Source organism: Megalops cyprinoides, chromosome 6, assembly GCF_013368585.1.
Source record: "Megalops cyprinoides isolate fMegCyp1 chromosome 6, fMegCyp1.pri, whole genome shotgun sequence".
Lineage (NCBI taxonomy): Eukaryota > Metazoa > Chordata > Actinopteri > Elopiformes > Megalopidae > Megalops > Megalops cyprinoides.
In genome coordinates, this window is record NC_050588.1 from 32,344,073 (window position 1) to 32,415,469 (window position 71,397).

Below are 71,397 nucleotides of genomic sequence, written 5' to 3' on the forward strand. Positions count from 1 at the left end.
ACTCAGACTAATAACTTGGAAAATCTGTAAGTAAATGTCTGTAGCTGAAAATTCAATCATTTGTGCAGCCTTTCTGATACTGATATGTCTTTCTGTCACAACTGCCACCAAGCTTGACAAAACAGTCTCAGATTCAGATCCTGTTAATGCACATTTTATGTTGCTGTGAAGCCACTGGATCCACACAACTTCTTATGAACAGTTAAGGGTGGTCATAGTCTATTATAATACATTGCATTGCCAAGTAGGTATAAAGGTTTATCTCATTCTCTTTGGGTGTGAATAAACCCAGAGGAAAAAACAACAGGAATATGGAGTTTGAAATGGCAAACATATTTCGTGGTTTATGTTCACATTTTCAAACAAGAGAACAAATAACATAATGAAGTATGTTAGTAGTGTAGTGCTGTGCAAAGTAGTGTAGTGCAGTGCCACTTCCATAGACAACAAAATTATGCTACATATGTCCAGGACAAATTTGTCCATCTCCTTCTTATTGTTGTATTGCAAAAATCAGTCATTTTGGTGCATACTTTAACTGTTCATTGGATGCTGAGATTTTATGCTGTGTATCCATGAAGAAATACACTACCACTTTAATCGCAGGAAATTGGATCTTAAAGGCTACTTAATGGATCTTACCACAATTATTTGTTATTGGTTGCTGCACTCCCTCTGTCTAGTGATAATATTAGCATTTAGGCAGTGGTGAAGATCTCTGTGTGTACTCTATGGTCCCACAGCAGTTATACTGTGTGATCATTAGTGAGATTTGCTATGTTTTTGATCACATTTCAAGATTATTATGTGGTAAAGAGCTGCCTTCCTCTCTTGTAAGGACTGCTGACGCAGTCGTCCCCCCCCCCCCCCCCCCCCCCCCCATTGTATTTTTATGTTTTGGATCTTGCTCTTGTCTTGTGATTCTGTACCCTTGCTGGATCTTCTGTTTCTGTGTGTAAGATCGCCTCCCTGTTTTTGACGACGAGATTGGACGTTCCCAACTAAAGCCTGTTTGTTCTCCAAGATGCCTGTCTCTCCTTGCACTTGAGTCCCTCCTTAGCCATTGTAACTCTCCATCCCAGAAGATATGGAAATCTGTTTTTAATTTAACTGTTGATAGCAAACCACAGTTGCAAAGTTGAATGTCCTTCCTACGTCCTTCCTCCATATTACCCAGAACTTCAGAACTTAACTCGAAATTCATTTTTAAAACATTTCTAAAGTTTGTCTTTGTAGGGTATCTCATGATAACTCATCACTATGTAATAAATGTAACCCAATACTTGGGACTTATCCCCAAATGTTTTTGGTTTAGCTCAAGAATTGAACCCTATTGGCAGTCAATCCATGCAGCAGTAAATGTGAAATTCAGAAAATCCTTTACTGTATCTTTTGGGGGGCTGATCTGAATATAAATGGGAATTCAGATGAGGGGAGACTTACTTGAGAATACTTTACTTCTTAAGCAAAGAATCTTATTTTAATTTTGTCAAATTCAAATGATGTTCCCTCTATGAAACTATGAATCTCTCAAGTAATGGCATTATGACCCCAGGGGAAACTTACAAATGATTTACAAGGCCAGTCTGAAATACACTTTTAGAGGTTTAGTCACCTTTCTTGTCATTTGTGGACAACAATTTAATGGAGGAAGTAACAAGATGACAAAGCCAGTATGACATTCATCTCTGATATATATTATGAGGAAAAGGTAGGATAAGCTCCCTACTACATTTTTGGTGCAGTGAACCATTTTTCTTATGTGATCATGTGGTCTCCATACATGTGTCCATAACTGTGAAGATAACACTGTCTTCACAGTAGGTCATTGTAAAGTTACACATTATTACATACTATATATCACTGTATGCTATACTTTTCAAGAACTGTATTAAGTGTACTGGTCTTTAAGCATGTACTGAAATAACATATACTAATGTTATATTGTAATATCATAGAAAGGTCTCCATATACATTCACAACATACAATTTCTCCACAACCAGGTTTTTTTCTTTCCATCTTTCTTCCTTTTAAAATTATTGTTGTAATGTCGTATTATGTATGATAATTCATATAATCTGCCAACTCTGAGACTATGACAGTAGGTGGCTAACCTATGTACATTGATTTTCATGATGTGGTATGAATGTTTTTGACTGTGCACTATACCCTTGTAAATATATAAGCTATAAACAAAATACAGTAAACAAAAAAAGTCCTGCATACTCCTACATACTGTTGGTACAGACATCTAGATAACATTAACCTTTGAGAGTGAATCCACTCATTACACAAAACTGAATATACCAAGCAGTAGACTGAGTAATTTGATTAAAATGTGTTTATATCACAAAAGGTCACAGATATGAAAGATACCTAGTAATTCAAAATTATTATTGCAGATAATGTGAATTCATGAAGCATTACAAAACTTTGTGGTCCCAGATAGATCTGTTATTTATCCTATTCATGTACAGGTTTAAACAACAGAATTTGGTAGGGTATAGGTAAATTCGTATTATATACGTATTTAAAAAATCCTTTTAACAGCCATCCCATTGTGCACAGTGCAGACACAAACATTCCATTAACCTGTAATAAAGTGCCACAAACTATTCAGATGCTGTGGGCTACCTTTTGACAAGACACACAAATATGATTTTCTGTTAATACTTTTTCCATATAGTTTGCTGTCCAGTTAGGATATACAATAGTAAAGCCATCAAGGATGGTTATACTAAGAATTCTTCCCGATGACCTAGGTTGAATTTACGGTTATTTAGATTAGTAACTAGCTGGATACACGTTAGACTCGCTTACCAGCTAGGTGTCAGGTTTGCATCGTTCAGTCGGCCTACTGGACACGTCTGATGACAAACATCTGCGGGCATGCACCGACCGCTCGAAGAAACGCAAGGAGCATTGCTTGCAACCAATCTGAAACCTTTTAATGGGAAATAGCCCACTACGTGCTGTACATGTCCCTACCCTGCGGTTCAATACCATCCTCCAAGCAATAGATGGCAGTGTGAGAAAGTGGCGAGATTAATGTTAGAAACTCTGAAAAACAGATTCCTTTCAAATTTTATTTAAAAATACTTAGTATGCCGTCTAGGCTTAATTTCGAATCGTTCAAGTTGTGTCAAAACTAAAATAAATTTGAGGTTGTGTAAGCAGATTGTATAACCTCTCGTTGACGGGGGGGGCTACCTGGCAAAGGAAGCCCACACTCTGTGTCAAGATGGCGGCGCTACGAGTAGTGGTTTTGACCGGTAGCGGGAGAACTCTCCTGAATGCACCGAAATCCGTCCATACCTCCCGGGTAAGATCACGTATCCCCCCTGATGGATTTGTTTTAAATGTGTATAGATGTTGGTTGGCGTAGTTTAATAAAACAAATGAGTATATGGTGCATTTTCACAGTCGCAAGGCAAGGTCATTCGAGGATCCCCCTCATTCTACTGACCTTAGCTGTTAGCTATCTTGGTGGGTAGCAGTGTGGTATTCACATTTTTTAAATTTAGTTGAAAAGTAAGGTATTCTTTGCTGTCTGTCAGTCTAAAAAGCTAAGTCAAGAAATGTGTGGAAGTAGTGGTGTGTCTCACATGCCCCTCCTGATCTCGAAGTAGAAGGAACTCATCAAAGTGGCTAATCTTTGGTTTAGCTAATGTTAGCTAGATCAATAATCGGTAATCGGGCTATCTGAATAATGACATTACTGCGATTTCCTTCGGAACTTGCATGACACCTCCAGTTGCGTGGTGAAGGTGAGAAAGGGTAGGACCAGGAAGATGACTAGATAACAGCTAGTTGATGGTGATGTTGTATGGTTAGATAGCTGCAGTGTGTTCGCCCTGACTGAAGAGGTTGGAAGTGTGACTTAGATAGTTAACAATCCGATAATTAGCTGACGTTACACCGAGCTGGGTTACCTAGTACATACAGTACATACTAGAAACAATAGTGGCTACTGTGTTCGTTACTTGCTTCAGGTGTAGCTAATGCTCTGTTTTGTATACTTGCTAGTTAGTCTGTCTGAATAAGTTTGTCTGCTACTATCAATGGACATGCGGACAGTTGCAATTGTTGAGTTGATTGACGCCTTCAGTGTTATTCCAACATTAAATAATGATAATGAAGATTCGAATGATAATGATCTGGGCTGCTGTGGGGTGGGGGGGGGGGGGTGTTATAATATGGGGAGCATATCTGAAGTGTTGGTATACCTCTGTCAGCTGACTTCACCGTCAGTTGCAGTTGTGTAAGGAGGCAGACATGAGTGAAAGGACAGTTTCATAAGGTCTGCTCATTTTCATTACTGCCACTAATCAGATGTAGCATTTGAAGGGGAGATCAAAATTCAGCTACATTATCAAGCCAGCGCTAAACCTTGCTAGGACCGTTTTTGTAACCTTTTGAGGGCTGTCTTGGCATCGGTAACTGTTTTAAAGTAATATTATTTGGCATGCTGAATTGACAAAATGTTTTCAGGAAAATATACATTACATTCATGACATTATTGGCATTTAGCAGATGCTCTTATCTGGGGTGACTTACATAGGTTAATTTTTTTTTTTTTTAACATGTTCTCAATTCATATAGTTGGATGCTTACTGAGGCAAATCTGGGTTAAGTACCTTGCCCAAGGGTACAACAACAGTGCCCCAGTGGGCAATTTCCCCCTCAACCTTTTGATTACGAGTCCTGTTCCTCACCACTATGCCAAATATCATGTATTGTTATTATTTTGTTAATTTCAGCACTGTATCAGCATTTGACACTTGCTTGGCTCAATTATGTCTCCTTTCTAACCGTCCTCCAACTCCAACAGGCCAACATGTCGTTCTCCAGCCTGTCCCGGGGGAAGAAGGTGGCCCTGTCGACGCTGGGAGTGCTGACAGCCGGAGGCGCAGGGCTGGCCCTGGTGCTGCAGCAGTCAGTGAAGGCGTCTGACCTGGAGCTGCACCCTCCTTCCTATCCATGGAGCCATAACGGCATGCTGTCAGCCCTCGACCATGCCAGGTACCCACGGCTGAATCACACTCGTCACAATGATATGCGTTATCTCCCATTACAGTGTCTGTAGCGAACTGGTTTAGCCAGTTGTAGTGTGTGTTTTTTAACTCTTACCGTGACTGAAGAGCAGTTTTTTTTTTTTTTTTGCAATATGTAGCTACTAATGTGTATGATCATATTTTTTGGCAGCGTGCCAGCTAAAATTTAACAGTTTGTTTTCTGAACCATTTATTATAAAGGCAAAATGATGAAATGATTGTCAGTTCCAAAAATTTTTTGAATGATTTTGTCTGTTTTTTTTTCCCCCTTGCAGCATTCGCCGTGGATATCAGGTGTATAAGCAGGTCTGTTCTGCCTGCCACAGTATGGAGTACTTGGCCTTCCGTAACCTGGTTGGAGTCTCGCATACAGAAGCTGAGGTCAAAGTGCTGGCTGAAGAGGTAAGGGTGTGACTTTTGTGTTGTGTCAAACTTTATTGCAACAGTTTGGGGAACACCTGAGAATACCTAAGAAATTCCTGTGTATTCTGTGTTGATATGTTTAACTATATAGTTATGGTGCAGCAGAAGGGCCAACTTTTATTTATTTATTTTATTTGTACCACCTAATTAAAAAATAAGCAACATTCAAAATATGATGTGACATTTAGACAGTCTGAAAAAGACATGCAGAGTAAGTCCTAGTCCCAGTATCAGTACATGTTTGTCATATAAACATTTATTGACTGCTTATATTGCTTATGCTACATCACATATTTTAGTCAGTACCTGGGGTCATCTTTTAAAAATAAAAGTTTGCCTGCAACAGGTTGTTAGCTGCAGTTTTTGCTTAATGGGTCAGGCTACAAAGCTAAAACACACAAGAAGTTGCAGTTGCACTGACGGGAAACAGTTGTGGGTGATGGTCGACTTGCTGACGAGGAGACCAGTAATAGAACATTGCTGTACCTTTTTAAAAGCAGTCATCTTTGCCAGTTGGTATGGAAGGGCTGTCATGTTTATATTGATTGTAAACTACAGTACCCAACATCAGCTCATCAGCTATTACTTATTTCTATGTGTCAAGAGATTCTTGTCCAGAAATTCAGTAAAAAACAGCATTTTCAAAAACACTGTCATGCTGAGAAAATGAGTTGAGCCTCAAGCAGATATCCATTTAAATTCAATTGGAGCTTCATATAATTAAAATATTTATTTTTGCTGAAGAGACACCCTTAAATAGAGCTCTATACATCTGGATATTTACTTAAGCAATTCAAGTAAGAACCTTCACCAACGGTACAACAGCAGTGTCCCTCCTTTGGAATAATACAGTACAGTAACTGCGTCTTCATTCATTGTCCTGTTGCAGCTGCTTGCAGCTGCCAAGCTTGATACTGTGATCACTAACACAAGGTTGAGGCTTGCTTCGAAGTCTGTGCAATCGCTGTGCTTTTCTCCTTTCAGATTGAGGTTGTGGATGGCCCAGATGAGACTGGGGAGATGTTCACCCGCCCAGGAAAGCTCTCCGATTACTTCCCCAAGCCATACCCCAACCCTGAGGCTGCCCGTGCAGCCAACAACGGAGCTCTGCCCCCTGACCTTAGCTACATTGTCAATGCTAGGTATTGCATTACATTACATTATTGGATTTTAGCAGCTTTTATCAAGAGGGACTTACATAGGTTACAGTTATACATGTTATCCATTCATACAGCTGGATGTTTACCGAGGCAATTATAGATTAAGTATCTTGCTCAAGGGTACAGCAGCAGTGTCCCAGTCGCGAATCAAACCAGCAACCTTTTGGTTACGAGTCCTGCTCCTTACTACTATTCTGCCACCCATATTGCATATGCCAGATTTGTTTTCAAGATTTTTTTTTGGTAATTCACTACAGACAATTAAACTTCTAACTGATATTCCCCTTCTTATCCTTGCTTTTCGGTACTTGTTTATTTACAGGGAATGCAATGGGCCAGATCAGTCTGCAGTTTTATAGTTTTGTTTTATGTGTTGTGTCTTACGTCTGTCACTGTTGTGTCCCCAACAGGCACGGAGGAGAGGATTATGTGTTCTCCTTGCTGACAGGCTACTGCGATCCCCCTGCGGGAGTTTCTGTTAGGGAGGGGCTGTATTACAACCCTTACTTCCCTGGCCAGGCTATTGGCATGGCTCCCCCTATTTACAATGAGGTCCTCGAGTATGAAGATGGTGAGTGGATCTGATCAGATTTTTGAGCAAGCATTTGGAATTGAAGGAGTATGTGTGTTAATGTTGCTGCAATGGTTACCCATACAACCGTCATTAATTAAATACTGAAAATATTCATCAAATACTGTATATTGGCATATTGCCTAATTATGTCACACACTGAGATATATTTCCCAGGAATGATTATAAATGTAAAGATTTTATTTTCTCATGAAAAGAAGGTGTATCATGCATTGCACCATTTAAGCTCATTCATGACTGTCATTACAGAAATTTTTTTACCCTTGATAAGATTGGCTTGCTTGTCCCTAATCCTGATGCCAACAATTTAGTGTAACATTTTGATTATGGCCCATGATCAAGTGGTCATAAAATAACTATACAAAATTGCCTGATTTAGAAAAGGCTGTTGTTTGTGAATAAACAAACACACAGCAATATTGATACCATCAGCATGGAAGAAGCATATGCAAACTAATTCTGCTTTTTTATAGCCTATATTGGGTTAGCAGGAGACTGTTAATACCTGGATTGTTAGCTACTCATGAGCCATGGTCATCCATTTTTGTTATGATAGATTAAAGCTTTCTTACTAGCCACCTAGTATTAGTTTTGAATCCAGACAATGGAAAAACTTTTCTTGTCTGCACATTAGTAAATCGGTCTTTTCTGCAGCATACTGAAATGCAAATGCTAAAATGGCTCACTTTACTGTAGCTGCTACAGTGAGGTACTCTAAATAATTTCTTGAGATTTGGTTTTCAAAATGTAAAGGGTAGCTTTGATATTTGTGTGTACTTTTAAAAAGGTCGACAAGACAGTCTTCTTGATGGTCATAATCTTTAAATGCCTGTGAATTTGCATACCAGTAGTCTGCTTTTTATTAGATTCCGGTTTATTGTGGTCCCAAGTTACGACATTTGGGAAAAAAACGGCACCGTTGTTTTATGACACAAAATACAGGTTTATGGCAACATCTTTTTATAGAGCTCTGAACAAAGTTATAGTCAATCGGGTTATCCTGAGCTTATTCTCAAGCATGTCGTATTCTGTTTTTAAAGTTGTTTATTATGACCACGAAGTGGAGACGAAGAACATTTGTTTTGTCCTTTCCTTTATGACTGCTCACTGTCTAATTTAACACCTTTGCAAACACCATTATTTGTGTCTTGCTGTTCTCAGTGTTGTTCCTGAACCGTCATGCAGTCCCTGTTACAATACTGAATGTCTATGCTGTGCTTTATATGAACACACATACATAACACCTACACATGTGCATAAGTTGTATACTGTAAATGCATATATGTAAGCTCACTTACATAAGGGATAATAAGATATACTTCCAGTTTACAAGAGAGCAGACCTAAGAAATTTTTCTTTTTAATAAGTAGTTGATTACCTGTTTTTGTGTTCTATTTCAAGTATCTGAATACTAAAATTACTCATTGCCAGTCCTTAGTGTCATTGGATCTTGGCTCAGAAAGGTGATTGGCTAAGACTGAGCCATAATGTAGACCAAACTGAAATGAGACGATGCTTTATAGTGTGAGAAATAAGTATCCTGTGTTACATATCTGTTTGCAGGAAACAGTAAGGGAATGGTGTGCTATTTAACCTCTCATTGAAATCTTCCATATAGTTTTCTGTGTGGTCTCGGTAGATTAGTGGCTAATGGTGTTGGATCTGTGTCCTGCCACCCCACACAGGCACCCCAGCCACCATGAGTCAGGTTGCGAAGGACGTCTGCACATTCTTGCGGTGGGCAGCTGAGCCTGAACATGACCAGCGCAAACGCATGGGGCTGAAGGTAAGCAGACCTCACTTTGTCCCTCAGGATCCTGCTTATGTCACACAAGATGGGCTTAGAAGCTGCTCAAAATGTTTGTTTCACAGAGTTATTTTATATATATTTTATATGATTTTCCGTTCATTTTGCAAACCGAACACTGTAATGCACATTTGAGGTTTTAGTTCACTGTTAAGCCATAATGGGAACAACAGCAACCATAATCTGCTTTCAACCGGTTTCTCTTCTTTTCAGCTGCTTATGGGGTCTGCAATCCTGGTGCCACTAGTTTACTACATGAAGAGGCACAGATGGTCTGTTCTGAAGAGCAGGAAGATCGCCTATAGACCACCCAAATAAAGCAACTGGTCTAGGCTTTCAACGCTGCTGTTTGGATTTGTGATTTTTTTTGTCTTTGTGAAATGCCCATGCATCAAGTTATGGTTGCCAGAATCGGTAATTGATGGTTGTCTTTTCAAATTACATTCTGCTGTGCCGGTGGTAAAGAGCATATTTGGCAACCTCGTACATGTTTTACTGTAAAGGAAGTAAATTATCAAAGACAAACATTACAAGAATGTTAATAGGTGGTCTCAGCAATTTTGAGTGAAATTGTCACTGCAATCATTTTGAGCTCATCAACTCTGTCCTTTAATAACTTCAGTACACATGGCTGTGTAAATATTTAATATACAGTGGAATACCTAATAAAGACATTTAAAACAAATGGTTTTGACATTATCTCTGATTTTCATTCAAAGGTAAGCCAAGCAGTGGTCTAAACGTGTAAGTACAGTACATATCAAGTTGCATTTCTTTTTAAATGATGTATTTGTTACTTTTCAGTGGCAGTGAATTTGCAAATGTCTAATGTGCAGACATCCGCAGTTGCACAGTGCTAGAGTCCTTATCTCCACTGCGCTAAGTGCTGTGCTGATGTGTAAATTACTAATTTGTCTACTGATCTATCAGCAGATCAGTGTTTACTATCTAGCCAGTTAAGACATATTATTCTACTGAACATACATTCTGTACACACATACTGGACCATACAGTCTATTTCGAAGGTCAGGGTAATCACAGTTGCTTTTTTCACAAGTTGGAATTGAAAAGTGGAAAACGCGAATGGCGTTGGTGGTAAATGACACTGTATGATTAATTTAAATAGTATGTTGGTGGCTGTTGTCTGACAAATACCAGTAGTCTTACAATTGTCAGTCATATACAGTGAAAAAAATTAGGGGGTGTAGGAATTACTTGTCTAATTTACAGTGAATCAAGTACAGCTTCAGTTGACAACAAATCAGAAGTATTCAGGTTTCAACCTTTGAGTCATACATTGAAAACAATGCCAAGACAGGAGTGAGGTATTTTTACACATATTTATGACATTGTTCTCTTAAAATGTTATAGAACATCACGGCTCAATCATGTTTTATAATTTCTTTGTATTAAAATTTCTAAATGTTATGTCAAGATGGATGCTGACCATTGTTTGCAACCCACATAACAATTGGCTGAATGTAGGTTGCTGTAGCTTGTAGTCAATTTAGGTGCGCCAATATATCTAGCAAGCTAACGTTTGCTTTCATTGCACAAATCACAGATGCCAACTTATAAACGCAAAGGAACCTTGACCGATAATACCAGACTTTAGTGTTTACGTGTTAAAATACCTTTTTCTTAAAAACTTAAAAAACGCAGTTTATTATAACATGACATCACAGCAATATAGCATTACTATCATGACAACAATAATAATATGCTTTAATTTCTACCACCATGCCGAGGATGTCGTATAAGTGCCCCAAAAAAACCTGACCAACCTGTGACATATACACCTAGGCGCCCGGTGTTCACGTTAAAACACAACCGCGGTGAGCCAGTGACGCATGAACTGGATACGCGGTGATGTTTGATTGGCTTCTCCTATCCCACTGTCTACCGGAAGTAGAATTGTAAAAACACCCATGTTTCCGGGTCTCTCGCAAGCAGTGTGAGACCGAGGAAAGATGGAGGCATTGAATAAACTAAAACAGTTTGACGCCTATCCTAAAACTCTAGAGGATTTTAGAATTAAGACATGTGGCGGAGCCACGGGTAAGTCCCTGCCGTCCTCGGGCTGTATGGCGTGAAGCTACTACAGCACACAGCAGAGTCTTTGGGTTTGTATCTGGCAATGCCTTTAACGATCGCTACGGCATATTCGCCTGCCTGTCTTTTTGACACGCAAATATGAATGGGATGAGGAAAATGTAAAATTAAACGTATAAACCATCAACAATTGTTTGTTTCTTTTCTTCTGCAGTAACTATCATTAGCGGCCTGATCATGTTGATCCTGTTTTTCTCAGAGTTGCAGTATTATCTCACTAAGGAGGTAAGATGGGTCGGTTTTAGGATGTTCTCATGTATACCTAGATAGTTTGCCAGCTATCAGTTATGTCATTGTGTTTGGGTTTGAACTTTGTTGCTATTATCATTGAGCAGTCTTTGTTAAATGCGGAATTTCTATCAGTATGCAGCTACAGGCAAATATGACTCGAGATAGCCAGCAAACTTCTGAACAAAAACTTACGGCGGTAGCTAACCAGCTAAGTTCCAATGTGAATACTGCAATTTTTAGTAGAGGTTTACGATCAAGAACGACATAATGGACAGCCTGAGAACACCTTACAGGCATTTTACCACTGCCGTAGGTTACAATTTTTACATGTTATTTATACAGCTAGATATTTGCTGAGGCAATGGGGGGTTAAGTACCTTGCCCAGGGGTACAGCAGCAGTGCCCCACTGGGGAATTGAAGCGTCATCCTTTCGGTTATGAGTCCTGCTCCTTAACTACTATGCCACACTGCTGCCCCTATACATGCAGGCAAACGTGTGCACGAGTTGATCTTCGAGTCCCATTCACCTGCCCTTACAAGGAACCTGTCGCCCTGCTTGTTAATAGATTCATTCTGTCATGGTCCGTGATGATTAGCGTATTTATTTATTTATTTATTTATTTATTTTTCCTATAGGTCCATCCAGAGTTGTACGTGGATACGTCACGTGGTGATAAGCTGAAAATCAACATTGATGTCATATTCCCTCATATGCCATGTGCATGTAAGTATAGAAAGGTCTTAACAGGTGGAAAATGAAAAGTTAAATGAAACACTGGTATGATATACCCACCTAACTCTACGTAAAATTGGCTGTGAGAAAAAGCTTTATTTGCAAGATGTTATCCACCAAAGAGTGTTGGTATAGTATAAACCAGAAGACCTGATGTATTTGTGAATGTACATGATGAGTCCTTAATGTTTGTGTATTGAGTCACCTGTGCGGGCTATATTTATGTTAACAGTATTTTTTTCCCCATGCAGCTGTAATATAGTTGCACTTTGGGAGGAGTAATGTAGCCTCTTCCTTGTCTCTCAGACCTCAGTATCGATGCCATGGATGTGGCCGGAGAGCAGCAGTTAGATGTCGAACACAACCTATTCAAACAAAGACTGGATAAGGAAGGCAAACCTGTCACGTCTGAGGCGGAGAAGCATGGTGAGTGTGAGGATGCCTCGATGCTTATATAATCACATATGGCAGGGGTGTCCAAACCTCTCCTGGAGGGCCACTTGTCCTGCATGTTTTAGATCTCTCTCTGTTCCAACACAGCTGATTCAAATGATCAATTCGTAACGAACTCCTGAAGCTACTGAATAACAAACTGATCATTTGAATCAGCTGTGTTGGAGCAGGGAGAGATCTAAAACATGCAGGACAAGTGGCCCTCCAGGAGAGATTTGGACACCCCTGACATATGGGGATGCTGTCATTCTTACACAATCTCATGTGCGGATATGTTGATGTTTACACAGTCACATATGGCGATGCTGTCATTCTTACATAATCATGTGTGCAGATGTGTTGATGTTTACACAATCACTTATGGAGAAGCTGTTCTTGCACAATCACATGTGCGTATGCAGTGATTCTTGCACAATCGCATGTGCGGATGCGCTGATTCTTACACAATGACATGTGCGGATGTGGTGATACTTACACAATCACATGAGTTTCGCAGGCAAACTACTTCATAGATGGACTTTGTTGTATTTCACTTACTTTTCTGCAACAAAGTCCTTTATGGTATAAAAATGGCTTTAAATTTGTACCACTACATATGGCATCCGGTAGTTGTAGTTTACAATTATTAAAGCAGTTGTTTTCTCTAGATTCTGTTAAAATGTGCTGGTGTTAGAGAGGAGCTGAGAAATAAACTAGAAATACTTGATCATGATTTTTGGAAGAATTCATCATTGATTGTGCTGTTCATATTAGCCTTCTTTTGTGTTGTATGAATTATTTTTTTCCGGTTCTTACAGAACTGGGGAATGATGAGGGAGAGGTCTTTGATCCCAGCAAGCTGGACCCTGACCGCTGTGAGAGCTGTTACGGAGCTGAGACCGAAGACCTAAAGTAAGTCCCGCTGTGAGAGAAGTACACTATATGGACAAAAGTATTTGGACGCCTGACCATTATATTGTAATGACATTGTATTCAAATACATATACTTTAATATGGAGTTGGTCCCCCTTTTGCAGCTATAACAGCTTCCACTCTTCTTGGAAGGCTTTCCACAAGATTTTGGAGTGTTTCTGTGGGAATTTGTGCCCATTCATTCTGTAGAGCCTTTATGAGGTCAGGCACTGATGTTGGATGAGAAGGCCTGGCTCGTAATCTCCGTTCCAGTTCATTCCAAAGGTGCTCGATGGGGTTGAGGTCAGGGCTCTGTGCGGGCCAGTCAAGTTCTTCCACACCGAACTCATCAAACCATGTCTTTATAGTCCTTGCTTTGTGCACTGGGGCACAGTCGTGTTGGAATAGAAAAGGGCCTTCCCCAAACTGTTGCCACAAAGTTGGAAGCATAGCACTGTCCAAAATGTCTTGGTATGCTGAAGCATTAAGATTGCCCTTCACTGGAGTAAGGGGCCTAGCCCAAACCCCGAAAAACAGGTGTGGCCAAATACTTTTGTCCATATAGTGTACCTGCAGGAATGGATCTCTGGTTACTGCCACTGTACAGAGGGTGCACTGAGAGAATCTAGCAGTAAACCTTGAAGGGAATCTCGCTTCCTTAAGCTCCACAACTGCAAGGATATAACAATGAATTCAGTTTAGCTTGAAATAAAATTGCCGCTGCAATCTGTTTAACAAGTTTTTTGTTAAACTGTTTTTTGTTGCACTCTGTTTTTAGTGTAATAGAGTGGTAAGGAACAGGGCTTATACCAGTTCAATTCCTCAGTGGGACACTGTTGTGATACCTTTTGGCAAGGAATTTAACCTAAATTGCCTTAGTACGCAACTGTAGTACAAAGTAATTTTAGTTCAGTGGATGTGGACCTTAAACATGCTTTTGGTTACTTGTTTGCAAAGGCACTGTAATTAAGTACTCAATACTTACAGTATTTAATCAATATTGTATGTTAATTTATACCATATATGTTAATTTAGGAGTGTAAAAGAGATGGACTTACACAGGTTACAGATTTTACATATTATCCATTTAAAGTCAGTTGTGGGTTCAGTGCCTTGCCCAAGGGTACAGTAGCAGTGCCCCAGCAGGGAATCCCTTTCGGTTGCTCCTGACCACGACGCACCACTGCCACCACATCTAAACACTATAGCAGTTGCTATAAATTGCCCATTACATTCCTCTGGTCATGTTTTCCATGTTTGCTGCAGGTGCTGTAACTCCTGTGATGATGTGCGGGAGGCATACCGGCGGAGGGGCTGGGCGTTTAAGAACCCAGACACCATCGAGCAGTGCAAAAGAGAGGGCTTCAGCCAAAAGATGCAGGAGCAGAAGAATGAGGGTTGTCAGGTGTATGGCTTCTTGGAGGTCAACAAGGTATTCCACAGACATATCTTCCTCCACACGTAGTATGTAACACTACCGTTTTAATTTCTGCTTGTCTGACTGTGAACTTTTATCTTGGCAGGTGGCAGGAAATTTCCATTTTGCCCCCGGCAAGAGTTTCCAGCAGTCCCATGTTCATGGTATGACCTGCTCATTTAAGACATAGTAGGGAGAAAGGCTGAAATAAGTCTTTGCTCCTCTGGTCTTGTTAATAGAATAGCAGCAAATTAAGGAAAAATCTAACACTTAAAGGCCTTTAAAGCACTTGATGTGACACAGTGGTAGCCTAACAGCACTCACTATGTGCTCGGGACATGGCTATTTTAAAAGCATTAGAATGTAACATTTTAGCATGTTTAAGGAATCTGGTTCTCAGTTATGCTTTTGGATTGTAGATATAATGAAAATATCACCTTTGTAAAGGAGAGAGAAGAGATCCATACCTTTCTAGTGATGCATAACACTCAGTCAAACCACTCAGTGTCTGTTGCATCTAAGGAGCAGTGAAGACAGCTTTTATTCCAAAAGATAACCATCAACAGCTTTACTGAATCATGTACCTGCAACTGATTATTTTTCTCTTCAGTTCCTCTTACAGTTGTCATTTTACATAGGTATCTAATCACAGTTTGAAATTCATTTTAACATTTCTACTAAAGTCAGGTATTTGAAAATGAACACCAGGAAGCTATCAGTTTGGTATGTCGAGCAAACGCCATGTCTTTGGCCCTTAAGTGTCAGATTGATTAATGCGCGGTAAGTCCATCTTTCCGTAGGTTTCCTTTTACTAATTTAATCAGGCCTAGATGACCTGTAAGTGCAGCTGTGGGGTTAACAATGGCAGTTTTCAGTTGCTGCTCTAGACACTTTTGGTTGCTCAACCAAGTGATAAAAGAGCCCAACAAAAACACGACCCTAAATTTGTTATGACGTAAGAAGTGTGACTTAGACCAGGTGTGGGCACAGGCTATTGTAAGAGTTCACTCCCAACCTCTCAGCACAGTCTCCATCAGGAGCGGTGAGTTCAGTGACCTGTGTCTTCAGCGCACATCACAAACAGCCAGAGTGACCAGAGACTTTCTTTTATGCGTCTGGCACTCTGCTCAGCGGTGTGTTTGTACACATCCCAGAGTGAGCAGCTGTTCGAGCTCTGTGTGACTGTGCACGTGAATGCATGTCTCCTCTCTTCTCTCCCTTTAAGCCTGTTACTTCACACCTCCATTCTTCGGTTACAGAGTCAATCACTAATGCAGTGGTTCACACACAGCAAGTGTTATGTTCCTTAACTACCCGTTGGCTTGTTAACTTATGCACAGTGCACAAAATCTAATACTGAACGATCTGGATGATGTAGAGGTTTCACTGGTGAAATGGACAATAGTACATGGCTGAATGATATGGGAAAGGGAACTTTGCTGAGAAAGTTACAAAGGCTTTGGAAACAATATTTTAAAAGGTGTTTGGAGGAATCTAGACTGGTCAGGCCTGTTCGCTCTAAACTGAGCAATGTAGTTTACCAAAGTGTTCATAAATTTGCTTTCAGGCCACCTTAAAATGACAAGTTAAGTGGTTAATTTATAGCGTATTAATTGTTTCAGAAGTGGTCTTTTTGGACTGACAGAAAATTATACCACTTTCGATTTCCCATGTCTTTGTAGTTGAATGGGTTGAATGGTACATAGATACTCGAGCCTTGTCCTGGAGTGACACAGTGCAGCAGGTTCAAGATGGTGTTTAGCTGCGTATGTATCTCTGGTTAGCGTCAGTTTCTACGATCTTTTAAGACTAATCCACTCTTATCACATACCCAAGGCCACCACTGAGTGCAAATGTTAGGTTTATCATGAGCTTACATTTTTTATGTGTAGGGGAAAAATGTTAAGTAAATACATCTAAAAGCCCACCTAATTATGCTGTACTTTTGAGTAAAGATATCATTTCTGTGGACTGCTTTAAGGCCTAAGGCTTAAGATATTTTATGACAAAGTTCTATATCATGGGTGCCTAACCCAGGTTCTGGAAGGCTAACCTCATGCAGGTTCACCAACTCTGGTCTAATAATAATCTCTTGAGTGCTTTAATAAGACTCATGGCAGCTGCTAATGTACATCAGTACTTAAGAGTTTCGAAGTGTTAATATAAGATAATGTGTGCACCTCCGCATATGAATTTTTTTTGTTTGATGTTTTGATAAGCACATTCAAGAAACCACTGAAAGTCTCACAAATTGTGCTGTCTTGTAGTAAAGCAATGCACTCAGTGCCAATACCTCATCCCACTACATCATCGGTATTACTGCCTTTCCTCGGTGGATCCTAGTAGAATTAGAAATGGACATTTCTGCAAAATTAACTGTCATGCATGTTGATGAAACTAACAACACTAATAAACTAACCAACCTTATCAGCTTCAAATGGCTACATAACTTTGTTGATTTATGAATTTGCAGCAACCTGCTCTTTATTTCAAGAGGCTGAAATCTGCCATCGCCTGCTGTGCTATTTGGGTTTTCTGCAAAAAGGGGGAATCACTTCAGAGGTAGATTCATAAAGGAGGGTATTTTTATCACAGGATAAAAACAGAGTTGAAACTCAGGGCCTACATTCCACAGAAGGTGTTCCCGTGATGGAAAGCCTATTTGTGGATCTGCAGGTATCCTTACCGGATTTCTTAAAATTTCTCTTTTGTTAAACTAACCACCCCTTTGTGAATCTACTCTTTAAAGTCACAACTAAGTGCTTTTGCTCTGAGGGTGCCATTTACTTCTTTTGCATTCCAGGTATGCTGCAAATTTGCTTCAAAAGTAATCATTAAGGTCACTCAAATCAATGTCAGGATTAAGTAACAAGGTATATAAAGTCCATTCAAACAGGTTGTAGGTTTGCTTAGATGATTCATTGGTCTCTAAAATTGCTGTGAAGAGTCTGTACGGCTCATCTATTTATACCACAGCTAGAATGGTCACCTACTTTCCTCAATGCAGGAGTCTGGCTTATCCAGTTTCTGGTGACCCCCCCCCCCCCCCCCCCACCACCACCAAACAATGCACCACTCAAGCTTCCCGTTATCTAATGTGTGGTCGCAGTTTGCTCAGTGACAGAAAGCAGAGACTTTACAAGCATGAGGCTGCCTTGGTGCAGACTATTAAAAGTATAGCTGATCCACAATGGGGAAGTGCCCATGTACACAGAATAAATCTGGACCCCTGCTGCCCTTGAAGACACAGAAACCTTACTTTACTGAGCTCCCCATATGAATTGGGCTGGGACCGGCCCTGACGGTTGGCAACCCCCATACTGAAGCTCTCAGTAAAGGCAAGGTTTACTCGCTGTCCTCTAGGGCTGGAGGATTTTGTGTTCTCCTGAGATGCGTCATACAGTGACTTTATTTTTCTTCTTTCTGCAGTGCACGCTGTGGAAAGTAAGTTGATCTGTTTTTTCCAGTTTTTTTTTTTTTCTTTTTATCAAAACCCGTACATTCCCCACATGTGATGTCTTGTCATTCAGCAGAGGCCATAGTACATTCAGTCTTTTGAAATGAAGATGTTTCACCAAGTCTGCATTTACCCTGTTACTTAACTGTTAAAAAGAAATCTTAAAATGTGAGCTTTTTGTTGCTTTTTAAAATTGTCTCTTGCAAATAACCAGCTCGACTGTTGATTTCGCTTGTAGTTCCAATTTATTTAAGATGGTGAAGGCGCACAAATCAAACTTATCACAATCTTTTCTACAATTTCACATCTTTTAATAATTTCTGTTGTTTGAATGTGCTGTTTGTATCCCATTTGAATTCAAACCAACTCAACATTTGAACTCAATAGTAGTATTTTGTCAGAGTACTTGAATGAAGAGGTAAATCTGCTTCCACACATCCAAACCCTGAAACTACAAGTCAGGGAGGCTGTCTCTAGTATAAAAAAAAAAATCATACACATCCTTAACATCTTGTGTCATGTTTCCTTTGCAGTTCATGATCTACAGAGTTTTGGCCTAGACAATGTAAGTGCATCTGTTTCTTCCTTTTACACCAAAGAATGACCATAATCCAGATCTGCCGACGGACTAACTGTGTTTCTCTTCTCAACTGTGGTAGATCAACATGACTCACTACATCAAACACCTCTCCTTTGGGAAGGACTACCCAGGCATTGTCAATCCCTTGGATGGAACAGACGTTGCTGCCCCACAAGGTTTGGAGCTCTTTATCCTCCCTTTACCAACACTTTTGAGGGAAGTTCGGGTCATGAACAGTCTCGCTGTACTTGAACTTTTGATATTATTACCCTTGTTTAATAACCTAGTAGCCACCGGCTGGGTGGGCCACCCAGGGCGTGGCGCTATATGAATCATTTTAAAATATGAGATTTAAGTCACAGCCTTTATTGGATTGTTTCTGTCCAAAAAATATTTCACAGAATACTTAATCTTATGTGGGAATGAACAGCTGAATCTAAGAGTCTTGTGTAAAGTGCCAGCAGCTGGTTTCAGCAACGGATGCCCATCCCGATAGCCATGAATGTGCCAAAGGTCCCGCCGCTCTGCATCATGGTCTTGCCCACTCCTCCCATCAGCTCTCTCCCCCTCATCCCGATCCTGCAGGGAACACGAACACCACTCTGTCAAACCCACGCAGCTGCCAACCCAGCACAGGTGCTGAAGTATGTCTCTGTTCAATCAAGCAAGAGTGACTAATCTGAATGGATATACACTGGACACCCAATAGCCTGCGAGTCTGGACCTTGAACTGAGTGTAACGCAAAAGAAAGAAAAACCTATAGTCATTTACCAGATAGGCTGCTTAACTGTGCGTGAAGCATTCCCTGCTAACTTCGTATTGACAGCAAATGTGCCCCTGCTGCGAGCTGAAAACCACAATTGGCAGGTAGCACTGTTATATTGTAGCTACAGCTATGAAGAACATCAGGCAGTAGAAGTCTCTGTAGAAACGTTCATACCTCAGGCAGGAGAAAGTCCCGAACATGGCACCAGCCGCCATTCCCACAGCGAAGCCCATCATGAAGCCCATCTTTACCCTGTCAAAGCAGCTGGGCTGAGCCTGTCCGTACGGTCCTACTGCTACCGGCATCTGCAGGGAGAGACGTTGCTGTACCGTCAGCCTCTTAGGTCAGACAGAACCCCACACGGTTTGGCTAACCTGCTGCCGCTTACACAACGGCAAGGTAGCTAAATAAATCCCAGCGTGTCAATTTGTCCAACGCTTGGTTGACCCCGATGTCAGCGCTCTTACTGCCTTAACCTCAAAACCACCCATCTCTCTGACATTGGCAATAAAGGAGGATTACGTTTACGCTTATTCACGAAATCCACAAGTGTTAAGTAAAAAATAAAGACGTTGCATGCCCAGTTACGGAACTGTTTGACAAATTATCCAACTGTTTTTTTTTAAGTGACGAAAGCCTCACTTTGAAATACTTATTTTTATTCTCGCTAAATTGTGAACGATAATAGCCGTGGGGGGTGACGTTATACCTAAGAGAACGGTGCCCCCTATTGAGGCTTGCTAGCAATAGTAGTAGATAAATTAGATATTAACGTGGGCTGTAAAACGTTAGCTAGCCAGATATTTGTTAGCACAGAGTGCCAGTGTAACGTACCATGAGAACCTGGCAAGCTAGTTAGACACATAGATTTAAACCCCACGCAGTGTTGGTTAGTTTAACTTGTGAACAGTTATAAGACACTGGTGATTTTTTCTGTCTCCAGCTCATATGATGGTGCTTGACTAGACAGACTAGATGTAACGTTAGCTCACTAGCTTGTTGGCAAGCTTGCGGCCATATCACCTCGATCTGGCCTTGAACAGTGACTCCATGTAGAGCTCTCATTTCGACTACTTTAACAATTATTCTTATAAGTACCAAGTCTTACCGTGGCTTTCTAAATAAAAGTCGAGTCCTCGCGTTTCCTTCGGCTCTGTCCTTTAGCTTACAGTAATGTTTACACATTCACGGAAAAATAAAGCTCGTTTTACAAAGACGCCATGTCGTGAAAGGAAGTAGTGTCAATGATATACACCCCTAGCACGTGATACGGGTGAAGCAGCTGCAAAGATGTTGTTAATTTATATAGCGCCCCCTCGCGATGTAAGGCTGCAAATAATTTTCTACATTGACGGAAATAAGTGGTTGCTTCTGGGAACATTGGATTACAGTTTTTTACAACCGTTTTCACACAGGTCAATACCATGGCCACTTTTTCAAAACTCTTAACACTGTGTGCTTAACAACCATACATATGAGCGCAGTTAATCTTTCGTGCAAAATGCACTACAACCACCAAAACACTTCATAATTCACCCAAAAGTGACTCGTGCTGCCATAACTATAGGAAATGCTCTCTCCCAGCAGACTACTTTGTCACTCAAATTACAATGGGCTAAAAAACAGAGACAACTTGAAGCATTGCAAGATGCATATATTGTGTGTGGCCGTATCCTCTGTTTTTGAATAGATTAGTTCCGTGTTGCAAAAAAGTTAAGTTTACAGCACATATTGTAATACCAAACAAACCTGAAATGCTGCAATACGTCTCATGGCAGCTCTATGCTACAATTTCTGAGGTATACTATAGTACAACAAAAAGTCTGCAGATGCTTTTCATTTCTAGTACAGTAAGTGAAACAACAACACATGATACTACCACTAGAAGTCTGCTGTAGCCCTAATGCTGATCCATGGTGTACTTTGTATTTTGGGTCAAATTTTTATGATTTTCACATTTACTGCAACATTCTCCTTTGCCTTGAACCTTTAGAAAAAAATCTTTAGCATATCTTATCCACTCCTACAATCCCCCACACCCCATAAATATTTGAAGCCAAGCAGCTATCATGACACCAAGAACAAACTTTTTCATCTGTTGTTTTGCTTATCACAATACTTTAGATACCACTATTGAGTGTGGTAAATTTAATGTAGTTGCATTCTTGGGTCACTTTCTCTCACCGATAGCCCATGACTTACATATACAGCAGTAATAGTGGAAAAAATCTCTTCAGCGACAACTACATATATATTTGCCTATATATGACCACTTACAAAATTGGTAACAAGGCTGCAAACAAAAAAAACTGAATAAACTTTCTGCTAAAATCAGAATAATCTGTCTTATTTCAAGCATATAGTTTCATTTGTCTGTCAAAATGCAGCATATTTCCATCTACAGTGATCTAAATTTCAGTTTTGAACTGAAAGTTAACTTTTGAACAGAGTGCCTTAATGTCTGCAAAGTTTGCTTTGTACAGAATTTTGCTGGTGGTGAACATTGACTGAGAGAGGTATTCATGAATTTCGGAAGAAGTGGTGATTGAATGCATTTTGTATCAAAGCAATGCAAAAGTATACACAGTTTAGTTCACATAGTCTACTGATATGGTTGATGTGTTAAGTGTTTTGAAAATGTGGACATGGTATTGAGACACGTGTGAAAATGATTGTAAAAAAACTGTAATAGCATAATATTACCTGTTATTTCAGCGTCCATGATGTACCAGTATTTTGTGAAGATAGTACCAACAATCTACGTCAAGGGAGATGGAGAGGTGAGTTTTCGAGTCCTTTATACAAGCGCTTAATATTATACAGCTGTATGCATTGTGTACAGCTGTATATCAGGATAAAATATTATTCATGTAACATATTACTAATATAAGAAATAATTTATGCATATATATTATTATTTCAGGGTGGAATGTTAATGACAAAGTATTGTAAAGTTTAATTTGAGCAGAGCATCCCGTTCATGATGACATATTTTACAAATATCTCTCAGGGCTAAAACAGCCAGTGGTCTAAAATCTGTTGATATTTTGAGGTTCTGTTTAATTAAGCTTAATTAAGACTGTGTCTTTCTTTTTCTTTCATGAATTATAGCCTGTTAGTCTGCATCTTGCTGGCTTTGGTGATGCCAAATCCTCTGTGTTATGCTGTGTTTATGATTGATAGGTGGTGAAAACAAATCAGTTCTCTGTGACTCGACATGAGAAGGTGGCCAATGGATTGATTGGGGACCAGGGCTTGCCGGGGGTGTTTGTGCTGTATGAACTCTCCCCCATGATGGTCAAGTTCACAGAGAAACAGAGGTAGGCCTTTTCAACCCTGTGAACTAAAAACACAAAATCTTAATTTCTTTCAGATTCTTTCATGCATATAAGTAATACCAGGGCTAATATGTAGTGATATAGATAGTAATCCTTGTTGCACCTTCATGCAGATCTGTTTAAAAAGTGTGCAGTGAATTATACCACAGTGTTATGAGTACAATGTCAGTTCAGACTCACATTGTCCTAAAAACAAAAGTGAAAGGGACATTGTGTTTTTAGATTGTCCACTCATAGTGGTTTCCATGTGTTGACATGGGCAGTTGTTCATAGATTGTAGTGAAATGTAGTGTAAATGTTGTCTTCAGTGGTATTCGGATCACAGGGTCAAACATCAAGGTTACAAAGATTCCAGATTTTATTATTATTATTTTCTCTTAGAGGTTTATTAGTTCTTGCTCCTAGTATCCATGCAAGTCCATTTTGTATGCTTGCAACATGTTTACACAGTAAGTAATCATATAGGTTGTTACAACATCAGTGCTAATTGACAAATTACATTCTTTCCAACTTCTGTTTGTCTGTATTTCATGAACCCACCCACCAAAGACGGCCTCATAAGGAATATTGCCAGTCTGGTGGAGCATTGTGGTTCATGTTGCATTTTGTTGTTTTCAGGTCCTTCACCCATTTTCTGACAGGAGTGTGTGCCATCATTGGTGGAGTATTCACAGGTCTGTCCGTCCCCTCTGTCTTTATCTGTTTTATTTCTCTAAATCCAGACAAAATGACCATGGTGTTATTAAAGTAAATGACTTTGAAATGACAGACTTATCAACCATGATTGTACAGAATTTAGTTTGGGAAGTACATTTGGTTTTTAGTTTTGTGTTTGTAACCTAAAGGTTGCTGGTTTAATTCCCCACTGGGGCAGTGCTGCTGTACCCTTGGGCGAGGTACTTCACCCAGAATTGCCTCAGTAAATATCGAGCTGTATAAATGATAGCGTGATAATTGTAACATATGTAAGTCTCTCTGGATAAGAGCGTCCGCTAACTGACAGTAATGTAATGAAATGTAATGAGTAGATGATGTATGTGGAGATGGGACTGTATTGATTAGGGTTCACAATTGCAAGTAATCAAATCTCTGTGTAATGCCACTTGCTGGACTAAAATTGTCTTTATGCATCTCTGTCCCTAGTGGCTGGGCTAATTGACTCTTTGATATACCATTCGGCACGGGCCATCCAGAAGAAAATTGAACTGGGGAAGGCATCTTAGTTGGAACAGCCTTCAGTTGTCGCTGCAGCTGTGAACTAAGTACCTCAGCCTTCAGCCAGCTCCACCTGTGAGGGAAGAAGCTAGATGAGCAGACAGACTGACAGATTCACAGCTTCCTCATGTGCAGACAAAACAAAAACCCAACAACACCACCTCCCTCAATCCCAAAGGCACTGTCTCTGTGCCTCTCTGTCGCCCCCTGCCAGCAGAGTAGCAGACTGCTGAGACCAGACTTTCGGAACAACAATGGATCTTAGTTTTTTGTGGGGGTCAATGGGTGTCGTTTGAATAGATATTTGTGGGTCAGTGGGTTTACAAGAGCAAATCATTGCAATATCCTGTATTTCCCTCCGCTACCAAATGCTGTATTTTTGGAGCCCTTTTTTCCAGACATTTTGTCATGGTGCCATATTTTTCTTGCTTTTACTTCTAAAGAATTTAAAAAGGTTCTTTTCAGATTTGGTCTTTGACAGAAGTACCCCTCAATATATATACATTTTTGCCACATCAGTGTCTCAAAATTAAGGATTGCCTTGAAATATGAGGTGGGTGAATATTACCAAGGGTGGATTGTGTAATAATAGGAAGCTCGATGTTGGGGTTATTTGGGAGGGGTGTTTATGTGGAGAGACTTAGGCCTATGTCCAATTAAACTGTAAAGCACTTTGTCCATAATTCTGAGTAGCAAAATTAAGAAGGTGTTACTTTTTTATCTACAAGTTTTTCATTAATTTTAGTGACTACAGAAGTCAGTGTCATGTAAATGAAAGCAAAGTAAGGCTATTTTAATATCATTACTCAAAGTTCAGGACAGACTGAATTGCAGTTGGATTGAATCTGGGCTTTAATAGCAGAAACCAGGTGTTGCTATAGGTTCTGTTTGTTTTTTTTGTTGTGATTGCACCTTAATGAGCCAGTTCAGGAGCAGAGCTTGTGTGTGTTGTCTGGTGCTGTGGACAGCCCAGGTCAGGGCTGTACACAGGTGTGGAAGAGATGTATTTATATTTTAATTTCAGTTTGTAAAATAACAAAATAAATGTAAAAAAAATCTTGTCATTTATTATTGTCAAGCTGTTAGATAGAAAGAGGTCATAAAAAGTCATGTGTGTGACTTGTTCCAACATTAGCAATGGAAAAATAAGGTAATGAATGGAAAGACAGCAGAATCATCATCATTTAAAGATCCCAAATCATTAGCTGATTGAATTTACGAGTCGGTATTTCACCTGTGAAAGCCTTCTCAATGCCTTAATTTTACTTATATTATCATAATTATATTTCTCACTCTTCCTGTATCAAGACCCATTTAAGAAACCCAGTGTTAGTACAAAGTGAGACTAGTACTGAGTGAGACAAAGTACCATATACTTTGTTTAGCTTGACTTCTTTCGGTCTTATTTTAAGGATCATATTCTTAGTTGTAGTAGTAGTAATGATGTATGAAGTTTTGTCTTAACCACTAAATATCATTTATAATTATTAAAAAGACCATTAAACCACTAAATCAATGTGATAATTTTGGGATGCATGCTTCATCATCCCACCCATTTCAGGGTGCTTTTAGTGTAGGGCAAAATACACATATTTGTCCTACATTTGCTTCCATTAGAATATAAAGGCCTTGGTCTTGTGAGTGTGGTCTCTTTTGCCAGCACACTGTACTGATCCCTGTGGAATGTCTCTAAAGGAATGTAAGATTGCTGTAAGGGGAAATGCCTTCAGTATTCTCAATGAAGTACGATTTGTTTAGCATCTCATGTGACAAACCTAGTGACTTCTTTTAAGTACATGCTGCACAATGACCCCTTTGTCCAGCAGTAACAAGGTTTCATGCCCACAGAAAGTTGTGAATCTGATTGTACAGTCACGCAAATTTGTACTGTGACAGTTGGTTCCTGTCACCACTAGAGGGGGCCCTAAGTCCTTCTAACAGAGCATGTTCAGGATGAAAAAAATAACTTTGAATACGGTATTAATTTGTGACAGAGCAATTACATCATCTTGAGTCATTTTCTTCATTTGGGTCAAAACATACCTAAGAAATGCTGAAAACAATGGATCATTTGGAGGATAAAGTGCCGTAATTGGGAATGGATGTGTATATCCACAAAATCATGTAAGACTCAGACTCAGACAATGTCCTTTGGGAGCCAAGTTAAACCAGCTGGGCTTTCTCTTCCGTTTCTCCTACTCTGTGTTTGGAAACTCTGCCCTGAGCTCCCACATCCTGCTTCACCCACGATGCAGTTCACAGGGAAAAAAAAAAACTGCAAAGGAGGAAAGGAGAAAAAAATGGCTTTGATAATTCTCGGATGTTTTCAATCCTAGATAAACCAGGCCTCTTTCCTAGGCTACATCAGGATAAATTATCTCATGGGAGGAAAGGGGAAAAAAATCCAGTGGTGAATCTGGTCCCAGACTCTGTGACAGATTTAGAGAGGGGGGGGTTGGTGGGGGGGTCACAGAGTTGCTTTGTCTAGAATGGAGCTTTTGTTAATTGCCTGCTTGTTAAAACTGCAGTGAGGCAGCTTGGTTACTGGCTCAGGAAGGGAGGGGGATTACACAACAGAACTGCTAGAAGTCCTTGAATGTGGTACTGTAGTCTCAGTGCAGAAGGAAGTGGCTATCTTAGCTAGCTGCTCTCATTGTGTCTAACAGTCGAGGAATCTTAGTTAAAACGTTCCGTATGCCTCCTGTGAGCGATTCTTAAACTCCCCCCCCCCCCCCCCCGCTGTCACATCAGGTGGTAGAAATTCAGCGCTGACAAGCATAGTGCGAGCCGTCTTCAGGAGAGACGCTGCCGTAAACTCAGAGTAGGTGTGATAATTAACTTCACACAAGGCCAGAGTCACATTGCTTTAGCTTCAGAAGTTCGGTCATTGGCGCTTTTCCTTTGAATGGGGTTTGTAAAGCGTTCGCACTTGTGTGCAGAGGCACCTTGTTTGACTTGGTGTGACAAAACCCTACAGTTAATGTCTCATAAGTGGCATTTTTTTCTTTTTGCAGGAATTGAGGCTTTAATTTATATCACGGTGCTTCATGGAAACCAGGCGCTGTGGGTGATTATTATCTGCTGATGTGCTAAATGAATGCACAGCTAATCTGTCAGTAAACCAAGAATGAAGGAACGGCTTATTTACATATTGTCACAGTGTTGCACCCGGGTGCAATTCTATGAAGAATAATTCTACGAAGGTGGAGGCGCTTGAAAGGCAGTTCTAGCATCGCTATCAATTGCAAACAAGAAGATCCAGCAAACTGACATTTGAGCTATTGTTTCACCACCGCTGTAAATGCAGAGCACTCCACAGAGCTTGAAAAGAGCAAGCCTATAGCAGCTGTGGAACATGGGCAACTAATTGAAAGACTGGAACAATTACACAAGTATACGGAAAGACAATTATATGGTTACAAACGGCAGCAGATACGTGCGACTGAAGAATTAGGCACACAGACATGCTGTGCCAATGTAAACATTAAATCAATTCTAAAAAAGGGGTTTTGACAATGAATTTGTCAAACTTTGGCACATTTTGGTGGCCCACTTTGGGAAGGTTAGGATCCAGATGCATTTTGGGTAGACATAGTTAAAACGATGCAGGGGAGGGTGCAAGTCTACACCACGTCCCAAGTAAACAAATTGCCATCATCTTTAATTATTCATTCCAGTATTTTCAGAGGTTCGGAGGCTATGTGTCTTGCTCCGCTAGCATGTGAAAACAGTCAGTTTGATGTATGCAGGATTTCACTGAATTGAGATGGAATGCAGTGTATGTAATACCACATTATGTTGAGTTTCACCATGATGGAGAACACTGAAGAGACTGGATGTCTGTAGTCTGGCAGTCCATTTGTCACAGGATAATACAGCAACACCATTGGTAATAGATTGCATTAATTATCATCTGCACTGGTAAGACTTTAGTGGAGAGAATGGGTACCAATAAATAACTTGCACATGTGCGTTGTATTAAGGATAGTGCAGTATGTGTGAATTATCTGTCTCCTTGAACAACTTCCCCATGTGCCTTAAGGTTTACCCAAATCCAGGCAAATGCAGGGTCAGATGCAATTATTTACATTGGAAGAAGTGCAGAAGATTTACTGGATTGGCCTGGTGTGAATAGTGTGAGCAAGACTAATGACACCTTGAGGGCGTGAAAATTGTCCAAATCCAAACACTTTTTAAGTCATAGGTGACATCTCTTGACCCCATGCTCCTGAACTCTAGGCTAGCTGGTCCTCTAACTCTTCCAGCAACTACCCGCACAGAGAAAAACATAACCCATCTGAGAACAGTTTGGTTTAATTAGTGTGAGTCTTTGTGTGAAACTAGAACCAACAGACAATGCCTCTCAGGAGCAGAGAACCATGTGGAGCTGCTGTCACTGAAAATCCATGCCATCGATTTGGAACTATGACGAGGAAATCTCTAGTAATGTTTTTTTCTCTCTCTCAGGATGAACAGGTTGCATTTAAAGTGGCATCTAAATTTGCATGTGATCTCTGTGGTCAGTCCTGGAGCCCTTGTCACTGGACTGATGGCATTAGTTGTGTTTTGAGAAGTCACCAGCCCTGGATTAGTCCTGTACCTTCCCTCTTCACAGCTCTCAGAAATAGGAGAGCATAAATATTTAAAAACAGCTTATCCACTAGACATTCCTCATTGATTGGTGTTAAGCCCCAGGGGTCATTGAGGAATGTGGGACCAAAATGAACTGGTATTAAAGCTCAATCTTAGACAAGGATGAGACAAATAGCTTATTGATCTGCTAATTGATCCGAATATGCCTGAGGCAGGGCTAAGTGCCAACCCCCCCTCTGCCCCCCCCCCGAGAGAAGTACTTGGTCAGCATTTGGTGTCAGAATGACCACAGCAGGGCAGGACTGATTCAGAAGACACCACTGGTGTATGAGTTTTCTACTGATTTACATTACAAAGCACTGTGGGGAAAAAGGTCTTCAGCTCAGCTGTATTTGATGGTGCATAAACTGACTTTCCTATCTGTGAAAGATAAACAATAGCTTATTGAGAAAAAAATACTTAAAGGCTCAGAACCTTTCACATCTATATTACAAATATTTAAATGAAAATTACTGTGGTCGCTAACTAGTCCTGTTTTTTCAGATGCCTGTTAGTGTACTTTATAATATATAATATAATATAGTATAAATGCTTAAATTTGAATGTTGAAGCTCAGTGAGGCAACCAAAGCAAAAATCAGTGAGATCTTTGTGGAGATTGCAGTACAGTATGCTTTAAGTTACAGAATATCATGTGTAATGATAATGGGTTTCCTGTACCTTGTCTCTTTAGCCAGTTAGTAAAAAGTTGTTCATTTATTTCTTTAATAAAATTGTGCTAATCTGTGGCCATAGGTTACAACTGTCAAAACTAACAATTATCTGGTTGAACACACAAATAGCAGCACTTGTCTGTAAAATGTAAAACACACTGCTTGCCTTTTTAATTGCGCTAATTTAATAACTACTATCTTAACGTAGTTAGCTCAGTTTCTGCGGGGACATAACGAAGCCAATTCATCATGAAGGTATATGTGCATGTGCACAGGATGCACAGCAAGTTGGGGGGGGGGGGGGTGTCATGTGTTCACTGGCAGCAGCTGGAGTTTGCCTGAAAGACTGAAGCCTGTGTGTTTCTGAGAAGCGTGAAGGCTGCAGTGAATGAATGAAGGTTGTGAGTGCCACCGGTGAGCGTGGTGTCGGGTTGCGGGTCAAGTGTGGACATCAGCTGTCTAGAGGCATCGCCAGCTATATGCCCTACATGGCAAGGAGTCGCGCGGGCTCTTCGCGGTCCGTCACGGCCGGCGCGCGATCACAGGACTCCTCAGGCGTCTTTCCCCCCCCCCTCTTCTTTCCCCCTCTCTCTCCCACACACCATGCAGCGCCATAAATAGTATCACTACAGCGAAGGCCCCCCCCTCCAGCAACACCACTAGCTACCCCTACCCCTCATGCACAGTAACACATTATTGCAAAGTTCCTGGAAACATTCCCTGTGGATTCTGGGAAGAAACCCTATGACTTTTTCCAATATCCTTCCGCAACACACATGTAGGGCCCATGTGATGGCTGCAGCAGGCCTCTCTTCTTGTTCTCCGCCCCTTATTGGAGAGACAGCCATCCTGAGAACACCTCTGCATCCACCTGTCTGTGGAGACCGAACTGTGGAAAAACAGATGACAGTTCTGATCTTGAGAACAGAGGGGATTTAGGTTCAAACTGAGGTTGTGACATTGTCTGGGCAATGAATTTAATCAGATTTGGTGCTGTAACGCTACCACGAGCATGAGCAGATTGAATCATTAATTTGACGTGTTCGCTGTTTGCATGGGAAGATTTATTCTTTCAACATGCCCATGCAATGCTAACATGCATTTGCATTTTTATGGAGCATTTACACTGCACCAGCTTAAATCTGTATTTAGTTTTGCACATTGCACATTCTGTGCAAGGTTCGTAACAGCAGACAATTTGTCTGCAAGCGTACGCCTGCACAGAATGTTCCAAAAACGCAGTGCACGTCTTCTTGGAACTGTGACTTCGGCTCAGGTTCTCTGTGGAGCTCCTCCCCTGCCCCTCTCTACCGCAGCTCTAGGAATTGGGGAAGATTTACATTCGGACACAGTCAGCTGGAGGAAAGAGGGCTCCTCACACTCTGTATGCACAGAAACAGATGTTTCTCTGAGCCAAAGGGGCCCTGTGTGTATGTGTGTGTGTGTGTGTGTGTGTGTGTGTGTGTGTCTATGCATGTGCGTGCATGTGTGTGTTCCTGTGTGTTTGTGTGTATGTGTATGTGCAGGTACATGTGTTTGTGTGTGTGTTCGTGTGAATGATGTGTGTGTGTGCATGCGTGCATTTGTTTGTGTGTGAGCAGGTGTGAGCATGTGTGAGCATGTGTGTGCGTGTGTGTGTGTGTGTGTGTGTGTGTGTGTGTGTGTGTGTGCACGCGTGTGCACGTGAGGTAGAGACAGCTTGAGGGCCTGGCTGAGAACTGGGGTCTGTTTCCCATTCCTAAACTGAACTCCCTCTGTTCTGCTAGCACTCTTCATGGCAGACTGGAAGGGTCAGGGGAATGTGGGGGGACGCTGTGTTTCATGCTCCGACAGCTCCATAAACTGCTATGGCCTTTTATTACATCAAACCGACCCGTGGAAACTGGACAGGCCGCCGATTCATCTGGACAGATTAGCCTTTTAAGTATCATTCTGGACAGACATATTGTTTCTGCTCATAAACTAAACTCCCAACAGGTCCAGGCACTGAGTCAGTGTGAAAGGCACAGAATGAACACTTCCAGGGGTCAGGATTGTTGGCTCAATTTCTAAAGTTAGTTTATGGCCACCTCCTTCCATATCTGAAAGTCAAAGACAATGTGCAATTACAACTTTTTTTGCGTGCCATGTTATATAACCCAAGTTTTCCTCAGTCAGCTCCTCTTGGTTCCTACTTTCTGTTATTTCCCATCCTCTTCCTTCGATTATGCAACATCTTCCCCGCCTGGGAAGATGAACATATGATGTCAATCAGGTACAATTAGTATGTCAGCGACGCCATCATGCCACCACCTGCTAAACAGTTCATGCCTGCACTTTCACAACTCATAAAGAATGCCATAAAGCTGTACTTTCATCAATGGGTGTCTTTGGAGGAGAGCGCTCCCTTGACTTGGGTCAGCCCCTGATGTGACACATGAGTTAAAGTGAGCAGCTGGCCAAACAGCTGAGGCAGCATGGCTCCTTTCACTTGTTTGCCATAAATCCAGTGTTTTCCTTCAAAGCTGAATTCCGGCAGTCTTTGTTTTCATAAAATGCAACATTTACAAGGATACACACTCATAGCTATTTTCAAGAACAATTGAATTAGATGGATGCTTGATGGGCTGATGCTTATTCTAAGGTGCAAATTCAAAATGTGTGCTTTTCTCTTGAACTTTAGGGTAATACATTATCATTGGCTTTCAAAGCCCTTTAATTATCTGTGATTGTAATGTATGAATGGGTCCTTCCATATATGTATAAATTTGCCTAAAAATATTGCCAGGCACATGGCATGAATTGTTTAATTGTCTTGGTAGTCTGCCACACTTATTGTTGTAACTACTTGTGTATTTATGTATGTGAACAACAGCATAGACTACCATAAAAAAGCATGTTTTTTAGAAGTAGAGAGCCCCTACTCCCTTAAGGCAGAGAGTCTGTACCCCCTTAAATATTTAACTAATGACAGTCTCTGATTAACAAATGTCTCATTTATTTTACTTTTGCTATTGGATGGACATTCAAATCAAAATGAATCTAAAACTAAACATGCATTTTAAACTCAGTTTGTCAGGGTGTGCTGAAATAACTTTTCAGCCTGAAAGCCCTTGATTAAACTTACAGCTTCTCATTTCTAGAGCTCTTGTCCAACACACAAGTTTTGATCTTGTTTTGTCTTTGAAAATGAAGTTTGATCAAATCATCTTGGATTGGTTTATTGAGGTACGCTGTCGCCACTGTCTATAATAGCTCAGTTGAATAGTGTCTCCATTATGTGCATGTTGAGACCTTAGCTGCTCACAGTCAGAGAATGCATTCCATGGTCAAAAAAAGGTAACCTGTTGCACAAAATGTTAAAATGTTTACCTTTTGTCCTCTCCCAACATACAAGAGATGAGATGTCAGTGCATCACAGTGGACACAGAACAGTTAAAGGGAGAGGTCACATTTTATTTTTAGAAAAAGGGAAATGAGAGTTTTCGATACTGTTCTGACACGCTCTGTGTACATTCTATGGAACTTAAAGTGCCACAGGAAAACGTTGAAGCCGTTTCTTCCTCTTTGCTAATTCATGAATGTGTTCCACATGAAAGTCACACTTTTGAAGATAGTTTGAGTTACGGTAATTAAGATGTGTGACCACCCCCCCTAAATAAGACGAATCAGTTTGGCTCAGATGCTATCCAATCAGTGTCCCACTGAGGGATTACCTGCGCTCTCTTAGCAGTGGTACAAAGTCTCTCATTGTTTATGCACTGTCTTTGACTTTCCATGTACATCAGTTTAATAAATCAACATTTTGAGCTACTACTAACATTAACGTTATCAGGAAATGCAATGTTGTAGTTTACTTAATGATTGCTTTTATTTGTATTGTATTTCATTAAAAAAGCTTTAAACATAATTCTTACAAAACACCACTTAGTGTGATTTTCCTATGCCTTGTCTTGGAGAGCCTAGTTAAGCTAGGCGATTGCATAGTGGCCTTCTGCATTAGGTGCAGACGACAGAGCGAGACGATGGAAGAGAGCAGTCAGTATACGATTGCTGTCCTCAGTTTAGGTTTTTCCTCTGAACCTCTGATTCCAAAGAACACTGATAAATGTCCATTTACTAATGTTCCATTTCCAGAGAAGAACCAGTTGTTTGCTGCCGACGGCGAGATAAGCAAATCCTTGGTGGTAATCTCTACAGACAAACCCAGGATCACTCTGGGGGCAACTGTGTCTGCACACAGCCCCCCTATCACAAAGCTCCAGGCAACACGGTGCCCTTCCTTTCTCCCCCCCCCCGACTCCACTGAGGAACGTTGAGGTGGCGGTGTTGAAACGGCGGATTTCTTAAAAAGAAAAGAACGTTAGCTGTTGGGTTTTAATTTCACCCCCACTCCCCCCCCCCCCCAACAAGCCCATTGTCATTATTGCGTTAGCAGCGTTATCAGAGTGCACAGAGGAGATGTGGAAAGGCCGCGTTGAACCCCTCCGTTACGAAATCATACCATAGAATACGATTCCCTCTCCCACCAGGAAATGACTCGGCAGGTCCGGCGTGCCACTCTCCTGGAAATGTGAGACCAGGGGGGACACAGCGCAACAGTTACACACAGAAAATCCCACTGTTCATCTGTGTTTATTCTGAATGCATTTTTCCTTACTCCTCTGTAGCTGTAGTATTCTTGACTATGAATACCTGTGCAGGAAGCCTATTGGTATTGATTGCTCTACAATGACACTTTCTTGGGGATCATTTCTGCTTGTGGGTCTTGCCTGTCATCCATCATATGTTGTTCTATTCATGCGCGCTAACAATGAAGGCTCTTTTTGTCTGGCGAGTCTTGTCAGCTCATGCCTACCCCACCCTTGCTTTAAACAAAGCACAGTATTTACCTTCACAACACACTTATGTTTCAGCTGAGCAGTTCAGTTCAATAACCTGTGTGTGCTCCGCTGCATAAAACTGCTAGCTGTAGCTCCAAGCTGTTTAGATGTGCCATTTGCTCACAGACATTTGTCGTTGGAATGCCAAAACAAATCCAGATTTATTTGATTGCCTTTCTGCATAGATGAACACGAACTCCAGTTTTACTGTTGGTAATTTTCAGTGACATGGCTCTCTTAGTCTGCTAAGGGACAAGAGAGCCAAAATAGCTGTGTGGATGCCAGTGAAGCTGGGTGGGAATGCATTCCTTTGAGGACGAGGCCTCTCTGATCTCTACCATAAAGTATGACAGCAGCATATTACATTCCCCACATTAGAGCAAGGCCCAGAAAAAAAATGCTGTACAAACTAAAAACTAAAAGTCCCTAAAATAAGACACCACTATAAGGAGGGTGAACAAGGCACTTAACCCAGAAAAAAACCAACAATTTATTACAGAACACTGGTACGACTAAAAATACATCATTTGGACCAAATCTAAAACCAACATATTTTCCCAGTTTCTGTTGTCCTCCAGTCCTCTGGCTACTTAAATTGGATCTAAAATGGATATCAGAAAATATACCCAGTGAGACACGACTGTGAAGTGGCTCTTGGAATCAGGGCACGGTCCTTACTTTCCTTGTATTTTAAGGAAGAATAACCAGAGCATCAAAGCTTCATCTGGCCTCCAATGAGAACACACAGTGGGGAAAAGATAGTAATAGTAGTTCCAAAACAGTGCTACATAATCATCAGTTTCATTACTCAGGAGGGTACCAGCCAGGAGTGGCAAAAACAGACATTGCAGAGTATGGTACCCCAGAAAGGCCAGAAGCAGTCTGTAGCATTTAGAATGGCTTAACAACATTCTGCCTTTGTTGGCTAAACAATTTGCTGCAAGCATTTTGCGATGGTATGCATGAGAGCAGACCTTTTTTTTTTGTTTTATAATGTGATGGACTTCAGAGACTAGCAGAATGAGCATCCTGACAATATAATGAGCCTTTCACAGTTTATACTTATTTTGCACAGTACTTTCAGCTGATAAAAGTAACTTGAGGACAGCCATGAAACAACTTAAATAGTCTGAATGTTTCTCTTTTCTTTCCAAGTGTATGTACTTTGTATTAACACATTAAGTATGGTGTGCAATAGATCAAAATATTTTTCAAGTAAAATACCATTTGCAGATCGTATCAGTATAATGGCAAAATTCATTAGAAAGGAAATTACCAGTAGATAACAGTGAATATAAGAAAAGTCCTGTCTTGCACTGTTCATTCATTCATTCATTCATTCATTCATTTAATTGCTTTAACCAGTATCCGGCTCGACTTGGTGGGAAACAGCTACTGTCTGTGAAATTTGCCATGTAAAGCACCTTTGGGTGCGTAGTGACCCAGAGGCTGACCTGAATCAGTAACTTTCACTGACTAAAAAGGTGCGCAGCTTCCAGTAAAAGACACACTCTACCTGGTGCACCAGGTGTCTGGAACATAAAAAAGTTTTCTCACTGTCGCCGAAGGTGAGTTGTCTTCATGTATGACAAATGATGAGAGCTAGTTACATTTTGACTCCGGACATCACAGTATTAAAACAAGATAATTAAATCCAATCAACATAAATAGTTATATATATTTTCCTGAAGTCATCATTAGTGGATAGGAGATCATGCCCATTGTGTACCTAGTTCAGTATGAAAGACACACATTTTCACACAAGAGCAATTCGGCTGGGGCATCCTTCCTTTTCATACGATTTGAAAACATTCCAGGTTGGCTGAATATTTAACCTTGTATACAAAGATTACAACAAAAAAAAACAACTGCAAAAGTATCCCATGACTCCCAGTACTGGCAAGTCTGTCCTTTAATGTGTTACCCACTTTGAAAAAGGGTAATGGAGATAATTATTCTAAGAAAACTGCATTATCACACTAATCTTACAATAAAAAAGCATTCCACCATTGGCCAGAAAACACACGTTATTTTCAACCATTCCTTCTTCAGTTACCAATTCCAGTTCACCGTAATATGTCTTTCAAATCAAGGGCATTTTTTTCCTAGGATAAAAGACGTAGTGTGTATTCTACTATTGTAACCGGCATCTTCTACACTGTCTGCACTGTTTTCATGCCACTACCTGCGTGATTTTCCCACTATCTGCTTGGTTGGTTACGGCTCTACCAGGGCCGCAGAGGAGAAAATAAATAAATAAATAAATAAATAAACCCTATAGACCTGTGTTTTTGTGTTGCTTGTGCTACGCAGTTTTTATATGAATGTAAAACACTTTTTATAAATTAATGTTTTGTTTGGAAGATGTGCTAGACAATGTTTAACTGTCACACTCATGGTAAGGCTATGGATGTTATCAACTACAGTCCATGAGAATCACCAACTGGTATGAAAACTTTTTAGGCTTAAAGAAATGAAGGCTGTAATCACCTACAGCTTCACAGTAACAAGTCAATTCAATGCTGTGGGTCTTGTAGATCAAAGGAATTTAACACCAGCCTTATTGTATATTATATATTTTTTTAAAAATTAAATCAAATATTTAAATAATGAAATTAAATATTTAAATAATTACATCAAACATTAGATGTCACATAAAATAAATAGGTATATATTAAACATAGAAAGATACTAAATAAAAATATATTGTATATAATTTTCACATGCTTTATGTTGTAATCAGTGGATTGTTTTGAGTTTATACAAACTGTATGGGTACATTACATTTTGCGCATCATAAATTCAAGTCAGATCTTCAGCAGTTACATAAAAACTCAAGTGGGCACCAACTTATGGGTGAAATTCTATTAACGTATTTTTAATCAGAATAATACATCTGTCCAGAAAGTCCATTCAGTAAATGCTACCTGCCCAATTTAACAGATTTTTTTTTAATGCAAACATGCATTTTCACTCTTGCAACATTTTCCACATTCTCAGCAATTATCACTGGGATTAAAGCACTTGTATGTTGTCATACTGTGTATTTGGGAAAAATAAGAGTTTGCACAGTCAGTGTAAGCAAGCTAGACCTTGCCAGCTAGCTCGTTGACTAATTACATTTAAACCGTCATTGGCTGGGTTGTCATCTATGTAGCTAGATATGCAGTTTCTTTTTAAATCATATTTGTTGTTATCTACCAAACTTAATTGAAAATAATGTCAGGGTTACTGACAAAGCAATTTACAGTATTTTTTTCTAAACACTAGCCGAATAATCGTCGGTAACACACTCATAATTAAATGAAAAACGTCTGGCTATTTGTTCTCAGTGACATTCAAACTTTTAGATGTTCCAAATTTTGTCATCTATATTATCGTGGAACATATTACGTTAAGAAAAGGGCGCATTACAAGCGTGGAATTCGAACTGAGATCAGGAAAGACACTCGCGTGAGGTCAGTACCGTCGGGTTAACGATGAATGAAATCGTGCCTATGGGAAAAAAATATACCTTAAATTAAAAATAAAGAAACCAGAATGCACAATGTGAATTGCATGAACCCATTCTTCCCTGAATATGCGCTTTAATGGGTTCTTTGTCCATTTATGTATTTTCTGTAAACTGCTCATGCAAAGCAAACTATGTATGGCGGGTTAAAACCGTTTAACCTCAAGTTCCCTCTGCAGTTCTTGGTTGAAGGGTAGTGGCGGTGGAGTGTGTGTGTGTCTGTGTGTGTGTGTGTGTGTGTGTGGGTGGGGAGGGGGGCAATGTCCATTGTGCTGCAGTTACAGTATTGCGATGTTCACGTGAACTACGGGTGTCTTTGAACATTTCCTCGCGACGTGATTGGGGAATGCCTCCGCACGTGCACCACCGGATGTACTTGCACTCTGGCACAGTTGGCTTTGTTATGTAACAGACGCCCACAGTGCGATCCTCCACCTCCATACTCTAACAGTTTGAATTGCACAATTTTAATATTGATGAGGTAATTTCATAAAACGTATATCAAGAATTTGCATTCACAGCATGATCCTTCTCTTTTTAATTACTCATCTAGCAAGCATGTCGGTTATAAAAAAAAAAAAAAAAAAAAACAATAATGTTAATAAACCAAAAGAACAAATCAATCCCTTTTAGAACAAAGAATCCCTTTCAGACAAAAAAAATTGCTAATGCATTAATGTTAAGAACATTTTCCCCACCAGAGTCAGGTCAGTGAATTAGAGCATTGCGTTGCCGCTGTACGGCCAGTAGCACGTAATGCCGTCAGGAGCCAGACAACGTGACCCCAAGTGTTAACACACCTCATCCGATAGTGGTCTTTGTGCAAAACGAATTGCTGCTTACCGCATTCATTGCCTTTTGCTCAACCGGCTTGCGGAGACTAAACACGTGCTTCTATGTGCCCGCCTACGATTTCTTGGAATTGTGTCGGCACTTTCTTCCCTTCGGAGCTGATCCCGGATCAGAATAAAATGTTGTAATACTTGGTTGGATCGCTAGTTTGGGGTTTGGATTTAGCGTAAGGACGCTGATCCTAGATCTGCTGTCGAGGGCAGAATCATGCAACTTAGGAAACTGGAATACGCATCTGTTTAGTGGTATACGTCCGCGTAGACCATAGGTACTATTATACGTACTCCTGCGAAATCTCCCTGGCGTATAGCTGCTTTCTTGATTTTGCGAGTAGACTTTTATCAGCTGAACTGCTGTGAAGATTAATTATGGATAGTAATAATTTTGTCTTTTGCTTTCCATTTGTCTCATAAGTTTTGGCGCGTTTTCTGAGGTGTAAGGATACAAGTGCTGCGGTCGTATAAATTATAATGGTCCCAGCCACACCTACTACTGTGGTAGTATTCGTCCGGCATAATGCGACGTTGCATCTTGACTGTGTCAACGTGGTTTTTCCTTTTTTAGTGTTAATTGTATTAAAGACAAAATCAAAGTCTTGGCAAATTAGGATTCTTATTTCTTTCAGTATACGTATCTCTAAAGATCGCTGCCTCTGAAAAGGTAAGTTATCCTAGTTTTACTAACGCAGCCAGTTATCTGGTTGTATAGAATATTTGGGTGGAGAGATGTCTTCGTAGTGGCAGCAATTAACTTGTCAGATTTGTTTGATATATGCAAACGTTGACAGCTAGGTAATTGCCATTCGTCTAACATTAATTAGCAGCCAGTTTGTGCTTGTTGCAGTTGTCATATGTTGGACTTTTCTCGCCACTATAGCTGCATAACTGAATTTGCACACTTGTTAACTAGTATAGCTAACACATTGCGTGTTAGGCAGCTACCTAAGTTACGAGCGTACCTAGCTAGCTAAAACGTTATTTACCGGTTGGAGTCCATTGTTCAGTGAATGATTGGGAAGTTGGCTAAGAGAATACCTCGTCAGCCGAACGAATTTGCTCATGGGCTTGCCGGTCAGGCCCCCCCACCTCCCTATGCGATAGTTTAGTGGAAGCGATTATTAACTAGTTTTTTGTTAGAGGGCTGTTGCGATGTAAAGTCTTGTCCTTTTCTGCGTTAAAGGCAAAACGATCTGAAGCATGTGAACTTTGCGGAGCCCCCCGAACCAAATTTAGCGGTCCTAGTTAGAACTTTCCAGCTGTTCGTATGATGTCATGGCTCAGGGGGGCGGGGAAAGGGTTGACCCGCAAAGGGCGGGGCGTGGATTGTAAACATGAATAAAATCCCTCGTTCACCCATGCCTGCGAGAGGAGTGCTGTGAGGACAGGCTAAGGAGGAAAGCTGCTGTGGGCATCAAGTATACCGGCTTTGATTATATAGAAATAAACCACAGCAGCAAAAAAAAGTCTACTGTTGGTAGTTAAAGTGTATAGATATTTTAATAATTTTCCGTTTTCTGCATTTTTTTAGTTTAATCTGCCAAAATGCTTCAAAGTTTTTCTCCGTCGCATTACTGGGACTATGACTCGGAGCCGCTGCTGTTTGATGAAGAGTTCTGTCAGAGTCTGATGAAGGATCTGCAGACGCTCCCCACACCGCCCCAGTCTCCACCTATGAAGACGGGACTCGACAAGCCCCTGTCAAAGGTGGATCAGCTGGAGCTGGTTTCGGAACTGCTGCTGGAGGACCAGGACTTCTTTCACCTGGGCTGGAACTGCGATTTGATTCACGGTGCCGGGAAGGCAGAAACCGGCAGTCGCAAGGACCAAGGACCCGAGGTGTCAGATGACTGTTTGTGGCAATGTCTCAGCGACAGGTTCTCGGAGGAGAAGCTGTGCTCCGTGCTCTCCACCAGCCCGCTGCTATCAGATATCGATACCGGCATTTTCGAGGAGATCGCGGGCTCCACGCTCGACTGCCACGGCGCGGCGCTGGAGTGTCAGTCTTTGCAGAACGAGGACTTCTTGCAGGACAGTTGCGAGCAGAACGAAACTTCCGATTACAGCTCGCTCTCTACGGGGAGCGACTCTTCGAACAGTGACTCTGGTAAGTTTTCCATTTTTAAAAACGCGCATGTATTGTATTTCATTAACGATGTAGGTAATAGAAATGGTCTGCACCAAATTTTTAGGTTTTGGTTTTAGTTTAGGTTTAGTTTTTTTTTTTCCAAACAGACTTGCATGAGCAATTTCTAATTAAGCCGTAGCAGAAGGCAAGACTAGCTGTACATGTCGCATATTTGAAGCCTTTAACCTTTAGTTAAATGCAAACGGAGTATAATCGTGAAACTTTTAATTCCTGTTTAAAATTAAAGCATGTGGCTGCTGACCTTTGAAAATAAACTTTGAATAGAGTTCACATGCTTGCTAGCCCATGTCAGCAGCAGAGTTGTGGTGTTGGGCGATTCTTTACGAGGCCGTTTCCTGTTTCTCCGTTTTGAACAGAAGAGGAAATAGACGTGGTGACGGTGAGGAAGAGCTGCTCGTCCTCCCAGACGGAGCAGACGGAGTCCCGCCGGCAGCGTGCTGCCAAGCGCTGCCAGCTGGAGATCCAGCAGGAGATCCAGCTGCAGCACAACTACGCCGCCCCCTGCCCCGCCTCCCCGCCACGCCGGCCCGACGCCTCCGCCTCGTCCACGCCGCCGCACAAGCGCGCCCGGACCGAGCAGCACCACCGGCATCACCACCCGGGTTCCGGCCGCGCCCGCCACGCCGCCGCTGCCGCCGCCGCCGAGCTGGAGGACGAGGAGGTGAGGCGGCGCACGCACAACGTCATGGAGCGTCAGCGGCGCAACGAGCTGAAGAACTGCTTCCTGCGCCTGCGTGACAAGGTGCCCGAGCTGTCCAACAACGACAAGGCCTCCAAGGTGGTCATCCTGAAGAAGGCCAGGGACAGCATCCGTGGGCTGGAGGCGGAAAGCCTGCGGCTGGCCGCCAGGAAGGACAAGCTCCGGCAGAGGCAGGAGCAGCTGAAGGCCCGGCTGGAGCAGCTGAGGAGGTAGTGGGCCCACTTAAGGAGGGGTGCACCAGGACAGAGAGGCCATGAACTGCTGAGCTCAGAGCGGCCCCCCTTCCTGCTCACGCTGGTTTGAACAGGACACTTGAAGGACCAGTGAAAGGTCTGGATGACATAGACTGCTGTGCTGAAGCACGTCACTGTGCCAGTGGTGTTTCAGCGATGTTTAGGTTGTACCTTTTCAGTAGTTCCATTTGGAGCACAGATTGGCATCCAGTCCCCACTATATATACATGTTATACGATCTTAGGAATTGGCCAAAGACCCATCAAGAAAATTTGTAATATCACCAGTTTTGTAAATATCCTGTTTTTCATAAAAAAATAATAATTTGAGTGTTTCAGGGCTTAAAAAGCAGAGGCCTTACATGGTCTTCAAACATTCCCTTGTTTGTTACATGGCCACTTCTACACCGTTTCAGATGTTGGGGTTTTTTTCCAGTATGTTTGTTTGCTTTTACTTTATTTTGGGCTGGAACCAAAGTTTGTCTTCTAATTAAGAGTTTGATTATGTCTGCCAATCTTTGCACAGTTAGTCTCACCCAAGGTCCGGCTTGTTCAGCAAACAAGTTCTCACGTTTGGATGAATGTGCATTTTATTCTTGTTAGTTTCTATTTAATTGCCACACATTGTGACAGGCTTTGACTTTTTGTGGCTATTGTAAATAGCTGATTATTGATTAAATGAATTTGGCTGTTGTATGAAAAAAACAAGGAGTTAGTTCTTACCTGAACACCGTGAGCCAATTGCAGTGACCTTAGCAGGGATTTAAACCTCGGGTTTAGACCACCAAGCTCTGAGGCCGGAAATGGCTGTTCCTCATTAAGACCACCTGTTCCAACTCAGAGTGCAGTGGCCTTGTGGTTTAAACCCTTGCTAGGGTCATTGCAGTTGGTACCATCTGTCCAGTACAGTGTTTTGTATTAATTTTTTTAGTTTAAGTATATCATGAGGCCCATTGTAAACCAGTTAACTGTTTTAACAGTTTTGTTCATTCAGGCAACTTTTGAGCATAATATTTCGTTTAATGCATGTGTTGTCTACCTCAGATAGGACACAATTTGTTTTGCCTTCATAAAGGCATTTGTACAGATATTTTTTTTAATTGTTGTAACATAAATTATTTTAGCATTGTTTCTAGTTCATTTTTAAATAAAGTTCTGTTCTTTATTCAACTTAATAAAGAATGGATAAAAATATTACATTGGCAGTGTGACCAGCTTTGTACCAACAAACTTTCAAGAAAGGCACTTTAATATTGTCAAGTTATGTCCTAAAGCAAAGGTAGTCAGTGAGATCTCTCAATTTGGGCGAGTCACTGTATGCAAATAGTTGAGTCAGCCAAAGGTAGCCCTAAACTTGAATTTTTAAATCTGGTCATTTCCCAGGGTTTCTCTGAGGGTGTCTTGCAAATGAAGGAGTATCCAAACTTCATACGTTACATGTTTTTCATGCATTTTGCAGAGAACATATGGGTTTTACAGGGTTATTGCACCAGATAGGTGTGTCTCGGAGTGAGGGTCAAGGTGAATGGGTAAGAAACATTGTCATTTTTACACAGCTACTACTTCCTTCAAGGCTATGAAGCCCCCTCCCACCCAATCCCCCCCAGCAACAAAAGAGGAAGGGTTGAGAGTTCACCGTTGGAAATCCAGGTGATTTTTGCAGTGTGTGTGAATCCAAACAGTCTTACTGAGTTTTGTTTAGAAATGGGTGGTGAAGATTTTTGAATCTCTGTCTCAGCTTTGATCCATTGCTGGTGTTGACATTGCATGTAGGTTAGTTTTTATCCATTTATAGAGTTGGATATTTACTGAGGCAACTGTGGGATGAGTACCCTGCCCAAGGATACAGGATCAGTGCCCCACCGTGAAATCAAACCAGCAACCTTTCGGTTACAAGCTCTGCTCCTTTACACTATGCCGCACTGCTGCCCCATTTGACAGTCCTGTTCAAGTGATGCTCCCATGCGAATCCATGTCAAAAACACTTGTCATGCTGCAACAGTTTTCATAGGTTATCTGCCTTTTTAGTTTGGATGTATTATCAATATCAGCACATAAGGGGTCAATGATCCTTAACGCTAAGTAGTGCCAAAGGAGACCACGCCAAATGTTTCATTCTAACATTCTTAAGCAATTAAATTCAGATGTATCCATCTGGCTGGCCTCCTCTAAGGCTGAGTGCCATGAAAGTGGAACCTGCTTTCTGTCAGCAGTTATTAAGTGGTGAGGACTTCCTTCGTTTTCTTTTGACACTGCCATTTTTTAATTTTAATTGGATACATCGCATTGAATCCAAGGCATAAACTTTTAGATTGGATTCATGCTTGAATTTGTCTTGCTCTTCCTGTTCAACAACAGAGGCTCATAATCTTTAAGTCGTGATTTGTTTAAGATCGCATCTAGCTCATATTTTTGCATGGAGTTAAAACATGAGCCGAAATCCTGAATTAACCGTCATTCAATACAAACACTAACATGAGTAATAAACCTTTTTGCAGCAGCCACAACAGTCTCACCTGAGTTCTTGAACAACATCATCTCTATTAACTTCAAATTAAACGAACTGCCCTGATGTATTAGTGTTCACAGAGGCCCTTAGGAGGAGGAGACCACCTTTACTTACATGGTCTCTTCATTAGGGTAGAACAAGTACAATGTGAGTAATCACTTCTTAGGTGGAAAAGTTATGGTGACCTACACAAATAAATTAGGAAAAATAATAGTGAAAAGACACAGCTGTTTCTCTGTAGTTTTTTTTCTTCTCCCAAGAGCATTCATCTGATATATGCGTACCTTCTATTTCAGACATTAAACCACTCTCCCTGGGTCATTAGAAAAGCTTCCTTGAATTAATGGCCTTTCATTGCTAAGGTTACTGTGACTCTCAGAATCCAGATCTATTTTGCATGGCTTGCTATGTAAAGCAGGTTATGTAATGCCCAGTGTATTGCGAGCACAGCTCCCCACTGACCCACAGTGGAATCTGGCCCATGGCAGCAGCGCATGTGTGAACCGTTGGCTCCTTCAGACATGCTGGAGAGTGCAGTCTTGCAGTCCTTCTAAGGTCAGGCCAACGGTTGTTCCGCCAGCTGCATGCGCAGGTCTGCAGGCGAGTGAGTGTAATTTCCCTGCCTGTGTGGGGAGAACTCGCCTCAGAAGAGATGCTATAATTGCTGTCCCCTGCTCAACATGCAACCAGGTCAGTGAAATTGATGTACTAAAATGCTGTTTGACCACAATTAGGTGGTAATGCTATTCCATAATGGCTGCAGTAACTTTTGAGCTGTCTCAGTACAAGGTAGATCAGATCTATGCATGGTAACAGGCCTTTAAATATCAAGACCATTATGTTTAATGCTGTTGAATGATAGTAAAAATTTTCTGTTACAAATGGTGAAGCAATGTTGTGAAGTTCTCTCCTCTTATTTCTTGGAATTAGCTCAGCCCATCAGGGGAAAGTATTGCTAGATCATTCAATGAAGTATCTGATAAGTAGTAGTATGGCTGTAGTTATAGTATTATAACCATGCCATCCTGTGTCATCACCACAGCACAGGTTTTGCAAGACTATTAAGAAAGCAGGCGCTATAATCACAGGGACATTATGCACATCCTTTACCTTGAATACAAGTCCTTTGTACACTGATATTGACAACCCCTTTAAGGCCACCTGATTGTATCTTTGTTCCTTGAGGTGGCTGGGAAGAGACTACCAGGAGCCTGAACTTTGTCCCTTCAAGACAGATGCCCTAGAGACTCTTACACCAAGTCTGAGCCACCCAGCCATCTTTGATACCAAGTTTATCATCAATACATGCCAATCAGGTACAAAGCTACTTCCTTCCCCTCTACATTGCAACCTCCCTAGAAAAAAAATGAAGTGGTAAACCAAGAACAAGTAGAAAGTCATCTAAAAGCTTCAAAATTCTACATCCTTCCATGATTAATTCACTGCCACAAAGCTGAACAATTGAAGTGCTGCAGAATATAAAAGCATAAATATCTTATATCAAAAACAATTGTCAAAGACATCTCAGAGCTGGTGATAAATTTTGGCCCACAGATTTTCTGGTCAAACTGTAAATTGCCCATTCGGTTAGTGGTGCCATTAGACTGTCTTGGTCCATATTTGTTCAGAACTAGCCTTCACTCATGTGCTCTTATCCTGGGTGAAACAGTGAACAGGATATAAGCACAATATGCAAACATCAAACAAGCAACTGCAGTACAACCAGTTGGACACAACCACCAAAGTGTATACACAGTGCTGTAAATACATTCTTAAATAATGATTGCTAAGTGCTACACATCTACTAGGCATCATCCACATTTAGTAACCATACAACAAGAAAATTTAAAACAGCAGAATGCTATACATTGCATATTTTCATTAATTAGTAAGGAAACCTTGTGAATTTCACATGTTTATGTGTTATGTGGCTTCTGAAAACAGATAGAAAATTTATAGAAAACTTATAGAAAATTAGGCTGGAGTTAGCCGGAGATCCATTCTGTGCTGACGAGTTGGTGGAGGGGGAGCTTTTGATTGCCCAGCAGGGCACTAGACACAGAGGTGTTAATGGAGAGGATGTCAATGGGAGTTGCTGTTCCAGGAGCAGTGAAAGGTTCCAAGCAACTTCAGATTGTCCTGTTCATTCCACAGGGCCATTGATAGAACAGGCCTCTTTGACACTCCCCTTGATATGGGGATTTCATCACAGTCCTGTGTTGTCCACTAAGTGTTAATTTTAAATGCAAACAGGAACTCTCTGTGATAGCATTACAGGCACAACAGCCCTGTAAAAGCAACATGCCAGCGGGTTAATTTGACATACAGTACAACAAAGCAAGCCAGCAAGCAGGAAGATGCAGAGACAGGCTACTCAGCACAGTCTCAGCGGAAGCTGATTTTCACGCTGGCCTGTAACCATCTAAGTCTCATCACTTTCATCAAAGCAATGTAGCTTCCTCCCCCAATTTGGAGAGTGATTTTGGTTTTTAAGACAGCTGGAAAACTATCTGAACTGTGGCCGCGCAGGACTGTGGTCACGAAAACCCTTGTGTTGTGTTTGGATAATGGATAATGACGGTACACAGAAGCACACAGGCATTAGCGAGGCACTGAAAAAAAGTGTCCAGATTGTGAGAATGCTTCGGCTGACAATGTTTCTCATTTCCACGCTTTGGTCAGTGAAGTCTGTGTCCTCCCTCCCGTGACATTTGACCCCACGGTGCTGAGAGGACAAAGAGCAGGAAAGCGGAGAGTGGGCTGCTCCTCGACCCCTAAACAGCCGTCCTTAAGAGTGCGTCTGCTCTGCGCGGCTTATTGTACCTACTGTCGCTTCTCATGTGTGCATTCCTTTCCCCCCTCAAAGAAAGGAACGTGGAGTGTAGGATCCACATAGCCTGAGACGGCTGTGCTGTGGAGGTGGCACTCACGGTTCAGTCGAGGGCATGAAAAGTACCACGTTTCGAAAGGATAAACTTTTTAAAACAAAACGCTACATAGACAGCCTGTCGCTGCCAGACGGGATCACTGTTTTTTCAGCTGGGTTCAAAACCTTGTTGTTGGTTCGTGGTTTGTGCAATGGATTGTATTTCACTTAAAAAAATTCTGCTGGGAAAGGCATGTTGACTGAGGCCTTCGCTGTACAGGTTAAAATATTTCCAGTTACAAACTGGAAATTGACAATTAAAAGGAGACGCAAAATGTGTCGTGGATGTGTATTTGAGAAAGATTTCTGCCTCTGAATACACTGCACTGGCAAAAGCAATCTTATGCTGTCTTTCTGCAGAACATTACATGAAGTAGACTGGTGAAGTGTGTGCAATAACATCACACAGAGGTAAAGCAAGCTTCAAGTATCAGGCCTGTGAGACCACTGTGAGATCAAAGGCTTGCCTTTATGGAGGTAATATGTGGGAGAGCGCATACTCTGCATATAAATGCAGCTTGGCCCCCACCCTGGGGCACTCCTAAAATCTCACTGAGGGCTTTTTAAGAGGACTGAGCCCATCACCATGAGAACAAAGAGGGAAAAACAGCAGATTCAAAGGGTTTAGTTCATTTTAAACAAAAACAAAGGAATATCGTAAATATTAGTTCAGATTCATACTATCAGATGAGCGCACGGGTTTGCACGCAGCTATGCACAAACTGTCCCATCTCATACATATCAAATTTCAAAGAAGTACCCCATGGGAGAAAATTCCATTGCTTAAATATTGCTTCAGTGGAGGCCAATTAAAACAGCTAACCTGGGTTTTATAAAAAATGGTAAGAGAAGGCCTCCAGCAGCTGGGGGAGGATCTGTACACGCCTGTTACAGACAGATGTTTCAGAAGCCCCTGCAGCAGCAGAGGCCCGGCTTTAACTAATCATACGCCTTGAAACCATCTTGACTGTGTACTGAAGACCTGATCTTTAGCCAAGCTGAACCGTTACAACTGCAGTGCATTGTGCCACTCTGAGAATCTCTTCTGTGAACCCTGTTACCAGGGACATGACTCCCCTCAAGGCATTTCTTCCAGCTTGAAATGCACAAAAGTATTCCAGCTTCCTGATAAAATCACTCCTTCTTTACATTAAAATGTCTGAGAATGATTTGCTCATTGGTTTCTTGTTAGCCAGTATTTATCACAGAGTATCTTAACAGAGATGCAATAAAAAAGGGGGTTGATGATGTGAAAGCATTTTACTGCATTGCCTGAGTCCTTCACTGCATTGAAAGGACTGGGGCCAGAACCCCGTGTTAATTGGGTGGCCAGGGGAGAAGTGATGGGTCTGCTGCTTATTTCTGCATATCTCCCCCCCAGCTCATTAAAACATGAAAGGGAGAGTTCGCAGAGTTTCAAACAGATCCTGGGAAACACCTCCCCAGGTAACTCTCAAAGCATCTGCTGCGAAACTCCACAAGTGTTTATGGGGGAGTTTTTCAGAATACACACGTTCCGTTTGATAACAGGAGATGACTATCTGGTGCAAAGTCCTTTCAGCATTAACAGTGCTGACTGACTGACCTCTTCTGATTTTCAAGGACGCCTTTCATTGCTGACTTTTTAAAATGTACCCTTCTGACCTTATTTATTACAATAATACATTTTAATAGCATTGTGCTGTACTAAAGGCATAAAGCTAAGAAAAAAAGAACTTCTTTTCATTCAAGTGTTATTAGATTCATTTTTTATCTGGCATTCTAAACTGTAACTGTCTTCTAAAGAAAACATTTGACATCTGCTTGATACCTGCTGTATGTATTTGTATTACATTGTATAGTATTGCTCCATACAGAAAGTAAACATGTCAGAATCAAATAAGACCTAAAACAAAGTAAAAAAATGTTACCCAAGTGTGAGGGATCTGATTGGACTTTATAGAGACGTCTCTGGTGAGTGGAAAGAGACAGGTAATTGAGGTCAGCACGGGGGTACGTTTTTTTTTCCCTCCTGAGAAAAGAGCGGAGACAGGTGTGCGATCGGCCTGTGGGTGTGCCCTGTGAGCGATGTCCACGGCGACCGCGGGTGATTTACGAACGAGGGGCGTGCAGCAGTGAGCCTGCAGGGCCGCTGCTAATGAAGGGGGGGGGGGGGTCACTTTCTCTGTCCTAAACCATTCGGGGTACATGGGTGACACAGCTGGAGCCTGACAGTGACTCATTTGCTGGCAAGATGCACAGAGACACACACACAATGAGCTGAAATAAACGGCAGGCTACCTAAGAACACATTATTCACAGGGGGTGGGGGTGGGGTTGGGGCGGGAGTGAATGTGGGTGGACTGGGGTTTCATGATTGTCTCCTGACCATTTGCAAAGACAGTTGAGAAGCTGTGTGCTGTAGCGGGTGAGTAACTATCCTTGTATCTGAACCCATCAGATCCCAAGTGGGGCACAACCATTGTGCCCTTGAGTAAGGTGATGATGCTGGATTGCTTAATGTTTAAAGTTATCCAGTGGACTAAACGGATAGTTAATAATATGTGATAAAGGTGTCTGCTAATAGTACAATTACATCGTCTTAAAGTGTGCAATTAACGGTAAGTTAACTCATATCTGTCATTAAACAGGAAAATCATGGGCCATTGGCGTCATAGAGTGTCCTGCAACGTCCGGTTGTAGAAATTCCAGGTTCCTCCTGACCACTCCCTGAAAAACCGCTGAAGCAAAGATAAGGCTGAAGTTTTCTTTAAAACCACAAGATGGAAGGAGGCGGTGTGGACAGACGATTGTTTGAGTGTACACGGCCAATCTGTCACCTGTGTATTCATGCACGCAGTCAGGCACACTCACACACACATACTCTTTGTCTGGTTTCTCTTAACAGTAACTCTCTTGTGAAGAAAACAGTTGGCATCTGCTTGAGGCCCGCTACATGTATTTGTATTGCATTACATAGCATTGCTCCAGACAGAAGCTAAACATGTCAGAATGAAATAAGTACCTAAAACAAACTTATAAATGTGCTCAAATGTGAGGGGAAGCAGGGTGACACACACACACACACAGCTGACCCCCTAGTCTTTGATGACCCGGGAGGTAAGGGTTCCTGCACTTTAGGTCAGAGACCAGTAATCCTGGAGAAATCAGCTGAGGGCAGGGGGTAGGGGGCAGAGTGGATTTGGGGGTCAGCCTCTAATGAATCCAAATCCTCATAGGTCAAGGGTCGCTCTGTATCCACTTTCCTAGCACAAAAAACTCCTTTCTTAGGTGAACATTAAACCTCCTTTCAATCAGGACCTCACTGCATAAAAGGCCTCTAATCAGGAAGGATGGCAGGGGTAATTTGGAGGGTGCAGTGGTGGAGTGGGAGGAAGATGAGTACCTTTTATGAAAGCATCTAAACAGCATTACAGCTGAAGATTGCAGTAACACAGGGGAACATGTTCTTTGCCTCTCTCTGTCTGTCTTTCCTGCCTAACCTTCCAGTCCTCTTTCTTTTTTTATTTTATGTGCAACGTTTACTTTTTGGAATAATTATAATATAAAAACATTACTGATGCTGCTGAAAATGTCTGTAGGTGTCCTTCGTATATGCGATCATCATCAGTGTCAGAAAGATGTAGCACTCATATTAAAGCCTGTTGCTGCTGTCGCAGGAGATTAGTGGGGGAGAAAAGCGGAGGTACCCCCGGGCCTTGTTGGGCCGGGGACTTGAGTGTCATTGTCCTGCCCCCCCCCCCCTTCTCCCTCCCCGTACGCAGTGCCACGGGGGGCTCCTGGGAGCCACGCAGTGCTGACAGGATCCCGCCCGGGAGCTCAACATTCCTCTGACGTCTCTGACAGCAACGGGACGGGGCAGTGGCTAATTACAAGTGCAGGTTAACGGCGCACGCACTCGCGGGCTTGCAGGCCCACAGGGCACAGGGGCCCCTTGGGTATAACCGAAACACGCTCCGAGGGTCGGCCTCACATAAAAAAGGCGGGGTCCGGCCTCGGGATTCCGATACTCCAGTGAAGCGGCAGAGTCTTCCGAGAACAGCTTTTGTGCAGGGACCTCGTCATTATGAGGCCCTACCCTTCTGAAGGAATTAGCAATTTAGAAGCGGCAGTTTCCCTCGCTGTGGGAATCAGCTCCTCGGGGCACACTGTGTGTGTCCTACGACTGTAAGGTTCCTCCCAGAATATCCAGAGACAAAGGTGGCAATGTGGAACAAATTTATGTACATATTTTAGCGGTGTTTGAGAATATGGAGCAATGTTTTCACAGAGGCTGAAGTGATTGAAGACATCCCTGCTAAAAGCCGTGTAAAAAGCGACGCTTTCATGAGTTACACGCGAAATGGCCACCGATGCAAATGTGTGTGGCAAGTGTGCTGCAGGAATCTTGCATGCGGATGATAAGGTTTATGATCTTTTTTGGCAGCATGCTCAAACGGCTTTGACTAAGACTGTTCACCATTCAGTCTTGTTGGTTGGACTGGCACCTTCACGTTGTCAGCACAGCACACGGAAGCACACAGAAGATTCTCCAAGCGACGAGAGGAATTTCCCAGACATGAAGTGATTAGAGGTGCAGTTGCTGAGAGAAGGAAAATGACGGCTTTGCTCTGAGCGCTGGCCTGGGGTGTTATGTAAACAAGAGACCCAGGTTAAAAATACCAGGCCGAGTAGCACGTGTTTCCTCTGATTCACCCGGGGGTTTTACCCAACACTCTTACACTCTGGCACACACTTTTCCCTCGCGGTATCGTGAAACTTCTCGTGCCTCTTCAGTTACTTTTTGAAGGCATGGCAAAAATATGTGCACCGTTATGACAGAGCGTGTGTATGATTTCTGCTAAATGCCAATAATGTGATGTAATGTAATTTATGCCAAACAGTAGAATGAAGTGAACACAACAATCGGATTCCATATGGATCCTTTGCATTCCTTTTCCGTTGCATGAGTTCTTTGGTACTGGACTTTGCGGTGCCCAGCAAGAGAGCTGGTGGTGATCTGAAAATTAACTGCAGTCTCATCATTTTTGTGCAATCGCTGGGTCAGGCCACGTATGTTAACAGAAAAGCTGGAATGATGATCGCAGCAAATGTTCAAATAAAGAGCGCTTCTACCAAGGTTTGTAATCTTTTGCAAAAGTACAGAAAGTGGAAGTGGGAGTAGCTCAGTAAAAGTGTGAGTGTGGGTGTGAGTGTGTGTGTGTGTGTGTGTGTGTGTGTGTGTGTGTGTTCTGGGCAGGATCCACTTAGCTAATGGGCTGTGACAGCATCAGGCCGCGCTCTGTCAGATTTAACTGCAGGGGGCTGAGCCAACACAGCAGGCACTTTCGGGGATGTCACTGGACTCCCCCACGCTCTGGGTAATTGTTCTGACCCACACACCCGTAGAGCCCTGCTCCCAGTGCACCCCGTGCAGGAAGTGGGGGCTTCTGTAGTCTGCAGTGTTCCTACCACACAGAAAAGCCCCTGAACTTACCGCATGTCTGTAAAGTTTAATAGTAGCAAGCCTTTTATCTACCTAAAGCTTCCTTCATTAAAAAAAAATCATCCCATCTCTGCATTTTTGATATGTAATCCATATGGCTGCCACAAACATGCATTCGATGTTGTGCCATTGTAATGAGTTTTTGTGTGTTGTGAACAAAAGTCGCTTCTAAAAGAGCGAAATGATGAGTCAAATGATTATTCTGAATGTGCTGGGCTTTTGCAGCGTACTACATGCTAGCTTCCCTATCTGCTTGTCGTTCTTGTAACCATTTTTGAGAACTGGAATGGAGAACTCAGCATGTGATTTTTTTATAGTCTTTGAAGCAGGTCTGTCATGTGCTGAACCATACTCTGAAGAGATCTGAGAAATGTTACTGAGCCGTTTTCATCAGCTGCTGAAAGCTGCAGGCCTCCTTTTTCTTTGAAAGGACAGTAATGTGTGAACACCAGGGTTGCAATGTAAATATTGACCAGGGGGAAGGCTAGAGGAGGTAACTATGGGAACCCCCTCACCCCAACCCATTTGGAAATGCGTGTGTGCCCATGCTTGTGTGTGTGTGTGTGTGTGTGCGTGTGTAAGCATATTGGCATCAGGTGGCCAGTAGGATTCAGTGTGCTCCAATCCCCTGTAAGGTCCCAGAGAAACAGGTAAGTATGCTGCCAGGGGCGCTGATGCCCACAGTACCACAAAAGTAGTGTAAAAAAGGCATTAGCTGCTCTCTGTTCTTATAGCCCAGCCATAGCAGACATGTGCTGAAATTCCAAGGAGGATGAATGCCACCCAGGATATTTAGCAGTTTACTTCACCACGCAATCCACATAAGCCACATTACATTACATTATTGGCATTAAGCAGATGCTCCTTTCCAAAGCGACTTACATAGGTTACAATTTTGTACCCATTTACACAGCTGGATATTTACTGAGGTAATTCTGTCTTAAGTACCTTGTGCAAAGGGCACAACAGCAGTGCCCCAAGTGGGGAGTCGAACTGGCAACCTGCTCCTTACAATTATGCTACACTGCTGCCCTAGTGTAGCATAGTGCTAAGGAGACTCTGCCCAACGGCCCTGCTTGTGTGGTATTGCAGTGGGAGATGCAAGCGCCTGCAGTTCCGGACTGAAATCCCACCCTAGAGAATTTCATTGGATTCTCTCGACACCACACTGTTTCCTGTGATGCACACACTGCAGAATGAAAACGGCATGGGAGATTGTTTACGCCTGGCTTTACAACGCTTGTTAAAAAATGCTTGCGTTAAAGTGCCGCCTGCAGGGTCTGTCTTTCCCATCACAGTTAATTAAGATTATTACGGTGAAAGGAATGCACGGAGAGCTGGGTGACTTTTGATGTCGCTTTTTTTTCCCCTTTTTTTAATTCCAAACAACACAACCTGCTTAGTCTTTACGAGGAACCCGCAAAAGACCCACACTGTAAAAGAAGCAAACCATTAACGTAGGGTATCTAGTGTCAGCAGTTTTTTTTTCTGAAAGAGTAAGGCTTTTTTTTCACTGACTTCATGTAAGGTCAAGCTGTTGAGCAGAACCAAGACAAGATTAGCTCTGTGACTTCTCGCTCAGAATTTCTGAAAATGAAAACCAAGCAGAACTTTTGAGTTTGTTCTGATATAATATTTCAATAGACATTTTGCAGAATTTCCAGCTTGCCATCGCCCACTCATTATGAAGAGACAGAGAGATACATCAGCCAGTTGTGGTAAATTCTGATTAAGTGCTGTTATTCTTTACAACAGACGTGGGGCTGCCCCCTCCTTTGGTAAATGCATTGATCTACTCACCCAGAGTAAGCTTTCTAAATGATTAATTTAAAAGAGTTCGCTTTAAAGGAGACCAGGGGTATTTCTCTGAAAAATGATAAAGACTCAGCTCATCAACCTTCAGTTAATTTTGAAATAGAGTTGAAAATATGTTTACACTTTATCTATAATAAGATCTGAAATCAGTGGCGAGGGAAATTACTTAACAGGACAAGATAGGAATTTGAGCTGTAGCCCTCTCCCAGAGTGGTGGAATGGCAGATTCTTTAACAAATGCACACTCTGCAGGGTGTCTGTTAGCCCAAAGTCCACATTCCCATGGTGAGTTACATCTGACATCCGTCAATACATCCATCATATGAAAAGAAGACATGTCTGTGGAACACACTCTTGAGGTTTTGCTTTGCCCAGTATTGGTGTGTTGCTGTTAGACTATGAAGGTGTGTGTCAGAAAAATGGGTAACTGCTTGCATGCTTGCAGATACAATGTGCATGATTTTTTTTTTACTCAGTCCAGCAAGCTCTTTTCCAGAGCAACATACATAGCATAACATTTTTACATGGTCTCCATTTATACCACTGGATATTTACTGAGAAAATTCAGGTTAAAGCATCTTGCCCAAGGCACAACATCAGCAGCCCACCTGGGGATCAAACTGGGAGCCTTTTTGGTTACAAGCACTGGTCATCTCCACTATGCCACACTGCTTCTGGACAGTTGTAACTGCACACTAGTGCACTTACAATTCCTTTATTTCTGGATTCTCATCCTTCCAATTTTTCATAAAAACATGCAAACTACCACTGTTAGGGATCACACATTTTTGAGCAGTGCATTTGCATAATGGGGAATGCAGTCCAAAACATAAACTATATGGCATAACTTGAGGGCTGCACATGGAAAACATTTAGCCACTATTAGAATTTAACCAAATGAGTTTCTCACACCTTCTTTCCACCAATAGTGTATAAAATGTCTAATATTGACACATGCCATGAAATTTAAATGTTTAAACATGTAAAACATTAACGTATGCTCTATGGTTCCAGGCTGCTTAGACAGTTAATTTTGCCCAGCTTGTGCGTTACAGACTAATTTGAATGTGTCAATACTTTTTACTTTTTGGGTTGAGGAAGACAGATGCCTTCACCCCCCATGTGCTGAATCTTTGCTAAAGCTTTTTGGATCCCTGGCTCACTCCCCAATGCTGTCAGGGATACATGTTTTTTGGTGTTAAACAGATAGAATAGCTTAATGGTAAACCACGGCCTTTCTGGTGGTATTGTGCCTCCTCCCAGTTTCCCACATTATTTCTGTAAGTTTCCAACCTACATAGTTTTGGCTGTGTGTATCTGAGCAATCTGTTTCTGGCATGTTTCTTGCTTTATAGGCCTACGCTGACTCAAAGATGACTGTAAGTTAAATTTTGATCCTAGTCAATGTTCACATTTTATAATTCATATTGGTCAAGTTTCAGCAGATAATCATGGAGCACAGCATATCACAGTGTCAGGGGAGAACAGTGACGTCTTTAAGTCCGATCATTCAGGGCTATAGCCCGGAATATTTTAAGCCTAGCCCCGGATATTTTCGCCCTGAAGAAGGAGGTGTTTATAGCAAAACAACAGACAGACTGTGTAACAGAGCAGAACTTGACTTGCAGCGTCCGAAGGTGTGATAATATTTATTTATTATAAAGGTAGATATAACCTCCCCAACCTACTGATGCCAATTTCCCTTCAAAAAAAAGACAAGCCCCAGGCAAACTTGACTTAGCGCAAAAACTTTTCAACAGCTAGAAACGTCCCTGGGGGAGAACATCACATTTACAGTAAACCAGTATTACTAAAGATGCAGATTAATTTGTTCATGTGTTTCCTTTGATTGATTCACCTTGGTCAATATAAAAATAAGGCAGAATGAGTCCTATGGCCCAGGTTTGATCCAAGTTGTATTATCATCTGACAATGACCAGAAGCACATGTTTGTGGACCAGAAGTGGTGGAACGTTCCCATGGAGTCAAGGGGTAGGTGGGTCGACCAACATTACCTTGTTTCACCTCTGTAGATTCAAGCCATCAGGCCCTTTTGCTGGTGCGAGTTGCTGAGTTGTCGTCATGGGGTAGCGCCTATCCTCCAACTGACACCCACTTAGCTGTGACATTCTGTGCGTCTTGCAGTGTGAAAACTAGCTGTAGGCTGCATGCAGACTGCATTTGTTTGGACTGAGCCCTCCCGTGCAACTGCAGAGGTTGTCACAATGAGTCAAACCTAATGTTAGAGACACCTAAAAAACTTAGGAGCCAAGTGCACTTAACAAGCTCACTTCACAGCATTATGGACTACTGACATGAGGATAGCAAGTGGCAAGCAGAATAAAAGTGTCTAATTACAGCCTTTTGCCTTCTGTTGGAAACTCTATGTCATCACATTTACTTTTCAGAGGTCAATGATAAACATACAGCCAATACCAGTGATAAAAAATCCAGAGACTGTTCTCATAGGAGTGTAAAGGCTGAATAGTGTAGATTCCTTTACTGTAGTTCTTCTGAATCACACCGGATGTTTCATTCAAACAGAGAAGGTGTCACTCGCATACTCTGTGGGTTGTATTCTCACATCTAGTATATATGGCATATGCATGTCCACTTTAAAACATTCTGTCATTCATAAGTAAAAAAAAAAAAACACCAAAGGAAGTGTGCATTCATACAGAAACTGATTCAGCACACACTCCCTTTCTCTCTTTACAGTTACTGCCATACAGAGGCAAACTTTGAGCTGCTGAAGCTGGAAAATGTTCTGTACTTTAGATTGAGGCATTATGACTACATCGAACTTTACTGTCGGTGCACACTGAATTCATTTTTGCTTGTTTCACTTTTAAACGGGTCAGGGTTCAAGAAAGGACCTTATTTTCTGAGAATGGTGAGAGACGTGCATTCAGCTTCACATTCAGACACATCAAAAGAACCCGGGCCGTCACCGAACGCATTCTAAAACGCGACCTGCCTTCGGAAATAACACGCAGCTAAAAGCCACAAGTGCATGCTTCCTGTTACCTGTTGTGGAGGTGCTAGATGCTGCACGGGCGTCTCGGCGCTCAGACCCCATTGTCGTTTCCCCAGTGCAGTTGGGTGGTGATTCAGAGCACTACAGGGGCAAAGCTGTGTTTCCACTGCCCTCACCCCCCCCCCACCGATTCCTGTAAGCCGTGTCTGCTGTGCAGCAGAGTAGTGGGAGGGTGAATCCCCTCACCTTTACCATGCTGCATATTTAATTAATTATGATTTTTTTAAATCAAATTTGATTAACATTAAGCAATCGTTATATTACTAATTAAGATAAAAATGATATTATACGGTGAAAATTTGTCATGAATTATTTTGCATTTGGATCAGCAAAACAACAAAGAATGTTCTAACACTGTTGTGTGTGTTCAGCTGCAGTGAGCTACTGGTCTCCTTGTAACACTGTGAGGAAACCAGCCAAAGCACCTCACATTAAAAGGGTTTTTAAAGATTAAAGATACGATTGAAAAAACAGGCGTCACAAGACTGACGTCCATTTTATCCACACGGAAAGCACTGCAGGCCCTGCACCAGAGCCCTGTACTGCAACTCCTGACCCTCTTCACCGTTTCACAACAGCTTTTACACTGTGGATAACATATTTGTAACAGGAGTGTAACAATGAGCCAATTCATAACACTTATACTCAATTACGCATGGTTATAATTTCAACTAAGATGGATCTAATGATGTGCTAGCAAATTTGAGTTACTTTCTGAGTTACACAAGACTGAAATAGGAGAAATATACTGAATTAATAGCACTAGTCGTTGCACACAATATTAGAAAATATGACAAATCAAGTCCATTTTCATGAAGACGGGGCCGGCATCCATGCAAACATCTTATCAATGAATTAATTAATATTATGTAAAATACTGCATAATACAGCATTAGTCATAGTGTACAATTTAAGTGTGTGAAATTCAACAAAGCGCTATATGGCTGTAAACAGAGCCAGGAACAGTCGAAAAAACAGTTGTATCAACACGCTTGTTGTTTCTTTTTAAGTGGCATTAGAACAGATTTTAAGTATATCGTCTTTTTTTCTTTGTCAAAAGTTTATTTTCTTATGTGCGGCATGGTCATATTAAAACTGGTGCAGAAGCACAAGCTGTAAAGCCCCCACACATGTATAGGCTGGAATTTTTTTTTTGTTTTGCATTATATCTGCTTAAGGGCAGAGTCATCTGCCAGAACGGAGAGGTATTCATTTAGGTGAAACAGTGATGTCATTAAAAGAATACAGGTGGGACAGCAGAAAACAAGCAGGTGGTGGAAATAGTATGACAATCTCTGACGCTCTCATGCGACAGGATGCTATGCTAGTGTGCACACAACCAGGAAAGAAATCACTCTTTGATTTAGAAAAAAAAAAAAAAATCTCCTCCAGGGGGTTTCCCCTTGAAAAAAATTCCACTCATAGGTTCTCAGAACCTAATAATACTCAACACTCGAAATGTAAACCAATTCTATATTAATCATAACTCGTTCATGTCAAGAGGATCCCACAGACTTTTTTTTTTTGCATATTTACTTGATTGATTGGGTTGATTTCAAGTTTCAACATTTCATTTATTTAGAACAAGCCATTCCACTAGAAGTTTTTTAACAAAATTCTATAGGCCCAAGTTGAAATGAGTAACTAATGACTAAAGACTGCTCATTGCAACTGTATGAAATATCTAATTGTGTTTGACAACACCCCCCAAACTGAAACACAAGAACAAGCATCTTTTTCTACAAATCAATCAGCATTCATTTTTCTCAGACTCTTTTCTGTCAGCTTTCACCACCAGTCATGCTACCATTTTGACAGTAGTACAGCACTGCAGTGACCCCTGAGAAGGCATAATGTCATAGTTAAATGCCACTCAGTTGGCACAACAGCAGCTCGTGCCACAGGTTAACAGGTGTGGTTTAGTAAGTGTAGAAACTTCTGTTCCATGTACCGGTGATGACATATCCTTGGCTAGCAGCCCTGATAGGGGACACCTCTGCATGTTCACTGCTCAGAGTGGAAGTTCTGCTTTGTGTGTAATGGCCTGCTTGTGTGTGTGACTTTCCACCACGGGTATCATGAGGGGACCTCCCCCCTCTTGCAGATCTGTAGTGCTGTGACTCACCCCGCTTTCGTTTTTCAAGGCTTCACGCTCATGACCTGGAGGGGCCTTTCGTCCACTGGAAGAGGGGGAGAGGGGGAAGTTTCGGGGTCGGTATTAGTAAACTGAGGCTTAGCAGCGGCATCACAATGGCAGGTGCTGCTTGCAGCTCACTGATCTGGGGCCCTCGCGTTCTGACTGCCTCTCTGAGACACCTTCCATCCGCTCACAGAAACTGAAATCGACCGTCATCCGTCAAATCATGTGCTCCTTGTTTCAGAGAAGGGTTAGTGTGGGCAGGGGGATGAACTCACCACTTCAAAGGGTTTTAGGAGAAGGGTATGGAGGTGTTTGTAGAGAAGGGGGGAAGTGTGCTTACCATGCCCTCACAGAGAGTGCCAACCCTCCACCCACTAAGATTCTATCGACTTCATTCATTTCTTCACTGTCTGCAAACCTTGCACTGTTCCATGTAGCTTTGCCTGGGTAGAAAAATCCTACACCACTCAGACAAAGAAAAAAATATCACCATGGCTGAAAAAGTACTGCTATGACTAACTGGAGAGCTAAAAATATATAAACTGTTGACTGTTGGCTACATAAAAAGTTAATTGGTTGGACAGAACATTGAATAAATATGAAGAATGAAACTGTAAGAGAAATTTTAGATTTTTTTCTCAGTAAATGTGGATCAGTTAATGTCAATGCAAACGAAAGCAAAATGAATTTTGCATACTGGAAGGATCTCAGCACAACCATCAGAGAAAATGATTTGCATAGGATTGTATAATTAAGGAGTATGTTGCAAGAAAAACTAAAAAAAAAACAAGGGCACAGTTCTAGTCATGAAGCATGTATATTGTTTTCCTTGCTTGTATTTTCAGCACCAACGTACAGATAAAACATTCATTTTCAGGAATGCAGGTTTGTGTAATAGAGGGCTAACGAAGGGAATGTTAGCTGTCAAACACAGCCCCCCGGCCATCCCCATATGCAAATACATTCACATTTCTCAGAGCTGAAGGCACAAAGAAATGCATTGCGCAACATTTAAACGCTGATGCACAGGTGAGTGTGTGTGTGTGTGTGTGTACGTGAGTGCAAGGAATGGAATGAGGGAGAAATGTTTCAGCTGTCAACATCTGCATGTAATATCAAATTAAAAATCAATCTCGGAGGTACTATTGGAAAATAAAACCCAGGGGAATGTTTGTAAGCAAAGTATTTATAGAACATCCTTGTAAGGCCCAGTGGTTGAAGTGTGCTTGGTTTGTCTAATGAAAGGAATTTCCAGAACTTTCAAATTCTTGTTGACTTTTTCCATAAGCTTTCATTTCATGTTAAAGCTATTCAAAATACATGCTCAGGGGTTATAGTGGGGTAAAGTGCACTGATAAGAGAACAGAGAAGAGTTTTCAGAGAACAGCCCTAGATTCACTTCAGATTTAGAGTCTTTCTGGTTTTCCCCTCTCTGAATTCATAGACGTGTCCTGTTCTCTATGATTCGCTAGCAATAGATAGAAGCTCTCTGCCACTGGGTTATGTACACTCCGGGTCCTACTGAGGTCTGGGCTGACGCCACTCCTAGGCCCCTCGGCCTGCGGTTTCGGGATTTCAGAGAAAGTCTCAGGTTTAAAGGGAAAGAGAGGTCAGTGTGTGTGATGCAACCCGAGTGCAAGGCAACGTGTGTGTCAGTGGAAAGCAGCATGTGCTCCAGGCCACAGTCCAAATCGTGAGCACGCCACCAGACGGGACTGGCTGACGCCGCCGCGCAAACCATTCTACACTGTTCCACACTTTTGTGGAACTTATGCTCACACTCACTAGTCTGGGAGAGCTGTTAGCCCGGTCTGACACTGCTGCACATTCAGCTTGAATGGATCCACTCCTGTTCTTTTGTGCTGAAAGTCGCCCTGGATAAGAGCGCCCGCTAAATGAATGCAATGTACTGTAACGTTGTCAGAGACACACTGCACAACTGTGTTTCTTTATTAGATTTTGCGCTGACATAATACCTACAGTAGCTAATGTCTGCGCGGGAACACAAATCCCCATTCAAGCGCTTGTCTGATAAATAATTGGATAAATACAACGGGCAATGAGGCTTGTCCCCCCCCGGGCACAATGCCTCTCTCTTCAGCGCTTCGCAAGGCAAGACGCTCACCGTTGATTTCGGGGCTTAATTTCAGTTGCCGTTGTGTTATCCTCATCACGCACCCGAGATGCGCGCAGGGCCCATTTGTCACAAACAATGTTGGTTTTATGAGTTTCTGGCAGCGGGTGACGGACGCAGCACATGTGGGGCGAGGGTGAGGGAAACGTAAGGCAGGGAGCACAGCGTGAGGCGGGCCGCCAGAGTGACAGCCGACAGCTGTAGAGGAGAGAGCATGAAATCTCAACAAAAGGCCAATATGGCAGATTAACATCCACACACAAGTGTGTGTGCGTGTGTGTTCAGGACATTGTCAGTCTGCCAGCGTGCTTTACAGTTAAATTATTACTAAATACTGATTACTATTTAGTAAACGGGAAAAAAAAATCTGCTTATGGCTTTTGTTAGCAGTGAGCAATGATGTATGAAACTATGACTCTGCAATGACGAAAATAAAGAAATTAAAGCATCATTAATTTGAGTAACCAAAAATACCAGTGTAACAACGACCACACCACCTAGTGGTTCCACAGGCACCTTTTGTGGACTGACAGACTGTCCTCACACATACAGTGCAATGAAAACCTGTTTGTAACAGCATCTAAATAACCTGCTTGTGCTAGCATTTTTTGCAGCATGGTAATTCCCCTTCTAAGGGTATGAACAGTTATGCGTAACTGACATGCAAACTGAGCCTTCGCAGTAGTTTTGTGGTGTGATTTCCCATATGGAAATTGACTTGGGTAAGTCTGAAGCTTGCAGAGGGCAAACAGTTTAACAGGCGTTTACCTGGAAAAACACAATTTACATAATGTTTAACTTTATGAATGGACCTGTTGTTCTCCCTTTGATTCATTTCCGAGGAATCCAATTTCAATCAACAGAGTCATGTTTGACAAATATTTTACCCAGAGGTGGCCGAGCAGAGATAACCAGCGATTACTCTCTCATGGAATGATTTATTTTTTAATAATTTTTTTTGATATCAGAGAATGTTTACATTGTGATGTGTGTTGTGAAGTAGGAAGTGCAGGTACTTATGTGACACAAGCACACCTGGGAAGACAAAATGAAGACAAGCTGAAAAAATACGAAGTGGGAGGGGATGTCTTAAAAAAGTGGCCATAAAACCATCATGTGTCCTATCACATACACGTAGCCAAGCTTCTGGGATTGATACTGCACAACAATTGAAAAAGTATGAAATAATAATATGAAAAAGAATGTAGTTAAATAAGAAATGCATTTGAATGCACAATGGGTCTTAGAACACTGTGTGAGATGTGTGCTTTGGTCACCAATAAATACAAACTGATGATAAATACCTGCAAGGAGACAAGCTCATATCCAGCTGTATAAATGGATAACATAAACAAAAACATGTAAAAACTGTAAGGTATGTAAGTCACTCTGGGTAAGAACGTCTGCTGAATAAAGATAATGTAATGTAATGGAATGTAATCATGGTTTATTGGAAAGACACATGATGAAAGTAGATTCACATTTATCATATCGATCTGAGTCATGTGTGGAGCAACCCCACAGACAATCCCTTGCTTAATCATCAGTGGCACTGCATTGAAATGACTGCTGCTATGCAGGCTACATAGCAGGTTTTATGTGCTCTTTTGCACCAGCGGTGGTAGATGTTTGATAAATTCTAAGTGTAGCTTTTACTACTGTGTGCATTCACTATCGTAACCATGACTCTGGTTTCCCCTTGTGTCAGTAACAACGGAACACAGGAAATGAGTCATTACCAGCTGTTGAGATTCAAAACTGTGTGGTATTACTTACACAAAAAAAAAACTTCTGTATTTGACTGGTTCAGTTTGTCTCCAGTGCCAGCGGTTGAGAAATGTGTTAACACACATCTGAATCACGAAAGGAATTCAGGGACGCTGTGTTCTGCGGTTTAACTGGCTTCTATTAGTTTAATTCAGTTCCATTCTGGAATCAGGGGATTCCTTCCTCAATTGATACTAACAGAGTCCAGACTGTTTCATAGGAAAAGTCATAGGAACAGCGGGTACACTGAAGCGGCTCCGTGTTGTGCTGTGATTTCGTATCAAACACCTACATTTCTTCCAGTTACACAAAGGGGTACATCTGTAGTCTCCTTCCACCCCACTCCCACCCACCTGAAAATAAATTTTAAGAAATCAAATAGACTGCAAATGCAAAACAAAATTCATTTTTTTTGTCTAAGCAATACATGATAAATTTTATGCTCTTTTGTGCTGGAAGTTGCTCTGGATCAGAGCATCTGCTTGACAAATGTAGCATAATGTACTGTAATGTTCTGCCGTTCTTATATGAGTGGTTTTAGCTCCACACCTTTCGATCCGTGAAGGCATACACATTACTACAGGGCAGAGGATGAGTCCTGGCTATTGGTCAGACAGGCATGGTGGGCTGGGGAGTGTGAGAATTGCATCTTTACCATTTAGGATGGGATTAGCTGTCTCCGGTCTGGTTGGTTGGCAAAAGATAAGCAACAATAGGCGGTCGCACTACAGGAGGTATGGATTAGGGGGTACAAAGACTAGAAAGCCGTCAAGAGCAAGGGGAAAAAATTCTTCCACCATCAAAAAAGGCTGAATTTTTATGCTAATTTAGTTTATTTTAACTTCTTCTCACATTACCTGAAAATCAACTGAATTTTCTTTACTAGATTTATTCTGACTGCATGAAGTGCTTTTAGAGCCACCTCTTTTAACCTTAGTGTCCTTTAGTTCTTTGAAAACTTGAATGAGCATTAAGACAAACTTTGTACCTGTAAATTTACTGGCAGATTAAATGACAACCATGAAGCACAGTCACATATCAATGTAATTATATATAATGCATTCAGGCCTTTTAATGCAAGGTGAAAAGTAAAAATTACATTATCCTTTCAGAACAAGTCACATCACTCAACTTTGAAAAGTCACTTTGAAAAATTCCAAACAAAAATTATATTTTTTCTACTAATAAGTAATGATTACAAAATACTGTGCAGTTAATATATGATAACTTACTAAACCAAGCATTTTGTTACAAATGAAAGGATACCTTGTTGCTACAATGCTTACAAGTTATTTAATCTATTTTACCTCAGTGTGAATATATTTGCTTTATTGCTTCAATCACCACTGCAGAATGCAAGTTTTGCTTATCCAAAATGCACTTGATAATAACTTCATGTACAAGAGTAAGAAAGAAAGTTGCCCAAACAATAATGAGAAATCATAAAAGACTCCATGGTTTTTCTGGACACAGAAGAAGATCCTTCCCTTAATTTTGCGCTGTTACAGGACCAAGCTTTGTATGAAATACACAACATACACCGTATTGTGAGGTGTTTATATTCAACAGATGGTAAGAGGATCTCGTACATAACAAAATGAAAATATCAGTGTTTGTCTTCTGTAAAAGGAAGACAAGAGAGCAAAAACAACGCAAACTATGAATGCCAGTAGAGGAGTCATTTTCACGGGTAGAGAAAAACCTTCACAAATTCTACATCTCCTCCATTCAGTGTATGGTGTATGAATTCCACCGGGAAGATGACACATTCAGCCATTCACCATGACCAAAGAGGCTGCGGGTTCAGATCCAGTGAATAAAATTAAAAAGCCACTTAAATAACACCAGTACTACTGCCACCACTACTAACAGTGATACTGATAATAATGAGCAAAGAGTTTGGAATGCTCTCCTTTCCCCAACAGTAGCTCTCCCAATGTGAGAGAGATGCCATAGTTGTTGTTCACTTGGCACATGCTCTATGGAGTTACTAATGGTGAAGATGACAGTGATGATCATAACCGTAATACACAGTGTGGAGTGTACATTTTGAGCAGCTCAACATAATTGACTTAATACTTGCTGTCCTGTTGAACAAAAGCATTTAGCACTGCATCTGATAATGAGGTAAAGAGGAGGGGGCATTTCCCATGAGAAAGGTATGCACTCTTTAGATGTTGAGCAATAGACCTGAATACTTACTGTTTATGTTGATGTGGATGTCATCATTGCTATTCATCAGAAAACATAGCACCTACCCATCTCCATACAGAGTGAACACCAAGATGACAAAACAATTTTGCATGAAGGTTTATTTCATATTAATGTGTGCCATTGATTAAGTGATATTTCAAATGACCTGTTAGTCTCTTTGAAACAAGAAGTCATTGAAAACAACAGCCTTCACCTGAGATGAGACCAGCAAAGGTATCAACTGTTATCAAATAAATGCTAGTTACTGGATGCAAAGGTTTTGCAAATCACAGCTGGCTTACAAGTCAAACTGGAGAGGTTTCATAGTTTACTTCTAACCCTGAGCTCTCCAAGATCAGAAGTCTGTTCTAACAGACTGCTGCTCCAAACATTATGCTGCCCAGGACACTTAACTATTTCCCAGCTGAATATAGAAGGGGCTCATTGTAGCATAAACCTGTTGGGGGGGGAGGGGGGGGGGTCGTGACCCCTCCGGCGCACCCCTGCTGGGGTTGCGTATCGGGGAGGTCACGTCACTGTGGGACGGGGGCACAAGTTGGGGGTCACCCCTTGACAGACGAACCAAAGACCTAAAATGGAGTCTGAGCTGACCTGTGTTCCTTTTCTTTCCTCAAACTTCAAAGCCTTCAGGGGAGAGGAGACTTCATCAGCTGTGATGGGTGATGTCCATTCTCACTCTTAATGGGGGAATGCTACATCTATCCGGGCTTTCAGAGACACATTGTTCCTTCATTGCACACAAAGTTTTTACACTATACTGGTGGAAAAGATAATATATGCTCAGCCAATCTGTCTTTATATTTTATTTGTTCCTGAATATGTCAGAATGTTTGTGCCACAAAATAACAGCAGCATCAGTCTCTGTCAAAGAAACTCGGAAAATATGTGCTGTGTTGTTTCACTAGTCTCATTTCTTTTGTGGCAAAAGCATACATGTTCGTGAAATATGAGGATATGTGTTATCTTTCACCCTCAGTGTCATTGGCCTGACTTACAAAGTGCTACCTGAGCAAATCCGACACATGGCTGGAAAGAGAGGTTGTGTTGTCCCTGAACCCAAGCTTAGAACAAACCTTACTTCAATTCTTTATACTTTACAACTAATTTCAGATCTCTGCAAATACTTGTTGTTAGGAGACCATGTCCCCTGCCCCCAAACTCTCTTTCCGGGTAGAATAATAAACTCCAAAACCAAAATAAGAGATGTAATCAGTGTCAAATGATTGAACAGTGCAAGACACTTGGTATAATTTTGTCTGTTGTCCCCCGGGCTAGCGTGTAAGTTCAGGTTGCTGTGTGCTTTCCCCACTAACCATGTGACCTTGTTAAAAAAAGTCACTCTTGCTGTCTCTCCTTTCTTTGAACGTGCAGACAATAGAATGTCAGGGGTGCTTGTGAATCCTCACGTGAACCCTGTATCACATAGCTCAAAGCAGGGAGAACATTACGTTACCTTTATTGATTTTTCAGAGGTGTGTATCTACTGAAGGCTGTGACCTTTAGAAAACACTGTCACATGGGGGGGGGGGGGGCAGTGGATGGGAACTGTAATATTTTTAATACATGTTATAGTGGTAGTAAATCGCAGTCCCCTAGGGGTGATGGAATGGGACTGTCAGGGGGTCATTGGGTTAATATATATGAAAAAGATAATGGAGGCATTGAGTAAAACCTGTCAGCAGGGACTGCAGTTACTCAGGCAGGGAGTCAGCTGAATCTGTTAGCTAAGGCACATCACGAACAAACACTCGAAGTGCGAAGACCCGCTTGCTGTTACGCAGACACTCACGGCAGGCAGTGAGGAAGAGGCGCACCAAATTCAAGGGCCATGTAACACTTCACTTATCACCCTGCCCGTTGAAATAGGCAGCTTCTAGGAAAACTGACCCTGCTAAACCCATTCAGGCAGACACATGTTTTGACAGTAGCACTTCTGCCTCAGATGCTGGCTGTTACTTCTGTGGTTATTTCTAAAAACAACAGGTCGCAAACAAGGGAGGGGGGGATGACCAATATAACAGCTATAAAAAAACACACACACACTCATAGAAACACACCAATGCTTGTTTGCCTTTGCTGCCTTTTGACTTTGATGTTAATTTTATGTGTAGTATTACGATGTATTATATTTTGTGTTCTAGGAACTGTTGTATCGTAGTATACTTTTGTCAGAGTGCACAAGTTTTGTCAGAGTGCACAAGTTTTGTCAGAGTGCACAAGTGGTAGGGCTTGAATAGTGTTATGCTCACACTCACTGGTCTGGGAGTGTTGTTAGCCTGGTCTGACACTGCTGCTCATTTAAATTGAATGGAGACACAGAGTTTTTGTGCTGGAAGTCGCTCTGGATAGGAGCGTCTGCGAAACACACATAACCTAATGTAATGTAATGTGCTTTTCATGTAATGTGCTAACGTAATGTTAAAAACCAGCACAAACTGAAAAACAAAAACGTGCCACAAACACCAGGGCGACCTGGAGTGGGGTGGGGTGGGGGGGGGGGGGTGGGGAGTAAACCGGAGATGCGAGACGTCCGCAGTCCTTTGTGTAACGTCGCAGCGCGGGGCGGCACGCACGGTTAAAGCGCAGCGGCGCACGTGGCGTAGCAGTCGCTGGAGCGCTCTGCAGCTGAAGAAGCGTCGCACTCGAGCTGCAGCGCCGCTCTGCTTCCGGGCCTCGTGCGGCTCCTGCGGTCGCTTCTAATGAATTCTGAGGTGGCGTTTACGTCGATGAACTCAGTGACTTTTTCTTTCTTTTTTTTTTTTCTCTAGCTCTCTGTTTGTCTCCCCTCTGAAATAGTCACGAAACATTTTCACAGAACTTTAAGTAAGAATTACAGAAAATATGAAATGTGATTTAGTTTTCTCAAGGATTCCGGCTGGACACAACTGATTTCTTTTTTTTGGAAGGAATTGTTCTGGAAGACAATACAAATATCCTTGGTGAAAGAGTGGAAAGAATGTGCATGAAAACCTCTGGTTATGAAATGCCTCAAACAGTTGGGTAAGGAATCCAGAGGTCTGTGGGAGTGACACGTGACACAGGGACTCCTGTGTAACTCGCAGCGCTTTGCTGCAAATTCTTTTCACTCCTCAGAATGTACGAACGGAAACTTTTGCACACATGAGCAGATACTATATATTCACTGACAGATTCACTGGCAGATATTATATTCGCTGACCATTACAAACTTACAATCTGGCCAATGAAGTATCGCATGGGTAATGCAATGAGGTACAAGTAGCAGTTTCTCCTTCATTATAAATGAAATGGGATTCATTTTCACAAGCAGGAATCACTGATGTTATTTTCTATATATTCTATATTCTAGCTTGCTTTTTACTCTCCCTCTGTGTTTTGAAAATGAGGCATTTAACCCCACAGCAAACTGAACTGACGAATGAGAAGAAGCACAGGATTTCTTCAAAATGGCTGCTCAGTGTGCTTCCTTGCTGGTTTTGGTGCTCCCGCATGAAACTGGGCAAAAGAAGCGTGCAGTCACAGCTATGAAACAAACAAGTCAAAACCTAAACTTAATGCACAGGATCTGGGGCTTTGGTGACTGGCGTAGCACACTTAGCGCACCACAAGTATACAGTCAGCAGATGTAAGGTGCAGATGTGCTTGCGGTTTGCAGACTACAGCTAAAAGGAGAAAAATCACAAGCACTAGAGTAGTGTTAAAGGAACCGCTGTAATGGGAAGCTTGTTCCCATTTATCTTCAACTTCACGTATTTTACGGTGTATTTGTAGTGGAGCAGTGGACCTGCAGGACAGAAAGGTAGTTTCCAGTGTGGTTATGGTGACACAAGCCAGAAGAGCCTTTCAAAAGATCTCTCCTTTCCACACAGGGAAAAAAAATCTATGTTTTCATAGACAACTGACAGTCCTTTGCCATTGCTGCAACAGTTAACAATTTTCCAAGCAAACACAAATTGCTATGCTACGAAAGGCACACCTGATGTCAACACAGGTAGATTATTTACACGTTTACTCATGCCAATTAACAACCATATTTACCTTCTGATTCACTTTCGACACCGGATATGCAGGCTTATTTAGTAAGCTTTTTATTAAACAGCAGTTCGTGACACTATTTCAGAATTCGGTGAATACCTATCGGAATGACTGGACCATCTGATTCACTGGTATCACAGACGGTCAAACGTGCAATGTTTTAGATGCACAATGCCCACCTTCACTGAACTGTGACAGCCGATCATTGGTGAATAGTGAAGACTGTGTTTGACCTGCAGACGGTGGCGTTCATTTCCACCAGCCCTTCCTCTCTCTGTTTCACTTGAATGGGAGGTTTCAGTCCCCTTTCACACTGGTGCTCTGATATGCTCCGGCTACTGTTCTTGCTTTTGTTTCTCTATTCTTGGAGTTAGGTTTCAAGATGACATGTGGCCGCTTGTAAGAGATTAGGATCTGTGTGTATTGTAACTAACAGCACCTGTACACAGCCAGGTATTATTTTTTTGACCCATTCTCTAGATTTGTCTGTGCTGTGGTTTGTATGTTCATTTTCTATGACACCCTCACCTGACCAGATGTCAGGGAAGTAAACCTGAGCAAATGTTCCTGTAATTCTCCAGGGTCCTTTTGTGGGAGCTGGTGTCGCCCTGGGTCTGAAACACCCGAGCCTAGACCCTCGCAAGAGAGACAACTGGAAACACAAAAGACACATCAAGCCCAGTCCCCCGTCTTTACGGCTCGCAGAGATCGTAAATATGTTTTAAGAGTTTCGCCTCTCGGGATCTCAATGACCAAATTGAGGAAATGAAAACGCGTCACACTTGGCTTGCAACAGCACAAAGTGTTCCTCCAGCACCTTTCCTTTCCTTATGCAAGGTGCAACGGTTACAGATTTCACAGTTCCTCCGCAGGTGACAGATAACAGATAGTATACTTAAGGAAGGTGGGGAAAGTGGGTGTGTGCATGTGTGTGTGTGTGTGTGTGTGCTGGGAGTCCAAAGCAGGAAACAGACAGAGAACTGGATGATGTGGGTTCAGAATATCACCAGTGCAGCTCTTTGGAATGCGACAGGATGCAAAGGTGCTTATTTTCAGACGTCTTTTCCATCTCAAATTAAAACCAGCCCTGCTTCACCATTAGAGTGGGGGAGTAACTCAGTGCCAGGCGATCCAATGCACTTCGGAAGGTTTAGAAATATGCCACAGCCAAATGATACACTGGTTGTTCATCGCTACATGGAGGACAAAGCCTCAGAAACCCTTTTAATGTCATAGAGACAGCTCACTCTCCATTGTCTGACCCAAGGAAAAAAGAGGGAAAAAAAACCTCTCTGAATCACGACTTTGGTTTCGATCTACATTTCCACATGTCTGAACAGGGCTATTCTCTCGGTGGTGAATTATTTTGTGGAGGAAAAAAAGGATGCCAGTATGGAGAACATTAGCTTCACAGAGAGGGAGAGGTATCACTTTAAAAGGGTGTGCGTGGGTGGGAGCCGCTCGCGAGTGCCGACATGCCCCTCCATATGCCTGGGAAAGCAGCGCCCATCCCTGCA

General features: G+C 41.7%; 4 protein-coding genes across 6 annotated transcripts; 3 read left to right on the forward strand and 1 right to left on the reverse strand.

Moving 5' to 3' along the window:
• The first annotated feature begins 3,217 nt into the window (after positions 1–3,217).
• Positions 3,218–9,693, forward strand: LOC118779550 (cytochrome c1, heme protein, mitochondrial). The gene is made up of 7 exons (XM_036531712.1): positions 3,218–3,323; positions 4,833–5,023; positions 5,331–5,457; positions 6,463–6,620; positions 7,049–7,209; positions 8,916–9,016; positions 9,251–9,693. Exons 1-7 carry the CDS (start codon positions 3,243–3,245, stop codon positions 9,353–9,355), a joined length of 924 nt encoding a protein of 307 aa, XP_036387605.1. The 5' UTR covers positions 3,218–3,242; the 3' UTR covers positions 9,356–9,693.
• A 1,284-nt stretch (positions 9,694–10,977) lies between these two features.
• ergic3 (ERGIC and golgi 3) lies at positions 10,978–25,227 on the forward strand. Of its 3 annotated transcripts, XM_036531466.1 has the most exons (14): positions 10,978–11,095; positions 11,304–11,374; positions 12,018–12,105; positions 12,421–12,540; positions 13,365–13,458; positions 14,725–14,890; positions 14,982–15,039; positions 18,305–18,319; positions 18,866–18,897; positions 18,992–19,088; positions 22,395–22,459; positions 22,863–22,999; positions 23,636–23,691; positions 24,161–25,227. In XM_036531466.1, the coding sequence occupies exons 1-14, from the start codon at positions 11,008–11,010 to the stop codon at positions 24,238–24,240; spliced, it is 1,167 nt and encodes a 388-aa protein (XP_036387359.1). In that variant the 5' UTR covers positions 10,978–11,007; the 3' UTR covers positions 24,241–25,227. The 3 variants fall into 3 exon arrangements, with proteins under 3 accessions (XP_036387359.1, XP_036387360.1, XP_036387358.1); XM_036531467.1 differs by lacking the exon at positions 18,305–18,319; XM_036531465.1 differs by lacking the exons at positions 18,305–18,319; positions 22,395–22,459; positions 22,863–22,999; positions 23,636–23,691; positions 24,161–25,227 and having other exon boundaries at positions 18,992–19,246.
• romo1 (reactive oxygen species modulator 1) lies at positions 19,263–20,942 on the reverse strand. Its single transcript, XM_036531469.1, has 3 exons — positions 20,788–20,942; positions 19,854–19,984; positions 19,263–19,491 (listed from the first exon to the last, which is right to left on the reverse strand). Exons 2-3 carry the CDS (start codon positions 19,982–19,984, stop codon positions 19,383–19,385), a joined length of 240 nt encoding a protein of 79 aa, XP_036387362.1. The 5' UTR covers positions 20,788–20,942; the 3' UTR covers positions 19,263–19,382.
• A 14,045-nt stretch (positions 25,228–39,272) lies between the features above and the next one.
• mych (myelocytomatosis oncogene homolog) lies at positions 39,273–42,884 on the forward strand. Its single transcript, XM_036531547.1, has 3 exons — positions 39,273–39,422; positions 40,290–40,865; positions 41,264–42,884. The coding sequence occupies exons 2-3, from the start codon at positions 40,304–40,306 to the stop codon at positions 41,818–41,820; spliced, it is 1,119 nt and encodes a 372-aa protein (XP_036387440.1). The 5' UTR covers positions 39,273–39,422; positions 40,290–40,303; the 3' UTR covers positions 41,821–42,884.
• The last annotated feature ends 28,513 nt before the right edge of the window (positions 42,885–71,397 follow it).

Excerpts from the sequence above, each read along its gene's own strand:
- LOC118779550 (XM_036531712.1), top strand. The coding sequence starts at position 3,243 with ATGGCGGCGCTACGAGTAGTGGTTTTGACCGGTAGCGGGAGAACTCTC. Across the intron at positions 5,024-5,330 it reads TCAGCCCTCGACCATGCCAG|CATTCGCCGTGGATATCAGG; the intron begins GTACCCACGGCT and ends TCCCCCTTGCAG. Across the intron at positions 6,621-7,048 it reads AGCTACATTGTCAATGCTAG|GCACGGAGGAGAGGATTATG; the intron begins GTATTGCATTAC and ends TGTCCCCAACAG.
- ergic3 (XM_036531466.1), top strand. The coding sequence starts at position 11,008 with ATGGAGGCATTGAATAAACTAAAACAGTTTGACGCCTATCCTAAAACT. Across the intron at positions 12,106-12,420 it reads CCCTCATATGCCATGTGCAT|ACCTCAGTATCGATGCCATG; the intron begins GTAAGTATAGAA and ends CTTGTCTCTCAG. Across the intron at positions 19,089-22,394 it reads AGACGTTGCTGCCCCACAAG|CGTCCATGATGTACCAGTAT; the intron begins GTTTGGAGCTCT and ends CTGTTATTTCAG.
- romo1 (XM_036531469.1), bottom strand. The coding sequence starts at position 19,984 with ATGCCGGTAGCAGTAGGACCGTACGGACAGGCTCAGCCCAGCTGCTTT. Across the intron at positions 19,492-19,853 it reads GGGACTTTCTCCTGCCTGAG|GATCGGGATGAGGGGGAGAG; the intron begins GTATGAACGTTT and ends TGTTCCCTGCAG.
- mych (XM_036531547.1), top strand. The coding sequence starts at position 40,304 with ATGCTTCAAAGTTTTTCTCCGTCGCATTACTGGGACTATGACTCGGAG. Across the intron at positions 40,866-41,263 it reads CTCTTCGAACAGTGACTCTG|AAGAGGAAATAGACGTGGTG; the intron begins GTAAGTTTTCCA and ends CGTTTTGAACAG.